Source organism: Pollachius pollachius (assembly GCF_949987615.1).
Source record: "Pollachius pollachius genome assembly, chromosome: 5".
Classification (NCBI taxonomy): Eukaryota; Metazoa; Chordata; class Actinopteri; order Gadiformes; family Gadidae; genus Pollachius; species Pollachius pollachius.
Genome location: NC_136938.1, coordinates 26012428 through 26083797, shown reverse-complemented (window position 1 = coordinate 26083797; position 71370 = coordinate 26012428). Strand labels below are relative to the sequence as shown.

General features: G+C 49.5%; 3 protein-coding genes across 4 annotated transcripts; 2 read left to right on the top strand and 1 right to left on the bottom strand.

Annotated features, from left to right (window-relative positions):
• Positions 1 to 38998: 38998 nt before the first annotated feature.
• e2f8 (E2F transcription factor 8) lies at positions 38999 to 50227 on the top strand. Of its 2 annotated transcripts, none has more exons than XM_079736332.1 (14): positions 38999 to 39239; positions 40343 to 40391; positions 40517 to 40780; positions 41289 to 41433; positions 42043 to 42369; positions 42687 to 42848; positions 43279 to 43416; positions 43785 to 44000; positions 44087 to 44168; positions 44552 to 45008; positions 45812 to 46099; positions 46969 to 47098; positions 47681 to 48024; positions 49004 to 50227. In XM_079736332.1, exons 3-14 carry the CDS (start codon positions 40610 to 40612, stop codon positions 49166 to 49168), a joined length of 2625 nt encoding a protein of 874 aa, XP_079592458.1. In that variant the 5' UTR covers positions 38999 to 39239; positions 40343 to 40391; positions 40517 to 40609; the 3' UTR covers positions 49169 to 50227. The 2 variants fall into 2 exon arrangements, with proteins under 2 accessions (XP_079592458.1, XP_079592457.1); XM_079736331.1 differs by lacking the exon at positions 38999 to 39239 and adding an exon at positions 39993 to 40085.
• Positions 50228 to 50926: 699 nt separating this feature from the next.
• On the top strand, positions 50927 to 52810 carry csrp3 (cysteine and glycine-rich protein 3 (cardiac LIM protein); the record flags this gene model as incomplete). Its single annotated transcript, XM_079736072.1, has 5 exons — positions 50927 to 51038; positions 51478 to 51649; positions 52164 to 52302; positions 52420 to 52513; positions 52734 to 52810. The coding sequence occupies 5 exons, from the start codon at positions 50927 to 50929 to the stop codon at positions 52808 to 52810; spliced, it is 594 nt and encodes a 197-aa protein (XP_079592198.1).
• A 686-nt stretch (positions 52811 to 53496) lies between these two features.
• On the bottom strand, positions 53497 to 66088 carry zdhhc13 (zDHHC palmitoyltransferase 13). The gene is made up of 17 exons (XM_079736073.1): positions 66013 to 66088; positions 65179 to 65387; positions 63959 to 64081; positions 63445 to 63522; positions 61535 to 61679; positions 61179 to 61243; positions 60461 to 60623; positions 59898 to 60023; positions 59473 to 59606; positions 58974 to 59078; positions 57815 to 57935; positions 57167 to 57229; positions 56621 to 56714; positions 56440 to 56523; positions 55905 to 56062; positions 55485 to 55579; positions 53497 to 55124 (listed from the first exon to the last, which is right to left on the bottom strand). Exons 1-17 carry the CDS (start codon positions 66034 to 66036, stop codon positions 54986 to 54988), a joined length of 1926 nt encoding a protein of 641 aa, XP_079592199.1. The 5' UTR covers positions 66037 to 66088; the 3' UTR covers positions 53497 to 54985.
• Between the last annotated feature and the right edge of the window lie 5282 nt (positions 66089 to 71370).

Genomic DNA, 71370 nt, shown 5'->3' with positions numbered 1-71370 from the left:
TCAATAAGAACAAGCGGTATAAGTAATTACAATAGATGCCTAACCGATACAGCTAGATGCTGTATCGGTATATACTCTGGCTGATACTCAAGTTCAGGAATCGGAATCAGTGTCGAGAAGGGAAAAAAAATAGCGGAACATCTCTAGTCTGTTGCCTGTTCTTTCAATTTGCTCAGGTTTGAATGCTTTCTGCACAAGTCCCTCATCTGCTTAATCTGGACGTCGACCTTGGTAGAGATGCTGTGTTGCCAGTTAAACCCAGCGCGAGTGTGTGTTGTACAGAGGTAAAGACATCTCGAGACGAAGCTTCATGTCGGCAGTTGCGTTTTTAGACCGTCTCTGCTGCTAAGGACACTTGGAGGTTGATTACAAACGCCAGGAAATGATTACAGGACTGATGAAGATGCATGAGCTCTGTACTTCTATCTCGAATGAGTTTGTAGTCATGTGAGAGGTGTGTGTTCCTGGTGTGTGTGTGTGTGTGTGTGTGTGTGTGTGTGTGTGTGTGTGTGTGTGTGTGTGTGTGTGTGTGTGTGTGTGTGTGTGTGTGTGTGTGTGCGTGTATGTGTGTGTGCGTGTGTGTGTTTAACGGCTTAATGGTTAGACACAATGACAGACAGCTAGAAATTGTGCCAAATCTTCTCCCCATCCCCAGATTTTATTAATAACTCGGTATCTTTCACCATTGTTTCATTGTCATCACGGACACCTCTGACAATGCCAGCTGCTCTACTGTTAGCTAGACCATCAGTAGCGCCGCGGGCTGCTAATCACCCCAGTCTATCTCCACCTAGCCCCCTATTATACACTGCCAAATTACTATAGCCTGGCAAAGCCAAAACACTGGGTGATGCAATGCCTGACTTTCTCTGCCACGGCTTGAGCAGTAAATCTCCCCAAAAACGACCACTGCCAAATGAGAGGTATCTGCCAAATATCCTCAAAATGTCACCTCTTTCTTCAAGTGCTTGGCCTCTCCTTCGTTTTACCTTTGACCGGCTTGGCATGAACATCATCAGAGCTTCGTGGTCAACGGGAGAAGGCACTGCTGCAGGCTACAGCTGCACCTTGGCTCTCCTCATCCACGCCGTTTAGATGCCTGACGTGTCAATCACGCATCAAGGGATGGAGGGGAGGCGGGACTTGATGCCGCGTCAGGGTGGCAGACGAGGGGTACTGTACGAGTGACATCTCACTGCAGTAAGTTACATTAAACTAAGAGCAGCAAGTTCAGCATTTCTTTTTCCGGGAGGCACGACACTTAAATGGTAAATGGTAAATGGACTGTATTTATAGAGCAATTTTCTTACAATTGGCCACTAAAAGCGCTTTACAATATTGCCTAACATTCACCCATTCATGGGTGAATTCAGCCATGCAAGGCGACAGCCAGCTCGTCGGGAGCAGTCAGGGTGAGGCGTCTCGCTCAGGGACACCTCGACACTCCGCTAGGAGGAGCCGGGGATCCAACTAGCAACCTTCCTGTTACCGGCCAACCCGCTCTACCTCCTGAGCCACATGCCGCCGATTACAACTTAAAGGTCTGGACACCAGCAGGTCGCAAAGAGAAACCATGCCCGTACTGCACACGTTTCTGCACACAATCCCCATTATCCCCACCCCAGACCCGACCTGCAGCCTGCCATTCCCAATGAGCGATGGCATTACGCCTGGGCAGCACACCAGCAATCATCTCCCACTTCCCTGATTCGACACGTCCCCCCCGGGGGCCGCGGCTGATTGGCATTCATGGCCAGCGCTACGGTCGCACACTCCATTACTAGTCTCATTACGTGGAACCGGGGCCCCCCGGGGGGGGGGGGTCCGCAGCGCTCAGGCCGAGCAGGTGGCGCGCGGACGGGCGGGAGAAGGTGACGGCTGGAGGTTCTCTCCTTGAAGAGTGTGTTCCCTCCTCTCCGGGGCCGGGGCCAGGAGGGTCCTACTCCCAGCGCTAATCCAATGTTTGTCTGACACCGTGGCTGATCCTTTAATCCAGAATGCTGCTCAACCATCTCAAGCCAGCCAGCATGCCAGCTGAGCCAATCACCAGCCCGTACAGGGCTTTAAGCACGCGCACATGCGCATGCATGCACACGCACACACACACACACACACACACACACACACACACACACACACACACACACACACACACAGACCACACGCTGGGATACAGACACCAGCTGCTGGACTCAGCTGGTTGACAGAACCTAGTGATAGAGAGAGTGTGTGTGTGTGTGTGTGTGTGTGTGTGTGTGTGTGTGTGTGTGTGTGCGTGTGTGTGTGTGTGTGTATGTGTGTCTGTGTCGGCCTGCTGTGTGTGTGAGAGTGTGAGTGTTCGCGCACCCATGTATGTTTGTGTGTGTGTGTGTGTGTGTGTCGAATGTGTGTGTGTGTGTGTGTGTGTGTGTTTGATACATTTATACAGGCAAAGCATGTGCAAGGGATAGCAGCAAATTACCCCAAATCGATTCGTCATCCAAACATAAACAAATCAAGAGCGAACATGCGGCATCAATCAGACGGCCTCATGTAGAGAGACAGAGAGACGGAACCAGAACGAGGCAGATCGCCCTCACCTCCTAAACCCTGCTTGTCATTCACACCAGAAACGGGGAGTGTTTTGCCCAACGCTGGGCGTGTGGAGAACAGAGCCTCCAAATGGACTGCCACTCAAAGCGCTTTACAATATCACCTGACATTCACCCATTCATGCACACGTTCACACACCGACGGCGGTGTCAGCCACGCAGGGCGACAGCCGGCTCGTCGGGAGCAGTCAGGGTGAGGCGTCTCGCTCAGGGACACCTCGACACTCGGCTAGGAGGAGCCGGGGATCCAACTAGCAACCTTCCGGTTACCAGCCGACCGGCTCTACCTCCCGAGCCACATGCCGTCCCCCCAGCTCACCTCACAGAGAGCGGCACCGAGCAGAACATCGTTGGAACGAAGGAGCAAAGCACGCAGCCACGTCCCGACGCCCGAACCTTTCACGAGGAGCCGACCCTCCAGGAAACGGCCGGGGCCGTGCCGCCACAGAGGCAGTAAACCTCGGCGAGGCCCGGAGGACACGACCGCGGGAGACACGCCGTCGGGTTCCCATAAATCACCTCATCCTTCTTCCCAAGTAGCAGCCGCTGGACGTGAATCAGAGCAGAGCATCTGGGCCGCGCAGGGAGGGAGGAAGGGAGGGAGGGAGGGAGGGAGGGAGGGAGGGAGGCAGGCAAGGAGGAAGGGAGTGGGGGGGGGGAGGGCTGCAGCACGGAGGATAAGTTAGGGTAGTGTGTCGGAGCGCCGGAGCGCTCGGTACCGCTGACTCTCCGGGCTTCCAGACGGCAGTGGGAAGCCTTTGTAGTTCCTCTAAGGTAAAGGAGGATGGAGACGGGGGGGGGGGGTACTGCACAATCCTGCACCACCACCGCCACCACCACCAGCACCACCACCACCACCACCAGCACCGCCAGCACCGCCACCACCACCGCCACGGGCTGCTGCCAGCATGTGTGCAGCATGTGTGCGTGGAGTGTCAGGCCGTAGCACATCTCCTACACACTGCAGCGTGTGTCTCACTCCACGGCCGGGTCTACTCCTCTCACAGGCGTTCAGTGCGTGCACGGTCCTTGCAGACACAGACATAATGGAGGGCCTCCCTCAAGACCCCCACTTGACGAAGTGAATTGGAAACAGGTGATGCACAGACCCGCACAAATAAGACAATAAATGGTAACCACACTGACTCTCTCTCTTGGCTTTCTTCCTCCCCCCCCCCCCCCCCCCCCCCCCCCCCCCCCCCCCCCCCCCCCACGAAACTGCTGATGCATGCTGGGAGAGTCTTGAGAGTGTGTGTGTGGGGGGGGGGGGGGATACTTTCCAATGCGGTCTCATCAAACCGGTGATTAAGAACCGCCTCAGCGTGGGGGCAGGCTGAAGGTATGTAAACGCTGTGTAGGTGGGCTCTCTCTCTCTCTCTCTCTCTCTCTCGCTCTCTCTCTCTCTCGCTCTCTCTCTCTCTCTCTCTCTCTCTCTCTCTGTCTCTTGCTCTCTCGTTGAGTAGGCAGCGACAGAGCGGTGCATTAGGTCTCACTGTCTGAGACCTCACTAGACCCAGGCCTGGTGTAGGCACTGTCTCCACTATTGAAAGAGCAGCAGCAGCAGCAGCAGCAGCAGTAGTAGTAGTTGTAAATAATACAACGCTGCCCTGATATACTATGTAAGGTTATGCTTTTGAAGTCTGCAGGTGCTGCCAGATGGAAAGACCCATGTGGATATGTGTGCATGGGTATATAAGACAGCAATTATTATATAGTGTCAACGCTCCTAATCAGAGCTTAAGAAATCAGCTCTGGATGCACGGTTTGGTGCTGCAGGAAGTGAACTCCCTGCAGGTCTCTCTCTCTCTCTCTCTCTGCAGCTGCGGGCGTTCCCCTGCAACAGCCTGTTCACGCCGGTCTCACTGGCCTCCCTGGTCCCTCTGGTCTCGTAACAAACGAGGTAGCGGCGGTGGCGGTGATAAGTGGCGCTAGTTTGTCCTTTTTTAGCGGCGGTCTCCCGCGGACCCCGGGACGGGCCGATCGGAGGTCTGGGGGGGAAACCTCCGGCGAGCGTAAGGTGCTGCGGAAGCCCTCCCCTACCTCGGGTCTACTGCAGCGCTCCCTATCTGCACTGCACATGGCCTTATTATTCCTCCCCCTCCTCCTCCTCCTCCTCATCCTCATCCTCCTCCCCCTCCTTCAACTCCTCCTCCTCCACTGAAGCCTGGGGTCCTCCTAAACTCCCCCACAGCAGAAACCCAGAATAGGAGCCAAGAACCCCATTAGCATTCTCGAGGTGTGTGTGTGTGTGTGTGTGTGTGTGTGTGTGTGTGTGTGTGTGTGTGTGTGTGTGTGTGTGTGTGTGTGTCTCTGTCTTCTTGTGTGTGTGCATTTGTGTGTGTATCTCTGGGTTCTTGTGTGTGTGTGTGTGTGTGTGTTTCACTGTGTTCTTCTGTATGTGTGTTCTTGTGTGTGTGTGTGTGTGTGTGTCTCTCTGTTCTTGTGTGTGTGTTCTTGTGTGTGTGTGTGTGTGTGTGTGTGTGTGCGCGTGTGTGTGTATGCGTGTGTGTGCAAGCGTCCAAGGATGTATGCTAAGTCACGTCGATCAGTGCTCAAAGTGTGTGCGCGTCTGCGCCTGTGCGCGTGTTGTTACACGGCGCGCTCCGCGTCCGAGCCGATGACCACAGCAGTACATACAGCAGCGTCCTTAGCGTACACATACAGGGATGTATAGGGGAGGGCGGCTGAGAGGCCGGCGGCTGGCTGAGCCTCTCTTTATCTATCTGACAGCCCGCCGCCAAACATGCACATCGCTTTACAACTGTGTGCGGACGCGTCCATATCACAGCTCCGCAGCGGGCTCAAACCACTGCTCTAAAAAGGCTGTCTCCCCCAGCCTCCCCCCCCGGAACCTCCCTCCCTCCCGCTCTGCTCCACTCCACCTGTCCCCACCTCGACCCCCTCCCCTTCTAACTCCTCCCAACGCTGTCCCTCCCTCCCTCCCTCCCTCCCTCCCTCCCTCCCCACGGCGGGCGGCATCGCGGTGGTGGGGCCGAACCGGGCACCGTTTTGTTTGCGTGTCGGAGCTGGGGTTCTGAGGGATTGGGACGGAGATGGGGATGATGGGATGCAGGCGCCCGTCCACGTCTGCCCCCCCCCCCAATCCTCGCCCTTCAAGCCCCAGCTCCCAGCCTGCTCTGCCGCCCCTGGGAGCCGCCGCTGTCAGTGCTAATGAGGACTCCCGCGCTCCACGGGCGCCGAGCGGGGCTGGGTGTAGAAGCGTCGGGCAGTGGTTCGGCAGCTATGGGAGGGAGGAGGGGGACGGCAGGGGGCAGCGCCTTACCTTCCTCCTTCCTCCCCCTTGCCGGGGGGGGGGGCAATAAGACTGACAAGACAAAAACAACCCTGCTCCAGCCCCCCCACTGCGCCAACTGCCTCCTTCCTGTTTCCCAGTGATGGCTGACGGATGGTTCGATGGTGAGAGAGGAGGGAAGTCGTTTTTTCTGCCTCTCTGTCTCTCACTCTCACTCTCACTCTCCCTCTCCCTCTCTCCCGCCCTCTCCCTCTCCCTCCCTCCAGCGGTCCAAGTCCTCCCTGCGCGCACATCGCTCGTGCCGCTGGGGTATCTCAGAGGAAACAGCCCGGCGCACACAAAGAGACGCTAACTGGAGGAGAATGAAGCGCGGGTGCTCTGCCTCGCTGCTCTGAATCAAATGGCGCCGCGTTGGGCAGAGGGGCGAGCGAGGAGGGAGGGCTGTGATGTGCATGGAAATAAAGATACCAGTCTTATTGTGGGGGTGGGCCAATAAACGAAGACTCCTGGAGATGCAGGCTGTTATATGGAAAAGATTACACGTGTGTGTGTGTGTGTGTGTGTGTGTGTGTGTGTGTGTGTGTGTGTGTGTGTGTGTGTGTGTGTGTGGCCGTGATACAATCCTCTTGTAAGCCGGCTGAATGGAAAGACTCCCGTCGCTGAAGGCAAGGAAATAATCATCACAACCAGCCCCCAATTTACAGATATTGTCAGGGACTTGAGAGAGGGCCTTGTGGTTCTTTTGGTCCATTTTCTGGGATGAGAATCACCGCTTTCTGTGGTGGTCTTCTCCTCTTTCTGAAAACAATCATAATTGACAGCGTGTACCACTACGGCTAAATGACGAGATCAGAGGAGATGTTCGGTGTCATGCCCTGAGGAACGCCACCTGCTCAGCCCTGACCCCCCGCTGAGCCTCCATCACACCAGCACTATCTCACAGAACACACACACACACACACACAGAAGCACACACACACGCGCACACAGAAGCACTCGCACACACATACACATACACACACGCAGAAGCAATGGCACACACAGAAGCGCACGCACGCACGCACGCACGCACGCACGCACGCACGCACGCACGCACGCACGCACGCACGCACGCACGCACGCACGCACGCACGCACGCACGCACGCACGCACGCACGCACGCACGCACGCACGCACGCACGCACGCACGCACACACACACACACACACACACACACACACACACACACACACACACACCACAGGATAACGGCGTTGCTACAAAACATGAAGCCCTTGGGAGAGCATTAGCTTCAGAAGCACACGACACCAGGAAAACATAGATATGTTTATTTATAGATTTGACACACACACACACACACACACACAAAACACACACACACACACAGAGTCAAGCCGTAATGTGTCTTACAGTCAACGGAAGACCTAAAGCGAACGAAATGAGCAGAGCGATAAGGACTCCACGGTGCGGTAAGGGAGCACGCCCAGGGCACTAATGAAACTCAACGCAATCAGCCAATCATCCGCCTGAGCCGCCCGTTCAAACCCACTCACCGCGGCCATTAGCGGGCGAGAGAGCGCACTCTGGAGGAGGGGGCTCGACGAGGTGATGACATTCACACACCTAGCCTGCCTTTTGACCCCCCCCACCCCCGTTCCACCCTCTTCAAACCCTCCACCCTCCCTCTTGACCTTCCAAAACGCGGCGGCCAACAATGAATAGGTGGGGAAGGCACGTCCGTTCACGTGCTACCCTCTCCGTTCCCGACCTTCTCAAACCCCCCCCCCCCCCCCCGCCCCCCCAGTATGGTCTCGTGTGATTGACTCTCCAAAGGTCAGTTTGTAATCGCCCATCTCTCGATGAACATCCCGTCCTGCCGACTCTGAGCCGCCGAAACCCTCGTTCCACACTCCTTCGTATGCTAATGAGCGCATTACATGCTAACGGACGGTGTCGGCCGGCTATTTGTCACACCTGGCCCGCGCGGACGCCCCCCCCCCCCCCCCCCCCCCCATCGCCCCGCTGAAGGTAGGTCAGGAGCGGAAGACAGAGGAACCGTCTGATCTTTCCCATTACAGCAGAGACGAGTGACGCGAGGACAAGACAGAGAAACGCTCACGTTGTTTTCGCTATCTTCTAGAACCGACCGACATTTAATTAACTCTCCCGTGCAGCGTGGAAGTAAAGCCCTTTCAGGTGTGGACATATTACGGTCTGTCGCGAGGCTCCGGTCTCACGACAGACCATGACACTGTGCCCCATTTCTCCGAAGCGTGTGCAGGTGCGTCGACGGGGCCCTGATAGCGGCACAGTGCCATTTTGTCTCACAGTATGGGGAAGCGGAGGGCGGGTCTGATAAATATGTAAGGGGGGGGCGCCAGTGCTCAGGGACTTGGCTAGCCAGGCAGGCTGGTAAAACGTGACTGAGAGCCGAAGCCCTTTTTTTTTATTTTACGATGCGTCTTTTATAATTCATAAAGAGGACGAGGTTTCCTGGACGACGGGCTCATTGTTGGCTAAAACCCCAACGCTGCTCCATTCATTCGCTTTACACTGGCGCCCCACACACACGCACACACACACACGCACACAGACGATGATCGCACATGCAGATACAGACAGAAGGAAACACACACACACCACAATCGTACACATGCAGATAAACACAGAAGGAAACACACACACACACACACACACACAAAGCTTGTCGCTAATGCCCAATTTCAATTCCAGAATTTCCCTCCCAGGGTTAATAAAGTGTTATCTATCGAGTCCCGACTAAGTGATGACAGCCGGGCTTCAGCGGAAATCAGCCGAATTTATTGTCTATGGAAAACAGCCACGAGCCAGCGGCAGCCACACGCCTGTCCGTCACCGACGGCACGACAGCAAACAGGTCCGTCATAAACAAGGAAAATCCGATGAAGGCCACAAAACTCCCTGATGTTGAATGTGAGTATGAATGATGCTGCCAATCCTGAGCTTCTCAACAGCGGTGATAAAAGCACGGGTCCAACAGCTCATGTCAGCGCCGTTACATCGACCTATTACACAGGCGCCCGGGCCCAGAGTGTTTTAATATTTTATTAGCCTCATCCGCCTCTCTGACCAATCAGTCGATCAGCCTGACGCAGACCAGCGGAGCCAACAACAGAGGCTGGCGTCAATCACTTTTACAGGTCGCCAATCGTCCCACCCCTGTGTGTGTGTGTGTGTGTGTGTGTGTGTGTGTGTGTGTGTGTGTGTGTGTGTGTGTGTGTGTTCTGTCGGAGCATGCAGCTAGTAGACTCCAGTCTAAGATCCTGGGTTCCAGGTGTGTGTGTCCCTCAGGGTTTCAGCCTCCAGAGATAGTCAGTGGGCTCGCATCCATCAGCAGAAGGCAATTCCTCCACCTGCCATATTGACAGCTCCAAGATGAGGCCCCATTGGCTGGGCGTTGGGGTGTGTGTGCGCGTGTGTGTGCGTGTGCGTGTGTGTGTGTGTGTGTGTGCATGCGTGTTTGTGCGCGTCTCTAACTGGTATTAACAGATGCACGTGGGCCCCCAGAGTCAAGTGGGCCCCCAGTAGAAAGAACAGCTACTTAAAGTTCCAGGGGTCAGGCTGTGAGGGTATGGTGCGTTCTGAATGAAACCTCTGTACACAAACACATCATGTGTACAAAATGGTGCAATGTTGGGGGTTTGATCAATTATTAACCAGGCAGCGAAGTGTGAGAGAGCAAGGAATGCACACAGATCTACAGCACTATACACTATTTTTAAGAGAGAGAGAGCAAGTGTCTGAACGTGTGTATGAAGGAGAGAGACACCAGAGGTAGAGCGAGAGACATGCAGGAGAGAGCGTTGCGTTTAGAGAAAGATGCAGAGAGAGAGAGAGAAATGCAGAGAGAGAGTGAGCGAGCGAGAGCAAGAGAGAGACGCAGAGATGGAGAGAAGGAGAGAGATATGCAGAGAGAGAGAGAGCGATGTAGAGCGAGAGAGATGCAGAGAGAGAGAGCGAGAGCAAGAGAGAGAGAGAGATACAGAGAAGGAGAGAGAGAGAGATATGCAGAGAGGGCGATGCAGAGGGAGAGAGAGAGAGAGAGAGATGCAGAGAAGGAGAGGGAGAGCGAGAAAAAAAGCCAGAATACAGGGCTCCGATCTTCAAAGACTCCCTCCACACACACCCGGCGCCTGGCTGTCAGAACGCCATCAACTCCTCATCCATCACATGGCTCCTCGCTCCTCCACCTGTACACCACGCCACCTCCCCAAACAACACACACACGCCTCCCCTCTTTCCCCCCCCGGCCCCTCTCCACGACCCTTTCCTGACGGCCGCCCTATCCACGGCTATTTTTATTCTCCACAAACACGGGGGTTGGTTTGCAGGGAAGGGCGGGGGGGCCTATTTCATTGAATATAATTGGGGTGTATAGGTGGTCGTAAAACCCAGAGCGGCACGAAACAGGCCTTCAGGCAGGGAGCTCAGGTGGCGCGGTCCATGTTGTACACGGGCCGTCGTGTAATGGAAAGAATCCCCCAAGGGCAACATCATAACATCCTATTGTCCTCCTCTATAGGCGAGGGGTGGACTGCAAAACAAGGCCGAAGCCCCTTCGCCTGGTGTGATAAGGACACAGAAGAACACAAAAGAAAGACTCACTTTTTCAGGGTTCACCTAGACTCTGAATAGCCTCCCCCCCTCGCCCCCCCCCCCCCCCTCTCTCACACACTTATTGTATGTTGTACATACTTGCACATAGAAATAGTACTTAGCGTTGTGTAGAATCTTATCCTAGCTATCTTCGTTGTACACGGGAAACAAATTGGTTAACCTAGCGATTTCTCAGTGCATGGCACTTGGTTCTATGAACATCCTTACTGAACCAGCAGCGATATATTGTTTCTCTTTCTTCTGACCAATGTATTTACTGCAAGGCTCTCTTTGGAGGATGTTCACGTGTGTGTGGACAAGACGAGAGTGTGCGTACCTTTCAAACCCATCATCGATCAATGAAGGACGGTTAACCGGAACTGAGAGCGTGGGGCGACCTGAACATCAGGTGAGAGAGTAAAAATAGATCTCCCCCACTAAAAAGAGCAGTGATCCCAGCCGAGAAGATGGGGAGATTTTTTTCGTCCTTTTTGGGTGTGTGAAGGACGTCAACTTTTATCTCGCTGTGTGAGGTTGTTGTCGGTGCACGGCTCCAAAGTGGAGGCTTCTGAGACACTCGGATAGAGAGCAGGTTCGCAAAGACAACAGAGGAAAAAAGACTAAGCAGGCACGTGGTGGGACGCGCTGTGAAGACTCCCCTCCCGTCTGTCACGTCTCATGGAGTGATCTGTTCTCTGGGCTCTTTATGCTGCGCTGTTCCGACTCACAACAAATCAGTGAGTAGAGTGTTCCTCTACAAGGGGGGGGGGGGTTGAGAGAGGTAGTCGCTTCTTGTTGAAGCTCAATGAGTGCTTGTGAAGGACACCTCCCAGATGGGTTAATGTGTTTTCTGAGGTGTGGACGTGCACAAGCTCGCTCTCACACACACACACACACACACACACACACACACACACACAAGGAAAGCGTGTGAAGTGGTTAACACACCACTTCACCCCTTCAGCAGGAGACCTTTTGAGAAGCCGCACATAACACTGTGCGTCAGTGTGTGCGTGTGTGTGTGTGTGTGTGTGTGTGTGTGTGTGTGTGTGTGTGTGTGTGTGTGTGTGTGTGTGTGTGTGTGTGTGATCCCAGCCCCACGCCACGCTGAAGTTTGGGGGAGATGCAGTGGACCTGGTTAGTTAACGCTGTGAATTCCTCCACCAGGTGTCCAAGTCTCTTCAAGCCAAAACACCACAAGGGGTCCCCAACACAGAGCCAAGTATGTGTGTGTGTGTGTGTGTGTGTGTGGGGGGGGCCCTGTTGAGATGCTCACAGTAAGCCAATGGGGAAGTCCTCCTCTGAGGACAGCAGAGGTCAGATGAGACATAAAAGAAGGAGGGGGGAATGAAACCAGGCTGCAGAAGAAAAGATGAGGGAGAGAGTGAGGGAGGGAGGGAGGGAGGGAGGGAGGGAGAGAGTGAGGGAGGGAGAGAGGGAGGGAGTGAGAGAGGGAGGGAGGGAGTGAGAGAGGAAGGGAGGGAGAGAGGGAGGGAGGGAGAGAGGGGGGGAGGGAGAGAGTGAGGGAGGGAGTTAGAGAGGGAGAGAGAGAGGAAGGGAGTGAGGGAGGAAGTGAGTGAGAGAGCGAGGGAAGGAAGAAGTGAGTGAGAGAGGGAGGTAGGAAGGGAGTGAGGGAGGAAGAGAGAGAGGGAAGGAGGGAGGGAGGGAGGAAGTGAGTGAGAGAGTGAGGGAGAGAAGAAGTGAGTGAGAGAGGGAGGTAGGAAGGGAGTGAGTGAGAGAGCGAGGGAGGGAGTGAGAGAGGAAGTGAGTGAGAGAGGGAGGGAGGAAGTGAGTGAGAGAGGGAGGGAGGAAGTGAGTGAGAGAGGGAGGGAGGAAGTGAGTGAGAGAGGGAGGGAGGAAGTGAGCGAGTGAGGGAATGAAGGAGGGAGCCAGTGAGGAAGGGAGGGAGGGAGGGAGGGAGGGAGGGAGTGAGAGAACGAGTCAGGAAAAAAGTGGAAGGGTTGTCGTGGAGAGTGATGCAGGAGCACAGGGCTTTGATGGATGGAGACCGAGAACCAAAGTAACACACAGATATGAGAGCCACCCCGCCTGGCTGATCAGGGATAGTGTTTCCCATTAGGGTGTTGGGACGTACATGAGTTGTCAGCAGCTCGCCGACACTATTTAATTGGCCTCAGCATTTCAGATGCTGAAAGCAGCAAAAATGATCAACAATAAAAATGTCAAGCTCATTTGAAAATATCAGCTGTTGTATGTTCGGGAGCCCATGCATGCATTGGAAAAGATTGTTGCCGGCTAATGTGAATTAATCACGTTGGCATCTAATAAGTGTGCCATGAAACTGTGTTTACAGCAGAAGACACACAGGCCATTTCAACATTTGTCTCAGATGGTAAAGGTGGCTTTCTCTGACGTGTTTTACTATTCAAACGCAGGACATAAATAGTGAAAGCCAACTGCGACAATAAAAAAATATATAGGGCAATAGATGGATAATTAGGAGTCTAATTGGGCACATAACGCTGAACCAGATATTAGCTTTATCAAAAAATATTCAAAAAGTTGACGATATAATTAGGGAAATGCCCGCGCACACACACACGCACAATGACACACACGCATGGCAGAAGTTTACAAATATGTTAATCAAAATAAAAAAAAATCTTACATTCTAGGTACAGAATCAGGGAGGAGATGGAAATCACACACACACACACACACACAAACGCTGTGTGTTAACAGCCAGCCAGCTCCTCTCACCATGCACAGCATTTCCATTCATTAGCATTCCCTGCTAGCACATCCCTAAACGGGAAGCGAGGGAGGAGGAGTGATGTGGGAGGGAAGTGAGAAGGAGTGGAGCCGAGCGAGCGAGAGAGAGAGAGGGCGAGAGAGAGGCAAAGATGGAGAGAGAGAGAGAGCGAGAGAGAGGGAGAGAGAGGGAGAGAGAGAGAGAGGATTTATTGCCGAGGAGAGTGCTACAGTGTCACATCAAAAGCACACACCTTGTCATTCTGTTGAACAGCGCCCGCTGCGAGATGCTACTTTTTATAGAAACACAAACGCAGCCTCGCCATTCCCAAACCCTTAAATTATCAAGAGATGCCGAGGTGGGAATCCATCGTGTTCTCATAGCGGAACCAGAAGAATATCAGATTCCGGCTGAGACAAAAGAGGGCATGATTGTGAAAACAATTACTGCATTTAAACTGTCTACAAAATGTACAAATTTTTACAAAAAAATCTAAATTTCTAAAATACGTATAATTGTTTTATAGCAGATGTGAGATCTGTTTACAGTCAACCCCTGTTGTGGTCTCCTCTCCTTGCCAACCAGCCTGTTGGTTTTCAAGCCGTGTTTGAATCAACGGTTTTATTCCCAGACTTTAACATCCTTGACTCGCATAACCTCTGTTTGCTATTCATACAAAGCAACCGACAGTGAATGATTGAGGTCGTGTATGAGCAGGTAGGGGCTCAGCCATCTTGTCCTGAACGCTTACCCACAGAGAGACGGTGGACATGGAGGGTTGAACCCAGATCCTTTCAGCTTGGAGTAAGAACCGTCCTACTTCCTCTTCCAGTTTCTGTACCTCTGGACCTATTGCTGCTGTATTAGATTCCACCAGTCACTCGGATCAAAGTGCCAGCGTTTCACAGAGTGTGCCATCACTTCATCACACACCCACCCGCGCACGCACAAACTCACACCCGCACACACACTCACTCGCTCAAGCTCATACCCACACCCACTGATAAACTCGCAAACACCCACCCACACACACACACACACACACACCCACACACACTTGAATACTTTGACACGCACACTCACACACATACGGGTGGCTGGTCTTCACATGAAACCAGTGAGGTTGCTGGACACAGATGAAAGCTATGATGAGCTATTGATTTCACCTGCTCACCGCTCATCCCATCTGGGGGGCAGGGGGGGGGGGGGGCACAGATGAAAGATAAGAGCCAGGATCTAAGATACACAGGGTGCAGCGAACGCACACAGGCCGCATGGATGGATGAACACAAGCGCAGACATGCACGCACACGCACACACACACACACACACACACACGCACACACACAAGCCTAATTACAAAACGATGGTGACAATGACGAAGGAGGTCGCATCATTAAGATATTTACAGGGCTCCACATTAATGGCTCTTCCTCCTAATAACTCAGGCCTGCCCGTATCGACTGATATGATCTATGACAGGAAGGTAAGTTACCCAGCTGTAAACCAATCTCCTACCCCCCCCCCCCCAACATAGACATACGGACAACACAACCTTGTTTGTCACGTGCCGTGTATCAGGGTGTCTCGTCCAAACCTTAAGAGCGGTTGTCTACTCTGTTCCACGTATCACATTGCTGTGCCTTGGGGGAAGATACACGTGCTAACTTGTGACACTGGAGGTGCTGAACTGCAGAGGGCTGCAGCCTCAGCCTCCGAGCCCAGCGCCTGCACTGCACCAGAGGGGTGCAGTGCTGCTGAGAGCAGAAACAACCGACTGTAGTACAAGACAAGACACAGCCTAGCATCAATCTAAAGTAGCGTTATTGGATAGCAGTCGATAAATGGTAAATGGCCGCATTTATATAGCTCTTTTCTAACCAGTGGCCACTCAAAGCACTTTACACAACTGCCTAACGTTCACCTGTTCATACACACATTCACACACCGACGGCGGTGTCAACCACGCAAGGAGACAGCCAGCTCGTCAGGAGCAGGGACACCTCGACCCTAAGCTAGGAGGAGCCGGGGATCGAACTAGCAACCTTCTGTTTACCAGCCAACCCAGCCAGCCTCTACCTCCTGAGCCACATGCTTACGCTATGATAACACTCTGATACTAAAGCATTTCTGAGTGGCTGGGATTTTTTGATTTGTTCTCTTTAAAAAACCAGCAGAAAGAAAATTGAAAAACGTACACCAACACACAGGATTATTTATCAATGTAAATAGCTGCCAGTCGTTGGGCAAATCTTTACAGGTATAATGCAACTACACACACACACCGAGGGCTAAAGGCATTGTGGCACACAAATAAACAACACGCGTACACGCGCACAAATTCCAATGCACGGCCACAGCTCCACAAAGGTTCATAAGGCATTCCCTGGGCTGTGTAAATGAGTTCAGCGGAGCAGGAATCAATTTGGACGCATGCACTATTCATGCCTCTGCCCTTCCAGGCTCTATTTACTCCGCCCTGGCTTATTTGCATAATCATTTGTTAATTTATCTCTGCTGGGGAGAGACCTCACGCCTGCCCAGGTGGATGTATGTTTACGCCATTTCTACATTGCCATTAACATTCAAATTCACCCAGCACACACACACACACACACACACACACACACACACACAAGTGCTGGGTTAACTCTGCAAGCCTAAAACACGTCACTCAACAAAGAAAAAACAATCCCGTTCGCACACGTCAAACATAAACCACAATATTAGCACAGACTAGGGAACGCACACAGGCACACAACCGTACTTTCTCCTGAGCACACCATAGAAGCAGATCAGCTCACCTGGTACCGCCGTCGACACAAATCGCCTTCTCTAGGGTTCTGAGGCGTGGACGTATGGACATATGGGTACGAATACACGCAGGACACAGCCAGATCCACGCTGCGCTCAAAGCACTACTCACTGTCCTTCCTTCTATTGGAGACAGATGTGGGAGCGGCGCAACCCCCCACAGTGAGATGAACTCCAGAGGACCTGAGAGGATAGGTAGGGGTTAGCCTGGTTCTCCTACAGTAGCCCCAGAGACCATAGAGAATAGGTAGGGGTTAGCCTGGTTCTCCTACAGTAGCCCCAGAGACCAAAGAGAATAGGTAGAGGTTAGCCTGGTTCTCCTACAGTAGCCCCAGAGACCAAAGAGAATAGGTAGAGGTTAGCCTGGTTCTCCTACAGTAGCCCCAGAGACCATAGAGAATAGGTAGGGGTTAGCCTGGTTCTCCTACAGTAGGCCCAGAGACCCTAGAGAATAGGTAGGGGTTAGCCTGGTTCTCCTACAGTAGCCCCAGAGACCAAAGAGAATAGGTAGAGGTTAGCCTGGTTCTCCTACAGTAGCCCCAGAGACCCTAGAGAATAGGTAGGGGTTAGCCTGGTTCTCCTACAGTAGGCCCAGAGACCATAGAGAATAGGTAGGGGTTAGCCTGGTTCTCCTACAGTAGCCCCAGAGACCCTAAAGAATAGGTAGGGGTTAGCCTGGTTCTCCTACAGTAGCCTCAGAGACCCTAGAGAATAGGTAGGGGTTAGCCTGGTTCTCCTACAGTAGCCCCAGAGACCCTAAAGAATAGGTAGGGGTTAGCCTGGTTCTCCTACAGTAGCCCCAGAGACCATAGAGAATAGGTAGGGGTTAGCCTGGTTCTCCTACAGTAGGCCCAGAGACCCTAGAGAATAGGTAGGGGTTAGCCTGGTTCTCCTACAGTAGGCCCAGAGACCCTAGAGAATAGGTAGGGGTTAGCTTGGTTCTCCTACAGTAGGCCCAGAGACCCTAGAGAATAGGTAGAGGTTAGCCTGGTTCTCCTACAGTAGCCCCAGAGACCAAAGAGAATAGGTAGAGGTTAGCCTGGTTCTCCTACAGTAGGCCCAGAGACCCTAGAGAATAGGTAGGGGTTAGCCTGGTTCTCCTACAGTAGCCCCAGAGACCAAAGAGAATAGGTAGGGGTTAGCCTGGTTCTCCTACAGTAGGCCCAGAGACCCTAGAGAATAGGTAGGGGTTAGCCTGGTTCTCCTACAGTAGGCCCAGAGACCACAGGCAGGGTCCAGGCATAGCATATCCTCCTCGCCTCAGTCCATGAGGCCTACAGGGCCTCGCGACTTGCAAGGGGAAACAGCCTGGTCCCCCAACAGCGGCCTCTTCCCGGTGTCGGGGAATGGCTAACCCAGAGCGATGAGACGACCGAGGATTTGGAAAGAAGTGATGACGGTGACGCAGGACTTACCGCTTTGTCCCGCTGACCCACGTGCCGGGGAGTGGCTGACGTGGCAGGGACGCTCTGAATGACAGGTCTATTTATACCCAGTGTGTCTGGGTAGATGAAGGCTGTGTGTGTGTATGTGTCTGGGTAGATGAATGCTCTGTGTGAGTCTGCATGCGTGTGTGTTAAAACTGCTACTCAAACAGCCCCCCCCCCCCCACCCCCCCCACCCCCAAGGGATGACACTCTGGTTTAGCTGACGACAAACATCACAGACATCCGAGACACTTGATAGACAGGCTTCATCCACACACTGCCTCCCTGGGCCTTGGAGAACAGCCTCCTATCCTCCGAGACAAGGTAGTCTCTACAAACATCAGGTGGCCTCTTCCTGCTCCCAAGAACCATGGAGAACGTTGGAGAATGACCCCGGGACAAACGGAATAAGAAGGAAAAGATCAAAAGTGTGTGTGTGTGTGTGTGTGTGTGTGTGTGTGTGTGTGTGTGTGTGTGTGTGTGTGTGTGTGTGTGTGTGTGTGTGTGTGGTGTATGCTTGATTACATCCGTGTGTCCAAATGCATGTGTGTACATGTGCTTGAGTGCATGCACGCATGCGTGTGTATGTGTGTGTGTGTGTGTGTGTTTTAGGGCTGTGTGTGTGTGTGTGTGTGTGTGTGTGTGTGTGTGTGTGTGTGTGTGTGTGTGTGTGTGTGTGTGTGTGTGTGTGTGTGTGTGTGTGTGTGTGGTGTACATGTTCCACAGCGACCGAGAGCGCTGGGCGTTTAGGTGTAATGCACCTCGGCTATGGGGGAGGAAAGAGTGAGATGGATCCGCACTCGGGGAGGCGACAACAGGCAGAGAGAGAGAGACAAAGAGCCAGAGAGGGAGAGGGAGAGGGAGAGAGAGAGAGAGAGAGAGAGAGAGAGAGAGGGACAGAGAGAGCGAGAGAGAGCTGGAGGAAGAGCGAGAGAGAGGGAGAGGGAGGGGGGGAGAGCGAGAGTGAGAGAGAGACACAGAGCGAGAACGAGAGCGAGTGGGAGGGAGAGAGCGAGCAAGAGAGGGAGAAAAGTGCCCGAGGATGGAGGAGTAATCTTCTCCATGTTGATGAACGCTGCTCTCCAGCCAATACATCATTAGGCGGCGACAGGGCTGCTGGACCCGAGTCAATACCATCAGAGCGAGACAGCGCCTCTCCTCCCCGTGCTCCCGGCATCCCGCTCATATATTACGGAGCGGCCGGATGAGCCCCTCCCTGCGTGACGCCGAGGATTTACGCTGCCCCCCAGAGCCACTAATGTCCCTGCAAACGGTTGCCGGTAATTGTCCCGTTATAATAAACATTACAACGGCATGTATGCGGTTAATTATTTTTTTAGACTGCAAAACCGCCCGGGCGACTGAATGACAAACCGAAGCCGCACAATAGTGCGATTCAGTATCTCGAGGCAACAAGAAATACCCAAGGTTATATCCGGGCAAATCATACCTCAGGTAATATTCAATAGCCCTTCAATACGAGGTTATAAAACCGGCGGATGTTGACGAACACGAACGCGGACCCCGTTTTAAATCCGACTGAATTAAACACCCCTTAGGATTTACGCGGGGCATCCTTCACTGACAATTAAATTGGTGACGCGGGCAGCTAGGTTTTTGTCCTCTCCCAGCGCTTCAGGCAAGGAGAAGGCACGCCGACCGCACACAGACCTCCAGAGACCAGCGCCGCCCGCACCAAGCCCGCCTTTCAACGGGCCATTCCCCGCGCCCGGCTACGGGGCCGTTATCACCCCCATCGCCTCCGCCGAGATACGCCTCCGCCTTTATTGCATTTCCCGAGTGCCGGGCGGCGAAGGGAATGGCGTTATCTCAGTAAGCTTATGGTGATCCTTCACCGCGACTTACTCCTCTCATCAATTCTGCCCGTCGCTCCGCTCAGCACCTCACCACCTCTGATTGGCTGGGCAGTCGGGGGCAGGGCGGGGGGGGGTTCGTCGGAGGCAGGTTGTGATTGGCTCCAGGGGGGGAGGTTCTTCATTAGGGACGGCAGCCTGACCCCTGGAAGGTACCGGAGCACGCGGTGATGAATGGGCTTTTCTCTCTGTGGCAGTGGCCCCGCGCGTGGGCACAGCCTCAGAGTGGTGCTCAGTGGGAGCACGGGCAAACAGAGAAGTCACACAACCAAGAGAAATGTACACATTCAATGTACACAAATGCGACGATACACAAGTCCACACATGCTTCAGCACAGCCCAGGCATGTTCACAGCCTCAGAGTGGCACACAATGGGAGCACAGGCAAACATAGAATACACACAAACAACAGCAATGTGCACATATATATGTACACAGATATATGTGCGACAATACACGAGCCGGCCCACGCTTCAGCAAACTACATTCATGTACACAGCCTCAGAGTAGTGCACAATGGGAACGCAGGAAAATAAAGAATACACACAAACAACCGCAATGTATGTACAAATATATACAGTCTGCACACAAATGCGACAATACACCAGTACGCACACACTTTTCAGATCTGCATGGCGGTGTGCACACTTTATTCACGCCCTCCCCTCCACTGAAAATACTGCATCACTCCAATAGAAAGAATCATTTTCAAAATCCATGTGAAAAGTATTTACTGGAAGTAAACAGACGCAAGGTCACACCGAAGCCGCCGCAATGCATTCTGGGGGGAGGTAAAGGCCAATTTCTGTTGGCCGGGGCGCTGAGGCCTGACTTTTGTCCTTGGTAGGGTTCGGCCAAACTGACTCAGCAAACTTTCCTCTGAGGTATCGAGGCGCATATCGGGGTAGGACGTACCTTACCCTGCTCTGCCCCCTGGGCACAGGCAGAGAAAACTAGACAAACAATTCTAGTCCGATGGAAACCCTACCTGGAAAACGAATCAGCGGATTCATATTGTGACAACAACGGCAGGGGAGACATGCCATGCGGCCGCGCCTGGATCTAATAAAGCTCTCGACCCTGTGGAAGCAACAAAAGAGCAGCCTAACACACACACACACACACACACACACACAAACACACACACACACACACACACACACACTGCAGTGGCTCAGTGGGATTATTATGACGCAGAGCTTCTGGTGCCGGGATGGATACAAGGCTGGGGTGGAGAGGCCGTCCACCGGGACAGAGAGACTGGTCCGGACCGCAGGCTGGGATAGCGAGACTGGGGGAAGGATAGCATCGACCCAGCACCATTTGTCTCCCAGCCACAAGGCACTGGGCACTCCCATGTCGCCAGTCTGCCTCTGGGTTCCTAACCCTGGAGTCTGGACTTCTAAATACTGCAGAGGAGAGTAGGACCAAATCACATGGCAGAAGGGATGGCAGACGTAGCCCATGAGCAGGACGCAGCGAGAGGGGTTTCAAACCGGCAGCACACAGAGAGGCCTGGAAGAGACCGTATGTCATCATAGTGAAACACCAGCCACCTCACCTATACCGGCCTTGGTAAGGCCGGCGGTATAGACTTCCCTTCGCATGCAATAGTTAAAAAATAATTGGCAGACTCAAGCATTGAAAACAGCGCTCTGATTGTTCTTATTGATCCGATGGTGGCCTCATTAGGGGGGGCATCAATGATGGGACGATCGACACAGAGATCTGATGAAGAGAGAGAGGAGGAGCCAAGGCAACAGAAGGTGAACGGACGCAGAAGATGAGAAGTGAAGGTGACCCTCAGTCCCATCACACATACGTACACACACGCACACACGCACGCACACACGCACACACGCCAACTGACAGCAGGCAGAAGAGTGCTGCTTTAGTGTGAGCGTATTTGTGTGTAACTGTGTGTGTAATTGTGTGTGAGTCTTGGGATGGGCGCTTAGGGGGTACATGTGTGTGTGTGTGTGTGTGTGTGTGTGTGTGTTCACGAAGATCTGCGTCTTATTTCCCTCTCTCCCTGCGCCTCGTCGAGGAACTACTGCTGCGCAAATCCCGCACTCATCGTTTTGTTATCACCACAGCCGCAGGAGGTCTGGGCAAAAAACATAAATTCAATAATCCTCATAATAATAATAACAATAATTAGAATAATACTACGGTGGAATAAAGGAAAGAAATAATGTTTAAACACTTCTGCCCTCAGCAAAACTTGCACACACACCCTACTGCGACGCATTTCTCCTCCACCTCCCCCTAGCCTCCCCCCACCTCCCCCTCCCATTCGCCTCCACCTTCTCCTCCACCTCCTCCTCCAACATCTCCCCCTCGCCCTCGCCTCCACCACCTCTCCATCCTTCTCCTCCCCCTACTCCTCCCCTCCACCTCCCCCTCGCCTCCACCACCTCTCCCACCTCCTCCCCCTCCTCCCCTCCTCCAACACCTCCTCCTCCACCTCCCCCTCGCCTCCACCACCTCCCCATCCACCTCCTTCACCACCTCCTCCCCCTCCGCCTCCCTCTCCACCTCCTACATCTCCCCTTCCTCCATCTCCCCATCCACCTCCCTCTCCACCTCCCCCTCGCCTCCACCTCCTCCCCATCCACCTCCTCCACCACCTCCTCCTAGACCTCCTCCCCATCCACCTCCTCCACCACCTCCTCCTAGACCTCCTCCCCATCCACCTTCTCCACCACCTCCTCATCCACCTCCTCCCACATCTCCCCTTCCTCCATCTCCCCTCCGCCTCCCTCTCCACCTCCCCCTGGCCTCCACCTCCTCCCCATCCACCTCCCCACCTCCTCCTCCAACATCTCCCCTTCCTCCATCTCCCCTCCCCCTCGCCTCCACCACCTCCTCCACCACCTCCTCCACCACCTCCCCATCCACCTCCTCCACCTCCTCCCCATCCACCTCCTCATCCACCTCCTCCTACATCTCCCCTTCCTCCATCTCCCCTCCACCTCCCTCTCCACCTCCCCCTGGCCTCCCCCTGGCCTCCTCCACATGCCCATGCTCCCCGCTCTCTCCTCCCTCTCTCCACTGCCAGCTCCCCCGGGTCTGGAGGAGCTGTGAAGGTCTGGCGTCGGAGCAGCCTGCCAATGTTGAAACAGCTGGCAGGAGACGAAACCAGGGAGGGGGGCCGCGCACTGGAAATTAACCTCTGACCTTGGGACGAGTGCTGGTGCGATGAGCACTCTCAGCGTAACATAATCATTTCTGGTTGAAAAAGATTTGGCGTGACTTTAACAGCGAGTTGTTGTATTTTCCTTGGAAGTGGCGACCAGACCGAGATAGAGAGAGGGGGCTTCGAGTGGGAGGTCGTTCCTCAGCAGCCAATAAATTAACATGTTTTCCCATGCTGTGATTGTGTGTGTTTGGGAAGCAGATTCGTCAAAGGAGGGGCTTGTTAATGTGTGTGTAATCGGACCGAACCGCGGCCAGGGCCCGGGTTGAGTTGTGTGGCCGTTCAGTGAGGCTTTTTTCCGCGAGGAAACTCCGACATTGCGGACGTAGTGAGATAACCGGGTTGCAAAGAATAAAAATTCAAGTTCATATGCAGTTGCTTGGTAAGATATAGAACAATTACATTTACAGATCAGGATTGCATTCGTATCACAAAATACACAAGTGAACAATGCAACAGCTGCAGTCAGGTCACGACTGAAATGCTGTGTGTGTGTGTGTGTGTGTGTGTGTGTGTGTGTGTGTGTGTGTGTGTGTGTGTGTGTATGTGTGTGTGTTCGTGTGTGTGTGTGTGTGTGTGTGTGAAATTCAAGTTAATGCGCAGTTGCTTGGTAAAATAAAGAACAATGGATGAGATGTGTACGTTGAAACAGCTGCAGTTGGGTCACGACGGTGAAAAAAAACGGTGTATCGCATATTATCCAATATATTTGAAGCCTTTCCCTGTTGCTAATGTCAGAATGAATCTCCTCAGACTGGGAAGAGGAAGCTGAACACAGCCAGACAGGGCGACTGCTTGCTCCTCTCTTCCTGGATTAATATTTGATAGGCGGAGCTGTGATGGTATTGATGGGAGCTTTCATTCCCTCTTTATCGATCCCCACTGACTGTGATCAACGTTGCGGAGGATGTGATCAGACAAGCAGGCGCGCGTGCACACACACGCACACGCACACACACACACACACCGCCCTGACCCGTTAACGCTGTGACCCAGCATCTGTCACCAACCCCGTGTCGATACGGGCCGAAAGGGCAGAGCTTTAAGTATTTAGTTAAGTGTTTCCTAATGAGGTGCTGGTGAGAGCTTAGTCGAGAGAAAGAACGCCCACTGTACCGCGCTAATGGTACAGCTGGAGAGCAAAAAGCATGTATCCTGGGCGCTCCAGTGTGTGCGGTGGGGGGCGGGTCCTATCGGGTGACAGTTGTGTCCCGGGCTCAGACTGCAAGACCCCTTCAGAGGCCCCCCGAGCAGCTCGGGTGACATCACAGCGGTGTCCTTCAGCCCTGCCCAGCACGACCCCTGCAGCTCTGCTTAGACCAGCGAGTCCCTCTGCACACGGGGAGATGGGCTGAGTGAGTGAGTGAGTGAGTGAGTGAGTGAGTGAGTGAGTGAGTGAGTGAGTGTGTGTGTGTGTGCGCGCTTGCGTGCATATGCATTCACGTGTGTATGCGCGTGTGTCAGCGCGTATGCGTGCGCGAGCGCAAGTACATGCTTTTGTCTGCGCGCACGCACACGCACACGTGTGCTTAAGGACCAGACAGGTACGCCGGGCGACACAGTGTCTCCTACATTCGCCGCGTCGGGTTACCGAACATTTGTCACAGCGAGACGTGACACTAGCGGCAGACACATCAGCAACACAATGGAACACTTTGACCACAGAGCCCCTGACAAGCCCTCTGCCTACAACAGCAGCCAGCACTACTGCTGCTGCAGGGCACAGCAGCCAGCCAGCCAGCCAGAGCCCTCCTATAGGCCCCGCCCCGCCCTCACCAGGGGGAAGGCCCACCACCAATCAGAACTCCGCCAGTCGGCTGCACACCTGTGTTGTGTTTACGGCCGGCGGAGAAGCGCTAGCCCACCTCCGACTGTGTGCACCACCGAAAACTGCATCGCTGGGTAAAACTCGTCGCACGTTATGCTGAGCTGTCGGATTAATGAAGCCTCCCAGTCTGGGTAGAATTCCCGGCGCTGGTGTTGGTGGTATCAGAGGCAACAGGCCTGTTCCTGCCTCTTTCCTGGTGGATCCTTAAAGGGAGGCAGTGCTCACGTTAGCACATTTTCTCATACATCAAAGGTGTAACCTATTATGTTTGTTTCATTTGAAATGTCGGATTTTGTTCAGCAAGATAAGAAGGCAAGGAGGAAAGCTAACGCTCTCCGATGTGCATTCATAATTGCTGTAATTGTTGTAGTAATACTATAACGTGTGCATCTAAACAATCACACAACACAGGCAGCATAGAAATTGGACGTCGGCTCGTGTAAGAACGTTAAGTGTACTGAAGAGGCTACTCAGGGCTTTCATCTCCTGCTGTACGCCAGCTCTTTCTACTAATCACTACTCCGTATAGGCTGTTACACTAAATTATCGCTCAGAAATTGAAGTAAAATCTGCTCAGAGTAATTGCGGGCGCACACAGCTTTCCTCCTCTTGAGGGAACACGATGATGAAAGATGTTCTTGTTAATAATGGCGTATATAGGTCCTTCCACTCAGATCATTTGTTTGTGGCGCTTGTAAAACCAGATGCTGCGTCCGTGTTTAGGCCTGATCCCTAATACATTTGTGGTGAGCGTAAAGGTCACCTCTCACACAGTGATTCACTGATCCACTGAACGAACAGGAGAGGTGGAGCAGAGAGGGCCAGGTGCTTGTGATCAGCTGGCCCTTACTGGCACCTGGCTCCCAGGCGAGAGGTTGTGATCCGTCCACACCAGCTGGATATACAGCCGGCCCCCGGTCGATAGCAGGAGAGCAGTGGTATTGATTATGTGTGTAACTGATACAAGAGATGGGGGTCATTAGGGGGAAGGGGAGGGGGGGGGGAGGGAGGGGTCTTGCCGGAGGGAAATAGGGAGATACCCCAGTGGTACCATTAATGAAGGTGTGTGTGTGTGTGTGTGTGTGTGTGTGTGTGTGTGTGTGTGTGTGTGTGTTTGTGTGTGTGTGTGTGTGTGTGTGTGTGTGTGCGTGCGTGCGTGTGTGTGTCGTGCGTAATGATCAGCGGTGTATGGTAATTAACCAGGACGAGGGTATTGAATCATAGGACCGGACCAACATGTTGTTGCATGCGAGTCCTGTCCCGGGGAGAGTGCCAGTGGGCCAGTGTCTCTGACAGATACGTCGTTGCCGCTGCTGTTCAGTGACGCGTGACCTCAGCATTTAAAAACAATCCACTGGCGCTCCCTGCGTCCCGGCCCTCCATGCTGCTGTCACGGGCTGACATCGGCTCACCTCAGACCTGACCTCCCCCTAATTGGAAAGGCATGCTACGCCTCAGCTGCCTCCCCGTTCTGGAAGGGTGCCGGTTGTTTGTTAATGTCACGCAGGACAGTCACGGCCCAGTTACACAAATATTTATGTTCAGGACCAATCTTATAGATAAAGGTTTGGAATTTATGTTTTGGGAAAACCTCCCGCTCACCACTATCTTCATAGGCTGTCGCAGGCCCATTCCATATGTGCTGTTGAGGTTTTCCTTTTTTACACCATCTAGTGTTTCTCTATTTCTTCGTACGCGCATACCAGACCTTATGCGTTCGGGTCAAACGCTGAACGTTCTCCTGAGAACCGGCTTCTCACTCTTTGAGTGGAATTCTCGCATTGCCCATCCCACGCTTCCAGCGCACGTCTTATCTTAACAACAAACTGTAGTCATTAGGCTGCACATAGACACACAGGTTTATACCCCTCCTCGTTTCCGAGAGGTCCAAGGTCAGATCTGCACTGTATCGGTCACTACAGGTCAACCCCCCCCCCCCCCTTCATACGCTCCTCCGTTCTGCCGGGGATGATGACCGTAGCCAAAGGCCAGGGGGCACCCCTTTATTAGATTGTATTGTGTTTGTTTATGGAACAGGCTTCTCGTCTTATTCAGGTTTAAACCAGCCTTAGGAGACACATTGTCCCCTGGCCTCACCATCTCTCTGCTCTCAGAGAGCCAGAGAATGAAACTAAATGAAAAGGCTTACGTCTCTGCAAGTAAGCTTGGATGGATCTGGAAATTCAAAGCCTCCTTTTTATTTCTAGGCTTGACTGGCAAACCAATGACGTTCTTTCAGTTTAGTTGCTCTTTTTTAATATTTTTTGTTTCGATCGTACTCTTCATTGTGTCGTTTTCAACATTAACTATTCTCTGTATGGGGGAAAGCGATGATTTTGATCTCTACGAAGAAAAAAGTGAATTCCCCCACTTAAACTGAACACAAACCGGTTTATGTCTGTGTTCCTCTTGTTTTGTTGCTTACATTCCTGATGGCCCTTATTTAAAGTACGGTGGTCACGCCGGCGAAACGGCCCCCATGGTTTCCCAGGCCCCGGGGGCAGCGTGATGATTAGGGGCACGGTAAGATACAGACGGGAGGCGGGCCAAAGCCCTGGTGCCACGCGGCCAGAGCGCCGGGCTCTGTATCGGTGGCGTCCACACCAAACCACAAGCTGCTCTTTACCGGCAAATTGAAGAAGCTTTTATGATTAGTCTTTTTTACCGATTATCTTGTGGAGGGAAGGAATTATGTTCATGTACAAATGGTTTAGGTTTCGAGTATAGATTTGAAAGTTGATAACTTTTGGTGTAAAGTTCGAAATGGTTAAATTCTGTATCACTCTTTTAGTATAAAAAGTGTTATTTTAGGGCGATAGATAAGTAAAGTGAAGGTCAGGCTGGGGTGAGGATCAGAACTCTGCTACAGAGATTTACATTTAAGGCATTTGGCAGACGCTTTTATCCAAAGCGGCTTACAATAAGTACATTTGTCAGAAGAGAGAGAAACAAGAATATATTGCTGTCAGTACAGTACAGAACCAAGTGCCAAGCACTAACCATCACTAGGTCAACCCATTCCCCATATACAACAAAGATAGCTAGGATAAGACGCTAATATTTCGAAGTTCCTGAGAGATTCTTCACGGCAACATCAAGACAGGACAAACATCCCGCTAAAAGAATCACTTCAAGGGCATACATCTCACCCATAGAATAAGATAAGATGCAATCCCGCATAAATTCCGCTTACCTCAACTGCAACAAGGGCAGCCTCTTCCTTTATATGAATATGTTGTTCCACGGTCGCACTAAATAATAAATGCCGGGGATGAAGCACAAAATTAAAACACAAAACAAAAGCGCCATGACTCCAGCGTGAGACCAGATCGAGCGTTCCCTGAAACACAAGACCCTGTTGACCTCTTCCTCAACCCAGCTGCAACGTATTTACATTGATTATGTTGTTGCTTTAAAAAGGGTCGCATCACAGACACTGCATCTGCTCTAGGTTCACACAGAGAGTGAGTACTCTCCCTGGAGCCGTGCGGCTTCGATTACAGCGCCGTTTCGAGTGTAGCACCTCTCTCTCTCTCTCTCTCTCTCTCTCTCTCTCTCTCTCTCTCTCTCCGAAATAGTGCTGAGGCACCAGCGTTCCCGGCACAGGCATCAGCAGGGACCCGGGCCGGGTCCGGGCCACCCCCAGGGGACGGGGAAATGAATCCCGCGTCCTGGAGTGTGGTGGATATAGGCTGAGTGCTCTGCGCTCCATTAATATCTCATGCTGGTGTCATTGGCAAAACACGCATTGTCTTAGCCATGGGCTACACTAAAGATTGACAATAGATGGAGCGTTTTTGGGTTTAAAATAGAATTTACGTGCAGAATGTCAACGCTGATTCCCGAGAGGAGAATAATTGCATATGGACAGAAACCGCCCAGCCAGCAAATTAAAAACGGTGAGTCTGGGGGATGTGATCAATATCTAATATTTCGGTGATGGTTCAATTTAAGCATTCAAATTAGAATTCAAGCTTGGGGCTGGTCCAAGGAGAGAGGATATTAAGCACTGCAAAAACATAAAGCTCTGAAAGAAAAATACCGTTTCATGATATATGATCAGCATGCAGAAAATGATATTCAGGCATAAGTTTCTATTCAACAGGGTATACAGCCACCAGAGACTGAGGACAATGGTCATAAATTGCTGTCCAATCTCTGCACAGTGTAGTCCCCAGCTCCCTCTCTCACAACAGCAAGCAGGGAACAGAGTTCAGACTGCACCTACCTGTTCAGCCACAGTAGTAGCATGTCTACAAGGTAGAGAGAGAGAGAGAGAGAGAGAGAGAGACAGAGAGAGACGAGAGAGAGAGAGAGAGAGAGACAGAGAGAGAGAGAGAGAGAGGGGTAGAGAGCAAAAAGAGAGATAGGTAAAGAGAGAGAGAGAGAGAGAGAGAGAGAGAGAGAGAGAGAGACGAGAGAGAGAGAGAGAGAGAGCGAGAGAGGGGTAGAGAGAGAGAGAGAGAGAGAGAGAGAGAGAGAGAGAGAGAGAGAGAGAGACGAGAGAGAGAGAGACAGAGAGAGAGAGAGAGAGAGAGAGAGACAGAGAGAGAGAGAGAGAGAGGGGTAGAGAGCAAAAAGAGAGATAGGTAAAGAGAGAGAGAGAGACAGAGAGAGAGAGAGAGAGAGACGAGAGAGAGAGAGAGAGAGAGAGAGAGAGAAAGGGGTAGAGAGAGAGAGAGATGAGAGAGAGAGAGAGAGAGAGAGAGACAGAGAGAGAGAGAGACAGAGAGAGAGAGACAGAGAGAGAGAGAGAAAGAGAGAGAGACAGAGAGAGAGAGAGAGAGAGACAGAGAGAGAGACACAGAGAGAGAGAGAGACAGAGACGAGAGAGAGATAGAGGTAGAGAGCAAAAAGAGAGATAGGTAAAGAGAGAGAGAGAGAGGGTAGAGAGAGAGGGTAGAGGGGTAAAGAGAGAGAGATTGTAGAGGGGTAAAGAGAGTAGAGCGAGGTTGAGAGAGAGAGGTAGAGATAGAGTACGAGAGAGAGATAGAGTACGAGAGAGAGCGAGAGACAGAGAGAAAGACACACACACAGACAGACACACTAGGGAGGGAAGAAAAGCAGAGGGAGGCAGAAAATCATTGTCTGATTGATCACCTGGTGTGGGGAGGATTACGCGGTGGGGAGGCGGCTCTGGTGATCTATGCTATAGCAACAAAGGCAGGATTACTTATTCACTGTGATAAGAAGAGTGTGGGGACCCAAAGCGCTGCAGGATCACCATTAAGTGTAGCCGTCCCTCTGATAGAAGCCTCACTGGTCATAAGGCCCACAGATCGTTACCATATGTATTGTATCCATAACAATACAGACACAACCGTTTTAACAGCATCACAACATGGGTAGGAATTGACCAGTACAGTACCACTCTAAACGGTCCAATTGAGAGTCATTACGTTGGACATTACTGTGATTTACGAATTTGGTTTCTATCAGACTAAAACTGATAGTACTACACAAGTACTTAAGGCTCATAGATCGTTCAAAGATGTGTGGTAGCCATAACAATACAGACGCAACTACAAGTTATTTTAACATCACAACATGCATAGGAAATAACGTGTAAAGTACCACTCTCAACGGCCCAATTGAGAATCATTACGTTTAATTTTATTGCGATTTATGAATTTGGTCTCTATCAGACTAAAACTAATAGCACTATAGGCCAACAGATTGTTAAAAGATGCATTGTAACCACAACAATACACACACACAGCCACGTTATTTCCACATCATCACAACATTCATAGGAAATAACTTGTGAAGCACCACTCTAAACGGTCCTATTGCGATTTACGAATTTGGTATCTATCAGACTAAAACTGGTGTTACGCTTGCCGCATATTTAGATTGGTCTAAGGGAATAACTCCTCAGCATTACTGTACTACAAGACAAGTAACACGTTGAGCCGATATGTTTTACGGCCATACGATACCACTTAAAGACGATGAATCAATACTAGTGAGATAAGGCTCAGCCCTACAAGCGGAGACTGTTAAAGTGAGCGCAGCTTTCAAAATGATTGATTTGATGATCAATTTGCAGATTTCCATCTTCCACACTTGGTTATAGTGAAAAGGATGCTCCAAATTCTAAATTCATAACAAAAAATAAGAATTATACGAAAAGAAATGGGGAAGAAATCAAACAAATCTGGATTTCCGAGTCAAAACAAACATTCAAAAATGTGAGTAGCGGCCTTGGAAAAAATCCCCAACATGATTCGGGATAAACAGAAATCGACATTGTTTTGGAGACAAAAAGCCTGTTGGAGACAGACAGGCTTTGTTCAGACCTCGGCTTCCAGATCAATTTATTTGAGGACTTGGGCGCAGAGAGACCTCAGCCATGTCCGCAATCCCAGCCCTCCACCCCATTCACCTCTCTGCGTCTGCGAATGTTCCCAGCCTACTTTCCAATTATTCTCCAATGATCTCCATAAAACGTGTCCACTGGTGGGATGAGTTGGGTCCTGTGTGTGTGTGTGTGTGTGTGTGTTGCCGTTGGCTGGCAGGCTAGATTGGGACTCATCCAGTAGCACACCCTGGGGTTTGGATGTAAAAAAGAGAGTGATTTCCGATGCCTACAGCTCATCCTTATCACAAAGGAGAATTCCTGATGTGTAAAATTGCATTCCACAGACATTCCCCGGGAAAATGTTGTTAAGCAAGGCCGTGGAGAGAAATGTCTCTACACCTCTATCTCTATATGTGTATACAGTGTACACACACACACACACACACACACACACACACACACACACACACACACACACAACTCCATTATCGCACACCTCTGAGTTTATGGAGATTTGTTATGCCAGCAGCTGAAGTGCACCCTTGACCAGCTGATAAGGCAAAGGGGGGGGGGGGGGGGGGGACACCTTTAGTAGCCACCATTGGGGATATAGTGAGCCCTGAAGTGAGCTGTACACAAGGGCTGTGCCAGTTAAGATGTTCCCTATCTGGGAGGAATATTAAAGACTTCCCCATGTTTCTATTCTGATCGCACCTAAAATATGGGACTTCATTGAAGATTTAGCATGTAAAAATGTTTTGTCTATTTAGATAAATACATTATATTTAAATGTTTGCAATTTGTGTGAGTTTGTTATTTATATATATATATATATATATATATATATATATATATATATATATATATATATATATATATATATATATATATATATATATATATACATACTGTCTGAATTTATTTCAAATCACACAGATTTCAAAAATTTATTCTGATGAGGTTTTACAGACACACAGACACACATACACATACATATACATATATATATATATATATATATATATATATATATATAAAAACGCAAAACCTCTTTAGAATAATATCCATGAGGCATGTTGAATAGCGACTCACACAACGGACCCTAATCCTATTACTCTGTGAAATTAAACTATGGACAAGCGCCTCAGATAAGTATCAATGACTCCCCACATCCCAATGCTAGCCGCCAAATTAAACGGATGGAGTGGCCGGTCTCAATGTGGACGCAAGCCTGCCTTCTCCTGCTGCTTGGATGGACTGTCACAATGGCGGAGACGGCAGAGATGGAACACCAATCACCCCAGGAGCAGGCTCCAGCACCTGTTCATCACACAAGGACCTCCCCTGAACCAGCCCGAGCCAGCTCCTGCCCACTGACCCCAAGTCGGAGGATTACTACCCTGCCTGGGTGAGGGGACAGCCGGGCCCCGCTGCACCCCGCTGGCACAGCACACCTCCCCTGCCACTTCGGGCCATCGGACGGATAGCATCCTTGAGGACTCCAGGAACCACCACAGAAGAATCACTGCCTGCTTCAGAAAACGAAGGCCCTAATGTTCACGGTGCTTCGAGCCAGCCGAGAAGATCGACACAGAAAATACCCTAAATAATAATGAGCTAATAAAAAAAAACACTATCTTGTTAATGGTTTTCACAGTGCCTCGTAATTGCTTGATTGTGAAGGCTATATTTCCGTCGTGAATCTAACAGACGTGCGGCCTCATGTTGAAGGGCCATCAGTCCCGTAATGTGGCCTGGATGGTGTGTGTGTGTGTGTGTTTGTGTGTGTGGGGGGGGGGGGGGGTGGTCCCGGCCAGCCCACCAGCCCCTGCCACCTGTCCTTCACCCTCCCTCAGGGCGCTCGGGGAAGCGGCATGACCAGATGGCCGCCGAGGTCCGGGCCTCGTCTACACAGGAGCGTCTCCTTCCCCACCCCCAGCCTCTCAGTCACCGAGAGACTGGTCCCACCTCCTCCTCCTCCTCCTCCTCCTCCTCCTCCTCCTCCTCCACCCTCTGACCCCCCCCACCCCTTCCTTCACAAGACCCAAACCCCCGAGCTCGTCAGTGCTGCATGACTGGGCAAACATAGTTCCCCCACCCAAATGAATAACCCATCACTTTCAGTGCAGCTGCCTGACTTGGGAGTAGCAGAGCTTAGCAAGCAAATAGCGTTCCCCCTCTATTGGCGAAAGGCTGATTATAGAATTAAAATCTGTAACATCATGGATAACCCGAAAGCGTCCAATTATGCAGATTCCACAAAGCCTGGTTTCCCCGGCACGGCCAAACCGCGCCAGTCGCTGAAGTACCAATCATTTTGTGTGAACGCTGCACTTGGGGGAAGGGTTGGAAAGGAGCGACGGAGAATGGGCGAGGTAATGTCCAGAATGGGTCCGAATGATCACGCCATTCTTCTGTGCTGGTTCACAAGGCTATCCCATCTCGCTGACATTACCTTCAATTAGTTTCAGATAGCAGCAGTGTGGATGGGGTGCTGGCACACACAAGCAATCAATACATGTCCATAGCAAATTATTCCCCTCTCTGATCGCGTCAGCGCCGGGCAGCGAACCAATTTGCGAGTAAACCGTATCAGGACAGGGATTAGCAAATTCACCCGATTATGGATTTCAACTACAGTTCCACTAGAGAGTAGATAGATACGCCGTTGTTCAAATCGGCACGGAGGACACTAGGAACAACAGATTAAAGCAATTTGTCAATATAATAAAACAGCCTGACATTGTCAACTAATGACAAACGCAAATACTGTTGGTTAGTGGGTCTGATGATGTGGATAATAATTAACAGTATGGGCTGTGGTGGATTGACTGGCGGTGGATACAGATGTTTCAGCTGTAATTAACAGCAATTAACAGTTTGGCAACCAGCCAGGGAGATCAAGGTCAGCGTGCCCTTGGCCATGTTCTGCAAATATCTGATGGTTCACTTAGTCTTAAACAGATTTCTAAAAAAGGGACAGTCAGGCCTATCCTAAAATGAGAAGCAACATATCAAGTTCATCATCATCATCATCATATCAGATTCAATTTAAGGTTTTAAGAAGATCCTGAAGGGACTGGAATCTGTATTTGCAATGCTGTCTGTTACTTGATCTGGTTATCCAACATGACTTAACTGTTTACATTTACATTTAAGGCATTCAGCACAATTTTATCCAAAGCGACTTACAATAAGTACATTTGTCAGAAGAAAGAGAAACAACAATATATCGCTGTCGGTACAGTAAGGATGTTCAAAGTACCAAGTGGCAAGCATTAACAATCGCTAGGTTAACCCATTCCCGTACACAACAATGATAGCTAGGATAAGATAGGATTAAATAATTGTAAAAAAAAAAAAGGATTAAATAATACTAAATATTAATGTAAACATTAACATTAAATAATCGTTGTCGGTATAGCAACCTATTTCCTCCTTGTGTTTTGGAGCACACAGTGAACATAGGAGAACCTCACATTGCAGGAGTTCTTACTGGGATGAGCGTAAACAAGTAGAGTCTAATGAGGAGGCCATTACGGAAGGTGACTGCAGCAGAGCAATCAGCAGTAAACACAAGTCATTATCCCGGAGAAGGCTTCCACCGAACCGTATCAAATACACTTTACTGCTCAGTAACAAATGGAAACGGGAAAACATCATCCCGCTCATGTCTTGTGATCAGACAATTAGCATCAGATTCTTTTTATCTTTATCCCGGCTTGATCAATAACTTGATTAACATTAAGGGGATGGTCGCTGTATTTTGTGATTGACCTCTGTGAATGTGTGAATCTATGTTGACGGTAGCTAGAGCTAGGGAACGAATGGGCTTTGTTGACCCTTCCATTGGTTTTCCTAAAGAAACCTTTTTAATAAGAATCCTTTTTAATAAGAGCATTCCTGAAGAAACTCATTGGAGCATATTATTGTTGGTTGTCCACATTCAGACACCATGGTGGCTAAAGAACATGGGCCAGGTGTGTTTTGTTTTGTAACACACCATGTTTCTAATAAAGTTGTTCTAAAATAAATGTACGTTTTCATGTTTTACGGTGAGGCAGCAAAGTCCACACTGTCTTGTGTGAGGTCAGAGAGTAGATTGAAAAAACAACGTTAAGTGACGTTTTAATTAGGTGTTTCATTAGCTTTGTGTTCAGAAGTAGTCGTGTATGAAATGAATGCCCATCAGCAAGTAGCCCGTTTAGACATTGTAAATGAAGGAATCAGTCCACACATCATTTTGATTCATATCCATTTCCAGTAATAAAGTTCACAGGTACTTCAACCTGCTTTTCCAAAGTAAAAATACTCAAGGTGAAGTATAAACTGAAAAAAAAAACAAAGTAGAATCAGACATCCCTGTGTTCTCATCCTGACAAACTCAAATTCTTCCCTGCATTCAGAAAACTCCAAACACCACAACGTCAATCTCAGAGAGCCAATCTCAGGGAGCCGATGTCCGTCTCACAAAGCCACAGCCTCCCTCCATCCCTCCCTCCCCTCAGTCACAGCTTCCACACGTTTGAGGTCTGTAACGAGACCCTTCCACCGCCTGCACACACACACAGCCCCACAGAGTGCCAGCATACACCACCACCGTCCTCCTCTCTGTGTGTTGACTCATTGACATGCCATGCCCGTCTTCGTGTGGATCGCTACCAAGTATGCATTAATGTACGAAGCGGGCAACGTGGTCCAGCATTCATCTCCGTAAAAAAAAAGGGAGCGAAAATCCAATTACCTCCCAGTGTGGGGAGAGCCAATCGTGTCTAGGATCTGGAACGCACGCTACCTGGATAATTGCAACCGTTGAGTTCCCTGCATGTTCACACCACTGCCCCCATGCTTTCCCTTTCTTTAAGTCCACTGATGTCCATTAACGGAGAGGCTGCTCTCTGCTGGTTCTTGCGCCGCCTCTCGTCCCCAGAGACACGCGGAGCGTCTCGCCTGATCTTGTCTGGCTCTGCCGGTGTCGCCAGTGTGGAGGTTTTTTTCTGCTCTGTGTCTTCGAGGGCTGACTCTGGCAGCTCATGATGTGACACTGGAGAGAGACCTCATCTATCTTGCAGTCGAAAAAAAAGAAAAACAAACCTCTTTTTTTTTTTCTTTCTTTCTTTCTTTTCTTTCTCTCTCAGGAGCGTTTCAGAGGTTTGGTAACCATAGCAACAACAATGCACAGATAAAGCCAAGATGCATGGGCAGAACATACACACAGATTGTGTTTTGATGGCATGGTTTATCACTTCAAGTCACGGCTGCTCGTTACACAGCTCGCGAGTCGACACATAAAGACACAGTTCATAAAATATTCTGTGCATCACTTAAATCGCTCTTGGTCAATTTGTTCAACTGATCACACCTGGTTAAATACATCATGAAGAGAGAGAGAGAGAGAGCGGGTAACGGGTGACAAAACAACTAAACAGCCACACAGAGACAAAACTAACCATCTTCTTCTGGATTTCTACAACAGAGGAGCCAATAAAAGACCAATGATTCTTCCCAATCCAATCTTGCTTGCCAAAGGCACAACTCTCACTGATGTGTACTACGTGCACTAACCTTTTAAACCGGGGAACAGCAGGGGAAAGCAGAGCACACACATGCTGCAGCTGAGACACAATTACACGTCAAATGGCTTATAAACCCCACCTTTTCCGAACCCCACAATTACACAGCAGAAGACTTATGAGGCCCCCACCTTCTCGCACAATTACAGGGGGACACCTGAGTTATGTGTAAACACCCCCCGAATGGAAAACGATATGGAGGTTCAATCAGGGCCAGCTCGTTCTGCGCTGACACCTTATTAGAAGACAAATATTTACAGCGCTGGCTTTCAGCAGGCCACGCCGTCCTCTGCTGCCGGCGTTGGGCGTGGGGCGTGGGGCGGCGGTCATGGTGAACCGTGATTCACTGGTACTCACCCTTTTCTGATCCTCCAAGCCGTGCAGCAGTGCCTTCCTCCTCTGCTGCTGCTGCTGCTGCTGCTGCTGCTGTGCACTAGACTCAGCTCCTCCCTCCATCTTCTCCACACACCGTCAAATATCCAGACACAAACACCTTCCTCTGGGGAGGGGAGGGGGGCTGAGGAGGAGAGGTAAGGCCCGAGGATTTTAATCTCCTTCACCCTGATCCATCTTTCATGGACGTCCTTCCGCACCGAAAGAGAAGGATGGAAGCAGTGCTGCCAGGGGTTTGGGTCTTGGGGAGGGTGGGGGTGGGGGGTGTTTGGGGGGGAGGGGTGACACCCCAAACTCAGGGGTTGGGGGTGGGGATGGAGGGGAGACGGGGGCAGAGGAGGAGGATAGATCCTCTGTCGCAAATCAAAGCTTCCTATCAATCAAATCATCCCTAGTGAGATGGCGGTGGTGTCTGTGGTCCCTGGAGGGGGGGGGCGGATAGCAGCATCAGGCAAGAGGACGGGAACTGGGGATACTCCAGCTGTCTGGGTCTCCTGAAGACATCATCATCACCATCACGGAGAGGGTCGCGATCAGCCTCGTTTCCATCCCTCAGAAAAATGGGGTCCAAAAGAACGAGTTTTTTTTCCCGTCCTAGTATAAATAGTTGTTGTATTGTGTTTCCAAGAAGTATCCAATTGTACAAAAGGGTAGAAAAAATATGTCACGTTTAAACGGGAACAGACTGCTGGTGTGTTTGCAGAATTCCGGAGTTAAATCTGGCATCGGAGAGGTGGGGTGGGTGTAGAGGAAAATGTGGAATTAATAAAAGACGCGCAAATACAGTTAAATGAGACATATAGGACTTTATGGACATCTATAAATGAAGGGTTTCCTATTATACGTCTAAATAAATAAAACATTAATTCAATCACACTTTGCCTAATTTGAATAATTAAGATCACAACTTTATTAGTCTAACTTTTGGGTTGCAGCCAACGTTAGACCTAACGGCTGCGCTGCTAAAACGCATGCATAATCTAATGTCATCATCCCAACCTCACAAACATCTAAGCACCATAAACTAAGGACGCTTCAATTAGCCAAGCCTCACAGAGTCCCTGCAGGAAACCTGCACCGACTCCCCCGCACTACGACAACCCGACGAACCCCCCAAAGAACCGGCAGAGCCCCAGTCAAACATGGAGGAACATGCATCTCGAACCCTTAATCAAAGGTAAGGACACACGCATGTTGAGTTAACGAGTAACGAGTCAACACTCACCGCGTGCTGCACGGCGAGCTGCTCCCCCTCCGCGCGACCGCCGTCTCCTCTCCTCGAGCTCCTCGCAGAGCAGCAAGCCCGCGCGTGTTTCTCATCGGCAGCCTTCAGCGAGCGAAGGTCCCTCTCTCTCTTCTCTCCCTCTCTCAGCGAGGGTCCCCCCCCCCTCTCTCTCTCTCTCTCACTCTCTCTCTCTCTCTCTCTCTCTCTCTCTCTCTCTCTCTCTCTCTCTCTCTCTCTCTCTCTCAGCAAGGGTCCCCCTCTCTCTCTCTCTCTCTCTCTCTCTCTCTCTCAGCGAGGGTCTCTCTCTCTCTTGCTCTCTCTCTCTCAGCAAGGGTCCCCCTCTCTCTCTCTCTCTCTCTCTCTCTCTCTCTCTCTCTCTCTCTCTCTCTCTCTCTCTCTCTCTCAGCGAGGGTCTCTCTCTCTCTTGCTCTCCATCTCTCATGCTCTCTCTCTCTTTCCCTAACTCTTTCTCCCTGGGATCGATAACATTACGTCACTGGCACCCCACGCTCCACCGGTTTCTCCCCACATCTTTCCAAGCGCCCGGTCTGTTTCCATGACGACTCTAACCTAGCGGGGCGCTACCGCCATCTAGCGGCCATACGGGAATCTAAGTACTAAGTACTAAAACTAAGTGCTCCAAATCAAAGATAAATAACCCAATACCCTCTCAGTTTTAACACACACACACACATATATATATATATATATTTATTTATTTTTTTTATGGGTTTTTATCTTTTGGGATATGGTTTGTAAATAATGTAATCAGACAGCGTGACTAGTCATATGAACATATAAGATATATATAGTTTGTAGAGCCTATATATATATAAATATATATATATATGTATACATATAACCACATTTAGAGTGATATGGTTTGCAAATAATCAGACAGCGTGACTAGTTATATGAACAAATAAGACCTTAATCAGATAATTTCACAATATGGTTCAACTTTTATATCCTTTACAAGCCTGCAGGATCATTGCATAAATCACGAATTATGGGGGCGGGGTACTAATTGTAGGTTTACAGTAACCGTAGCCACGCCTCTTTGCGATGGGCGCACGGTCTGATTGGCTGCTGAGGAGGGGGGAGGTACCCGGCCCGGGTCAGGGCGGACATCAGCATGCCGACACAAGGCGGGACAACTGCTCGCGTATCTATCGAGGTGGTCAGCCGGTCTGGCGGTCTTCGAATTAAAGTTTCGTATTTAAGCGAACTTTGTGGCCAGGAGAAAAACGCCCGCCACGCATATGGACGTTATGTTTTCCTGGATCACATATGTGTTTTAAATACTGCGCTTTTAGAACTGTTCATATTTTATCATAGCAGTAGGTTGGTTCATTTTAACGTCTGAGTTAATGGAATAAGGATCTAAAAAGACATCGCTGAAGGTGAATTCTGGTAAGTGCGCGCTTTTCTTTCTCTGTTTCCGATATTGTTCACGAAGATCCAAAAAGGAGCTTTAAGCAATTTTTGGCGGACTGAGCCGAAGTCACAGTGGTCGTACTTGTTGCTGCTCAGTCCTGTTCAGACATATCCATTTAGGTCATGTTCATATTCTAATCCATGAATTAAATGGATATGTCTTATTATGTCGCCTGTTGTGTCAATCATTACGAATATGGATGTCAACGGTAGATTGTTGGTAGGTTGATATGGTGATCTTAAATGTCGTAAGTCTGGGGAGAAGTCTGGCGCTTAATGTTCGAGTTTGCGTTCTGAATCAAACGATTGGTTCATAGCTCTTCGTTTTTACGCACGGACTGCGCTGACATCCGACCGTAGTTTGCGGTCATTGTGAAGCATTGACACATTTGTATCGGGTTATAAAGTCGCTTCGTAACATTCCCCGCCACGATTTAAAAATGTTTACCTGCGCGGGACCGGCTCCGCGTTTCCTTCAGCTGACATGAGAGCTGCGCTCCTATTGGCTGATCGCTATCGCTGACGAAGAGCTGCGCTCCTATTGGCTGGTCTCCATAGTTTACGGAGAGCTGCGCTCCTATTGGCTGATCTCCATAGTTTATAGAGAGCTGCGCTCCTATTGGATGATGTCAATGGCGGGGAGAGTCGTGACTTCCGGGTGTCGATCAGATGATCGTCAGTTGGCGCCAAACCCCAACTTTTAAATTTGCCTATTACTACAATTTTGAACAATCCCAGGATAAAGTTTGTTAAACCAAAGGCTGGAAATTGAGGAGGGATTAAGATGTTGTCACCGCGAAGATATAATGCAGTAAGCATAAGGTATTTATTCAAGACCTCCAAAACTAGTACCACAGACTTTTAAAATCAAAAGTTGAGACTCATAGCACTACCAGAGTTGTATTTGGTCGTTGCTATGGACTGATTAGTACTGTTAACAACTTAGACTGAAATAATTGTAATATCTCTGATTGCCCCATTGATATATAGAGCATTAATGTTCCTTAAAATGAGTGTATTAACTTGTAGTGTTCCATCTGTTACATGACACCTAATATACGTTTTCCTTTGTATCCAAGGTGGACAGAGGCCAGCTTAACGCATGAGACATTTCACACTACTTCTAAGGTCAGTAGGTCTTATCTATTAAGTTTAATGTATATCCTATTGTTCTTAATCCAAAGCCTAAGCGTTGCTGAGTCCTACAGGCCTTTCGCTGATTTTATTTTTGTTTGTGTTTCATTATCATACAGGGTGATGTATTTATAGCACCACAATCTCAAGTCAAAACCTCAAGAACAGTGCTTGGTCAGTGCACGCCGTTTGGAGACAAGCTGGCAAACAAAATGGGCCCTCTCACGACGCCCACGAAGAGGAGAGACGTGCGCTCGGTCGACCCCTGGACGCCCACCTCCAACCTCAAGATGCTGATCAGCGCGGCCAGCCCCGACATCAGGAACCGGGAGAAGGAGCTGTGTCTAGACCACGAGGGCGGCGAAGCCCTCGACGCTTCACAGGTACAGAGACCAACCCCAACAGCTCACATAGATACTAGTAGAATTAATGGGATAAAGTACTTTGATACTATACTAATGGACTGGACCCATCAAGTCCATTTCTTTAAGGAAACCGTGATGAATAGGTTCTGTTTGGTGGCAACTACTGGATGTTGGTTCTCACATATTTTGATGGAGGGTTTGGTATTTATGAGTCTGAGTCTTACATTTAGGGCATTTAGTAGACACTATAATCCAAAGCGAATTTCAATCAGTAAATTTGTCAGAAGAAGGAGAAACCAAGTGCCAATCGCTATGTTAACCTATACTCCCTATACAACAGAGATAGCTAGGATAAGATGCTACATAATGCTTAGTACTAATTTAAAGTGCCAGGACGTAGAACATATCAGAGGTATACCTCATGCCTTCACTGCAGCATTGCACCTCCCGTACCACATCGGCTAACTTAAACTTCAAATAGTACCTACTTTTTACTGATCGCCGTTGTTTCCAATCGCCCTCATAGGAATCCAAACTTGGCGAGGATGCAGAGAAGCTGAGCAGGAAGGAGAAGAGTCTTGGTCTGCTTTGCCACCGGTTCCTTGCACGCTACCCCGATTACCCGGGACCGGCCCATGACATCTGCCTGGACGATGTGGCCACTCAACTCAGTAAGTGTACCTCTGTAATAAAGGGTGGTATGTTTCACACCGACGGGTTGACATATTTTCCCCAGAGCGGACAAGTGTATTGGATGGTTGTTTTGGCCCGGAGACGAACAACCAGACTGCAAGCTGAAAAGTTTAGAGTTTAGTCCCAAAGGACATTGGACACATCGCCCTCACCTTCCACCTTAATTTCTTCGATCTGGGTTCACTTTAAATGGCTTTGGACTAAAACGTCTGTGTGGTTGACTCTCTGTCGGTGTTAATGTGTGTATGAACCGTTGTAAGTCGCTTTGGATAAAAGCATTTACAAAATGGCTCCAATGTTCTTACTGTAAGTAGCTTTGGAGACATTTTGTAAATGCTTTTATCCAAAGCGACTTACAACGGTTCATTCACACCGACAGAGAGTCAACCACACACGGCGACAGCCAGCTCGTCAGGAGCGGTTACGATGAGGTGTCTCGCTCAGGGACACCTCGACACTTGGCTAGGAGGAGCCGGGGATCGAACTATTAGCCTAGAGCAACCGCTCTGCCCCCTGGGCCAAGCCGACCCGAGCCACGCCGATCGCTGAATGTTAACGTCCTCTCCTCCTTTCCCCTCACCGATCAGACGTGGAGCGGCGGCGCATCTACGACATCATGAACGTGCTGGAGAGCCTGCACATGGTGAGCCGGCTGGTGAAGAACCGCTACACCTGGCATGGCCGCTCCAAGCTGGCCCAGACGCTGGCCGTGCTGCGGAAGGTGGGCGAGGGCCAGCGCTACCGCCAGCAGATGCAGCAGATCCGCCAGCGCTGCGCCGAGAAGGAGTTCGACTTTGACGGCGGGGAGGAGAAGGAGAACGACGAGACGCTGCAGCCGGCGGACCTGGAGGGCCCAGAGCGGGGCCAGAAGGAGATGTCCTTCGTGGAGCTCCCAGGGGTGGAGTTCAACGCAGGTGAGTGGCCAGGAAAGGGGGGTTAGAAGGGTTTCAATTAAGAATGCATAGCGGCTATGTCAATGTTTAAACAAGGCTAAAATATACCAAAAATCTAATTGTTTTCTTTACACCCGTGATGAAATTCTCTATTCATACATGTAGTCCTAGCAAATGGTCATATCTGCATTACCGATAATGGTATCCGATGTATGCGTATACCTTTTATCACCAAGTAATAAGGTCAGAACACTGAGATTGTGACTATTCACCAAGCTCTCTCTCTATCACACTCATTGTTGATACTTTATCTGTTGTGCTCTGTTTGACCCCACCAGTCTCGGTGAACAGTCGAAAGGACAAGTCCCTGAGGGTGATGAGCCAGAAGTTCGTCATGCTCTTCCTGGTGTCGGACCCCAACGTGGTGAGCCTGGAGGTGGCCGCCAAGATCCTGATCGGGGAGGACCCCGCGGCCGACCAGGACAAGAACAAGTTCAAGAGTAGGTTCAGGGCTTTGGGGTTCGATAGCGGGAAGGGACAGGGGATCAAATCGTTACTCACAATGCATTTTCATATGTAATAGCCACCTCAGTCGTCCATGTTGTTTGAGGTCCGTCCTGGCACTTACAAATAGTAGTTAGCATTGTGTAGCATCTTAGCCTAGCTATTTTTGTTGTATACGGGGAAGGGGTTCACCTAGCAATTGTTAGTGCTTGCCACTTGGGTTCTTTGAACATCCTTACTGTAACAACAGCGATATATAATGTTGCTCTCTCTTCTGACAAATGATTGTAAGTAGCTTTGGATAAAAGCGTCTTCCATAAATGTCAATGTGTGTTTGTGATCCTATTTATGGATGGTGCCCTAGGCGGTCCTGCTTTGAACGTTAACATGTGATGTTGACGTTCTGCTTTTATCTTGTGAATCCAGCCAAAGTGCGGCGGCTCTATGACATCGCCAACGTGCTGCAGAGCCTGAAGCTGATCGAGAAGGTCCACGTGACGGAGGAGCGCGGCAGGAAGACGGCCTTCAAGTGGATCGGACCGGTGGAGCTACCAACGATAGAAGGTATCAGAGCAGACTTACAGCACAGATGCAGAAACACACCTTTGCACTATTAAAATAGTTATTACTATTAGTTATTGTCTGTACCGCGTAGCCGAATGTCTTCATGCATGGGTTAGAGTTGATAAATAGTCATGAATGCCGTCGGCCGGCTGACTAGGACACACACTCCATCCTAGGCGACTTGTTTGCTAACACATTTCCATTGGGGGCCTTTAGCAGACACTTCTATCCAAAGCGACTTACAATAAGTGCATTTGTCAGAAGAAAGTATGAAAAGAAAGATGCTAAACGATGCTAAGTACTATTTTTGAGTGCCAGGACGCACAACGTACAATAAGTGCGTAACACAACCCCCCGTTCTCCCCCAGAGCCCCAGAGCTGCCCTGCAGCCAGCCGCCCACCCGCGGCCAGCAGGGTGTGTGAACCCGTCACCAGGGAGACCTGCTCCAAGAACCTCTTCTCCGCCCCGGGGGGCAAACGGGGCTTCACCAGACACCCCTCGCTGATCAAGATGGCCAAGAGCATCCAGGAGGACCGCCGCAAGATCAACTCTGCCCCCACCAGCCCCGCCAAGAGCGCCCTCGGTAAGCTAGCTGTCTGTCTGTCTGTCTGTCTGTCCCGCAGCCATCAAATGTACAGCGTGTCTCACTGCTGAACCCCCACCTTGCAGGCGATTCATCCAACCAGGACTTTCCGAGCAAGATGGCCCAGCTCGCCGCCATCTGCAAGATCCAGCTGGAGCAGCAGTGCTGGTGGGTTCTACAAAGGGTGACTGACATGTTGTTGGCAGTGGGCGGCGGTTTACTTACCCTGGTTAGACTAGGGCAGTGGTAGTTAACTGAGGACTCCCATCAGCTCGCTGAGCCCGAGCGCCACGACACGCAGCCCTACTCAACAAGGCCTTCATGCGCTGCGAAAAGGAATAAGCCAACAAAAAGGCTGCAACAATTTCAGCTGAACTCAATAAAATAGTATGCCATTGAAACCAGTACCAAGTTAATCCCCGGGCTTCGGTCTCCAGAGGAAGTTCTTGCATGACGCTCTGCGACCCACTCCACAGGCCCCATGGGTGGGTCGGAGCCACCAGTTGGGAACCATGGCCGTCTATCCTCAACCCCTCTCTCCCTCCTAACAGCGGGGCTAAAGGCTCCCGGCCCGGCCCCAGTGAACCCGCCGACAAACCCGAGACGCACCGGGGCAAGGCCAAAGGGCGGCGGGAGGAGGTGCCGGTTCGAACCCCCACCCAGGAGCCCGCGGGGTGCACCGCGCCCCACCTCACCCCTAGGCTGCCGCCGCCGCAGGCCGCCACCCCCGCCGTGTCCTACCTCCCGGCCGGGGGCTCCCCTCTCATCCCCGTGCTGCTGCCCCAGCAGCGCAGCGGCGGGCCCTACGCCGTCTTCCTGCACACCCTCAGACCCAACCCGCAGCCCACCAGCCTGGCCGTGCGCTCCATGACCTTCGAGGACAAGACGGGGCCGCCCGGCTCCGGGGCCCCGCTGGACCTCAGCCCCTCGGCCACCAAGCGCCTGTCGTTGGACGTGGCCACGGAGGGCAGCCCGTCGAAGGCCAAGCGGGTCGGTGCTGGCCACCAGGTACGCTTGATCCCCCCCCCCCCCCCCCGACGCGCTTTAAGGGGTACGGCTGCGCGGACCGCAGTCGCGGCCGTCGGATGCGATTAAATGTGACCGGAAAGCGTTCATTCTAGTCGTTCGCTTGGAAATGAACTGTGTTTATCCAATGCTTTTCTAACCAGTGGCCACTCAAAGAGGTTCACAATACGGCCTCGCATTCACCCGTTCTCGCACACGTTCACACACCGACGGCGGAGTCAGCCACGCAGGGCGACAGCCGGCTCGTCGGGAGCAGTCAGGGTGAGGCGTCTCGCTCAGGGACGCCTCGACACTCCGCTAGGAGGAGCCGGGGATCCAACCAGCAACCTCTGGTTACCAGCCGACCCGCTCTACCTCCTGAGCCACGTGCTCAGGAGGTCGAGCGACATGCTCAGGAGGACGAGCGATGCCACACTCGTTAGGGCAGTGCGATTTGGCCTAGAAATCGAATCTACTTTTTTTTTCAAACCGAACCCGATTATCGACATTTTTTTTTTTTCACGTCTGGATTTTATTTGAAGATTAACAATGATTAACAAAAGCGAAATTTGGTTGCCACAGATTTTTGCAAAACTCTAAGCCCTCACTTTTCTCAGCGCATGCTGCCGTGATATTTTAATCTTCAAAAATAAAAATAACCGATTTTTTTTCTTTTCGATGCCCAATAATCGAATAAAAATCGATTATTGGGCATAAGTACGACTTACGATTCAAAAATCGATTAACCGCCCAGCGCTAACACTCCTCGTCCTCCTCTCTCTGTGCCCTTCCCCTCTAAATCTCAGGACTCCTCACCGCGGCAGGCGCTGTGTGCCGCCCGTCCGAAGGCGCGGCGCGGGGGACCGGCGTCCAGCCGCCCCTCGTCCCGGGCCCTCCACTTGGACCCCGAGTTCGTCAACACGCCGGGGGGTGCGGCGGCTGTGACCCACCAGTTCCTGGAGCAGAGCGTGGAGACCTTCCTGGAGACGGAGGAGAGGGGGGGCTCCGACAGCGAGGCCGGCCTGACCCCCGTCCCGGCGCGGGCCGTGCCCCTCACCCCGGGACAGCTCACCCCGGGACACCTCAACACCGAGGTACGGCACTATGATTCAGTTGAACTCAGTGCAACTTTGTTTGGAAAGACAGACAGACACTCAGACACACACACACACAAACAGAGACACAGAGACACACACAGACACGCACACACACACGTCAGGGCCAAGCACTAACAGTCGCTAGGTTAACCCATTCCCCGTATACAACAAAGACGGACAGGATAAGATGCTACGACACGAAGTACTATTTTTAACGTACAGCATTCAATAAGTGTGTAAATTAAGCAACAGGATGTACGACATACAGATTGCATGGTGTCATTGTGATCCCGCCTTTCCCCTTTTAAAGGTTGTATCAGCGATTCTAGGCCGACACACACGTGATCACATTCATCTGGTCTTTCCTCGCAGTCCGCTAGCTGCCCGTCCCATAAGCAGGCCGTCAAAAAAACGGTGTCTCTGTAGTCAACCTATGCTCTGAGATCTTACACAAAAACAAATGGTACTACCAACCACTCAAAACCAAAATAAATAGCATTCCAACCAATCACCGACAAGGGGCGGGTGTTTTGCGCTGCGTTGATCGATTTTACTGGATGCACGAAACACGGAAGGGAGGGGCGAGCGGGCTCTGTTTGTCTGGGATCTCGCTTCAACTACCAACAGAAGCTACGCCACCCAACACCGATACAACCCTTAATCACAGATACAGCCTCAAAGGGATTAACAGCCCATATATATGACACTTCCCTAACCCTAGCCCCCCAGTGGGCAAGAAGAAACTCCATGAAGTCGTGTCCTGTTCTGTCCCGTGTTCAGGGCTGTTCTCGGTCCGGATCAGTCCTGCGGTGGACGTGACGTTTCTATTTCTGTCTGTACTCACCTGGTGTTGTTTGTCCGTCCAGACCTTGGTGCCTGCAGGCTACCTCATCCCCATGCACTCCTTGGTCGGCTACAAAGAAATGCAGGTTCAAGGTGGAGAGAATAAGAAGTCTACTACCCCCACCTACAGCATCTACCACACCCCCACCGCAGGTGAGTCGTAAGAACGTCGTTCTGCTATAAATATAGAAACCTGCATTTAGCTACAAGTATATAATGGCTGCGTCAACATGGCTGCTGTCTAACGTTTACGTTAACATTTAGGGTATTTAGCAGACACTTGTATCCAACGCGACTTACAATAAGTACATTAGTCAGAAGAAGGTGAGACGATATATATCGCTGTCGGTCCAGTAAGGACGTTCGTAGAACTAGGTTAACCCATTCCCCGTACACAACAAAGATAGCTAGGATAAGATGCTAAACGATGTTAAAGGACCCAAGACATGCCACCAGGTGTGGTGTGATTCGCCGTTACGCGCCGTTTGGGAAAATCTGAAAATCTTATGACATTACAAGTGGGACAGATTTTCAAAAGGGCTCGTAACAGCAAATCACGCTCACACCTGGTGGCATGTCATGGGACCTTTTTAAGTACTATTTTTAAGTGCAAGGACGTACAACCTACATTAAGTGCGTGTGTCGGGGTAGGGGGGGGGGGGAGGCTACTAAGTGAACCCATCATTCCAAACCCTCTGTGGTTAACGTGTTCCCCTCTCCCTCCACCCCTGCCAGGCTCCAGACCCCCCCACGCCCTGGAGATCACGCCCACCAGCCTGCCCCGGCCCGCGGGCGTGTCCCCGCAGCCCGCCCCGGCCTACAGGGCCCACATGCAGAGTCCCGGCCCCGGCCCCAGCTCGGCCATCTTCAACTTCACCCTGCAGAACCTGGGCCTCATCTCGGCGGGGCCCGGCCCCGGGGCCCAGCAGCACCAGACGCCCGAGCGGGGGACCGGCGTGTCCAGCCCGCTGCTGGGCGTGCACCAGAGGGGGGGCGTGGTGTTCGTCAAGCCCATGTCGTCCACGCCGCTCCAGCAGGCCGGCCCGGGGCAGTCCCTTGCCTTCATCAGCGTGCAGCAGGTGAGCCCCACCCCTCCGCGTCCCAACAACATGCTGTACGCCCTGGCACTTGAAGGACTTGAACTCCGGTGCAAAATGGATCTGGGACACGTTTAATATGATGGGAAACTCGACAAGTAGGTCGGCGACCACAGACGTGTGGCTGAGGGATGTCACAAGCTCTGTGTTCGCCGATCTACCTGTCGAGTCTTAAAGACAAATGGCGTCGACAGGTGAACTACTGGTGGTATTGTGTGTATGAAATGTCCTTTTTGCCTCGTTTTATGTGTTAGGACCCTTATGATGCTACCAAAGAAGTGTCGGGCTACTCCTAGCCTTTTTAAGTGGTTTAAAATAGCGATTTAGTTTTTACCATAACACATGCCCCCATCGTTCCAAGTTTATAGCGTTTTGGTAGAATCGGCTAAAAACAACAAACTTAAGAATACGCGCTTTTTTGCTCCCAAACGAACATTCCAACTCGTTATCATATTAAACATATCCCAGATCCATTTTACACCGGAATTGCCCTTTAATGTACGCACTTGATGGATGTTGCACGTGTAGGCACTTAAAAATTGTAATTAGCATTGTGAAGCATCTTAACCTAGCTATCTTTGTTGTATACTGGGAATGGGTAAACCTAGCGATTTTTAGTGTTTGGTTCTATGAGCATCCTTACTGTGCCGACAGCGATATATTGTTGTTTCTCGGAAGCACACAACTGCGTCGCTGAGCCACACCGCCTTCGATAGGCTTTTGTTACACACCCTCGTCGGCCAATCAAAAGCTGTACAAAAGCGATGCTTTTGTGTTGTTCAAAGATTGTGCTTGGTTAGATAATCATAATTTTCTTGTGGGCGTAACGTCGGCCCTAAAATAACCATTCCTAAAGCGAGCCACACCCCTTACTCGTATCACGCCATTCACCGAAACGCACTGCTTAGTTAAGGTTTACGTATATATCAATTGTTTTTTTTTTCCCTTGCTCTTGTTTCAGCCCATGATGACCACGCCCAAAGGGGCAGGGCACCCTCAGCACAGCTTCTTCAACACCCCGGGCCCGCTCTCCCCCCTCGCTGCCATGGCAACGCACGGCGGACACGCCCCCGCCAGCGCCACCCAGAGGAAACTGGACGTCAGCACGCAGGACTCTCCGCCTTAAGCCGACCGCCTCCCAGCTCCTCAGCCCCCCGCCCCCGCTCTCACTTCTGTGGTTACTGTGCCAACCGACCTGTAGGTCACGTTTCTACCGTTTTATTTCAAGTCCTACGTTTTCTTTAAAGGGGTGATATCATACCATTACAAACAGCCTTCTAACTGCTGCCTTTCCCTGTGCCCTAGTGACATCACTAGTGTGCGTGTCATACTGTGTTATTATACTGGATAGATCAGCAACATATGCCACAGTCCACTGGGTAGGCTGGTAGACTATCCGGCATTCATCTAGGTGGACAAGCACACCTAGTGGTGTCTCTAGGGCACAGGGAAGGTTTTAAAACGGCTTGTAACGGCTAATCACACCCCTTTCATTTTTTTCAACCACGCCCTACGTTCTCTCATGTCTTTACGCGGGGCGACGTAACACAGTTCACTGCTTTGTCTCGGCCGTCACTTCTCGTCCCACCGCTGCTTCAGAAATAGTCATGATGACGTGGAGCACATGGCCAGAGATCGAGAGAGAGAGGTGCTCATGGCGTTCTACACGTTGCTGTCATGACACAGGTCCCCCCTGTATAATGTGTTTACCGAGTTTCAATATGGATGCTGTATCTCAAAGGGTTTAACCAAACGGTGCTTGCTGGGTAGTTGTTGATTGTTTGTGATGTCGATTGGTTGTTGGGTGAAAAAAAAAAAATAAGTGTTGCATGATTGTAAAATGAGTTGGATGTCTGAATTGATTAGCATTAAATGTAACCTGTGTGCCATTACAAAAAAAAGATGTCTCCAAATGAACAAATGATTGACTGAAGCACATTTATGTAGTGTACTTCAGTCAAAGTATTGTAGATATGTTTTTTTTTCTCAGTAAAAACTAGTAAAATTACTGTTTTTGCACATTGTACAGGTTAACTCTTAAACCATAGAATGAGAATTATACATGCCCGTTGTGAGACAAATCAGGCATTTAAAAATTTTAATTTATAAACTATTGACTTTCCATTTCCAATGTCATTCTAAAGTGGAATATGAAAATAAATAAAATCGAATACTGTGAAAGTGACTGGTGGCCTTTTCTGTCACCCCTATTTGGGAACCATACATCAACCAAGGTATCTTCTGTCAAGTTGCTTGATAGAACGGCACATGCATACATCCACGCCCTCCTTCCTGTAGTGCGCCAGCCTTTAGCTCCACTTCCATTCCACTCTGCATGTGTCAGACCTCTCTGATAACCTCGTTTCCATTGTCTGAGTGAGTCCATGACCAACGAGGGGGGAATGGCGCGGCCGTCGAGTGGTCCGGGGGGGCTTTGAGGCGTCACCGGTTATTTTAGGAGGGAGGGGGGGATTTGTCTGGACAGTAGAGATGCATGGTGGGGGAACTGGTCAGTATTTAACCCAGCCTGTGGGAGTCCGTCCTGCCAGTATCAGAGGACGCTACACGAAAGAACTCAAGGTGAGCCTCTCCCTCATTTTATTAAAAGGGTTACATACCAGTGTTTAGGTGTCATATCGCTAAAATGTAATTATACGCAAGCAGTGATGACTGTAAGGCACTTTTTGTCTTTACATAAAAAGATGTGCTGCTTTTGTCAATCAAAGAACCAGGATACATCTTCAGATCTATAGAAAACGACTAGTTGCCAAGTGTGACCTGTGCCTCATTTGGTAAATTCTTCACGTTGGACAAAAGAATGTCTGAAAGGACATTCTTTAGTTAACGCTATGCGGCGGCGTCCCCGTCCGTCCCCGTTCCCAGGATGCCAAACTGGGGCGGAGGAGCCAAGTGCTCTGCCTGTGAGAAGACTGTGTACCACGCAGAGGAGATCCAATGCAACGGACGGAGCTTCCATAAGACCTGCTTCATCTGCAGTGAGTAGGCCCCCCTGACAGTAGCACACACCGTGGTGAAGCGCTGAGGGCCACAGTAGGGCCAGTAGACCCAGGGGCCTTCGCAGAAAGCTGCAGGGGCAGCTGGTGGGTAAAGGAGAGGCAGGAGCCACAGCCGAAGAAGGCGCGGGTCGGAAGAGCTCAGGCGACAGACACCATAATAGGCAACCTCACCAACGGTATTTTTTTTGATCCACCCTTTCCGACTTACACCTGCTGATGAGTTGATGGTACCACGGGGAACTACGGGCCTGCTGACTCGAAGGGCTCCCCTAAACACCAAACCTCTTCTCCTGAAATAGAAACACAAGGCACTGACTGCCACGATGACTGACAAAGAGTAGATGGCTGGGGTTGGAGATCGAGGTTATTATTATCTTTCATGCGCTAGGGTTGTTTACACTGTGTGAACTTCACACAGTGACCTGCAGGAAAGGACTGGACAGCACAACGGTCGCAGCACACGAGTCGGAGATCTACTGCAAGTCCTGCTACGGCAAGAAGTACGGGCCAAAAGGCTACGGCTACGGAGGAGGTGCCGGAGCGCTGAGTTCGGACCCCCCCAGGAAGGATCTGGATCTGGATCCTCAAGAGTAGGTGTTGGGGTTCTTTGCCTGACTAAATATTAATCCTTGATTAGGCCAGCACGCTGCGGTGAAAAATAATCACGATTTTTTCAGCTTAGAATTGATATCACGATTCTCTGCCACGTTTTTTTTTTCTCACGAAATGTAATTTTTATTGCCAAAAAAAAGAAGTCAGTACCAAACATAGTTTTTTTGGCACCTCTCGCACGTTGCGTTTCATATGGCCCTTTATAAGTGATTAAAGTGCAGTATCAAAAACGGATTGATTTATTTTGTACATATAGCAGCACATTGTCTTTAATTGCTGGCCTTTTATAACTACTGAACCAACTCCACACACCTGTAAATGACGGCTTAAAAAAAATATCTATAAATAAATAAATAAAATAAAAAGTAATTTAAAACTTAAATCCACATAGGGGCGAATCGAGATTTTGATTTTATAACAATTTATCGTGCAGGCCTAATCCTGATTCCTTCAAATATTACAAATACCGGGTGATTTGTTGTGTTGTTTCAGCGGCGCCAAACAGAGACCGCCAAACACAAGCACAAACACAAACCCCAGCAAATTTGCGCAGAAGTTTGGCAGCTCCGACCAATGCCCCCGGTGTTCGAAGGCCGTGTTCGCAGCAGAGAAGATTATGGGAGCAGGGAAGGTGAGCAGAACACAGTCCTGCTTTTACCCAGGCTGAGGCTAAACTTGCCACACTACCTGGGACGACGGTTAATAGGCGCCATTTTGAATCACGGTCGCTTATTCTTTGTCTGTGCAGCCTTGGCATAAAACCTGTTTCCGCTGTGCCTTGTGTGGGAAGAGTTTGGAGTCTACCACAGTGACGGATAAGGATGGAGAGCTCTACTGTAAAGGTATGTGTGTGTGTGTGTGTGTGTGTGTGTGTGCGTGGGAGAATGCACGCACGCACACACGACAATTCCAGCATCAAACACACAAAGCACTTGTAGAAAGCAGACATTCAAGGGTTATATCGTTGCCTTTCAACCGAGTGTTATGACACAAAGATGTGATAATTGTTGAACATGGTTTATGATTTTTTTTGTGTGTGTGTTGTTCTCGTTGTCTCCGCAGTGTGCTACGCTAAACACTTTGGGCCCAAAGGATTCGGGTTGGGGAATGCCGCCATGATAGAGGAAAGACCCCTTTAAGAACATCAACATGCATTGTTGTTTAGAGCAGTTCACTTTTGATTTCTTTTTTTCAACATTTCATTTAATCATTTAATTGCTGCTTTCCAAAACAAAACAATTAAAGTTGCCTCATTATGTTGAAATGAATAACGAGTGTTTGTTTTGTTTGCGGTTTTCCTTTGTGAATAATCTTGCGTTAGTAATTAGTCTTAACAAGGCAAGTGAACTGAACACATACCCAGAGTTAATCTTTTCCAATTAAGTCTGGGCAGCCATCCAGAAAAGGATTGGAATGTTTCTATCATTTAATTAAGCCGTTACCTTCAACTACTCAATCAAGGCATTCAAATGACAACGCAACAAATAAAGATAGCAACCTATTTACTCTAAAAGGCAACAAAGAACACATTCAAATTGTGTTTCCAATGTAGATTCTGGAATTATCTACTTTTTTATTACCAGTTTTATTTAATGTAATGAATAAAACATTCTTTATGTTTTTTTTTTAATCAGTCCTGGGTTTAAGAAATGTGTCTTCTATATTGGTTTGGTATGTTTCTCAGTGTATCTATCTCTGCTGATAGACTAACCTGAGATTTGAAATACATATAGAAAAAATAAAACCGACAAATGTTGACACACGCACACAAAATATTTCAAGGACAAAAATGTTTTAGCAAGCGAAAAATAATGTGTTTTATTTTATGTACTTTATTTACTCTGAACTTTTAGTATAACGGAATCTTTACAATCCTTTGGTATATTCTGCTGTAATATTTACATTTCAAATATAAATAATTGCGAAAGGAGAAGCAAAAAGTGTTTTATTAATTCCAGTGCAATGACCTGATGGTACATAAACGTTATTTGCATGTGGTCATGTTTGAGCGGGAACAGGGATAAAACTGCCAAAACCAAGTAACATTTGCGGAACATTTCTGTCAATTTAACTTCTCCCATTCATAATGTTAAATTGCCAAGAGAGGGCGCTATAGGGTAAAGTCTGTCTGAAAGACGCTGTAATGTAGAGCGAACTATAACAAGACTCCTATTTTAAAACGCAACTGTCTATTTTAGGCGTGAAGCAATCTGATAATGTAAAAAAATTGTCCAACCTCCAGTCGTCAGACCAAGACTAATCTTAAATAAATCTGTCATTTTTCGATGTACTATTTTGCTTTGCAAGCGGATATTGTCAAACCAAAATCATGGAGCTCACTTCCATCCTGACCATTTTTAATTAGGCATACACAGTTATAGGAATAATGAATTATATAGATTCAGGCTGTTGAGAACTCTAGCCATACTTTGCGTGCACGGCGATGCGTTGCATACACAAATGCAATTATTGTAACTTTATCGGTCTATGTTCCTACAATTTGAGTGACAAATTCTCGCTCCGAACAGACACCAGGGCTGACGTCACCACAGCTCTCTTCGGAAGCGGGTCATGCGAGCATCGGCCTAACTCCAGAGATTTCCATTTGCGTTTCTATCCCCAGTTCAAACGCACCTCGGCTGCGTTTGAACTGGGAATGGAAATGAAGATCAGCTTGGCCAGGTCTGACTTGGCACGGCAAGAATGGCCAATGGAAAAAGGATAACGTAGGGTGTAAAGGACACCGGTTTTGACAGCAACAGACGTTGAGTTTCTTTTATAGAGCCGGTCAAATAGAAGATAAAAAAAGACCTCAAATCTTTCACCGTAGTGGTCATTCAATAACAAACACATGCATCTCTTACAAAAGTTTTGCAAATGTACATTTTAAAAGATCGATACTTCAAAAACAATGATAGAAAAATAGGCTGACTTATTTTGTACATATATTTTATATAAAAAACAAACTAATAGAAACTTCAAATATAAGCTAGGCCACTAAAGGCGGACCCTTCACTTCAACCAACGGTAAAACGGTTCCTCCCTCACCTCTAGCATAAGTCAAGTATAAGGCAACTGCATTCTGTAGAAAGAGCGACTGGAAAAGCGACTTGGAATAAAACGAGGGGTCCTGCTTGTACCTTCTCCCTTTAGAGTGGTTCCTCCCGACGGGAAAGACTCAAAAGCACGTATATCGTTTATATTACTGTATGTCCTTCTCTGTACTGTATATAAATCAGCAGTTTGCTCCTGGTCTAGCTCCCACAGTCTTGTCTCCCCTCCCCAGGGAAGGATGGGACGTGTGGGGGGGCCTCTCAAACCGTATCAGGGGGCCCGAAGCGCGTCAGGTCGCGGCCGAAGGGGCCCTGCTGGGTCCAGTCGGTGACGGGGGGCTTGAAGAGGCCGCAGCAGCGCAGCTGGAAGAAGGAGGCCAGGTTCCTCACGATGCCCAGGCTGTGGAGGACGGGGAGCAGAGGGGTTAGGAACCACGGGCGGCATGTGGCTCAGGGGGTAGAGCGGGTCGGCTGGTAACCGGAAGGTTGCTGGTTCGATCCCCGGCTCCTCCTAGCTGAGTGTCGAGGTGTCCCTGAGCGAGACGCCTCACCCTGACTGCTCCCGACGAGCCGGCTGTCGCCCTGCGTGGCTGACACCGCCGTCGGTGTGTGAATGTGGGCACGAACGGGTGAATGTGAGGCAATATCGTAAAGACTGTGCCCCCTGGTTAGAGAAGCGATGAGTAGATGCAGTCCATTCACTATTCAACCAGACCCTTAAAAGGGACCAGGAGGATCAGGTGGCGGCGACGGAACTTACTTGTAAGGGTTCTGTCTCATGGAGGACTTGGGGTGCTTTTTCTGGTGGTGCATCAGGTTGATCCTCTCTGCCGTGGTCAGGCCAAGGAACGCGATCTGGTGAAATGCAAGGCAGAAATAACAAATGAAACGACAAAAGCTTCAACTTTGGGTGCTGGCAGACAATGTGGAAAAACTGGTTGAAGATGTCACTAGTGTGCAGATGAAAAAGTAATCTTAAGATTGAACACAAAAAGGAGTGCACGCACACACACACACACACACACACACACACACACACACACACACACACACACACACACGTTAATGGAGGTTTCTTCTGGCAACAGCTGAAGTACACCCTTGCCCAGCTGATAAGGTAAAGGGGAGGGGGGGATGATACGGCGAGCCCTGAAGGGGGCGCTACACTGAGCACACAGACCTGGTGGAGCTGCATCAGCAGGATGACGGAGGTCCAGGCCGTGTGGTAGAAGGCCATGCAGAAGACGATGAGCACCCAGGGGGAGCAGCTCACCAGGGCGGTCAGGACGCCCCACACGCCCTGCTCCTGGTAGTTCAGCGAGCAGTGCTTGGACCAGTCTGGCCACGCAGACGCAGAGACACACGAGCACAGTCAAAAGAAAGCACATCTGCACCGACCGGCTGGTTCCCCACAAACCCAACCGGAAAATGGGGGCACAAAATATCCCACCTTATTGGGAGGACGTTTTATTGGATATTTTCAAAATATTTCACACACACACACCATAGATTGTCAGACATGCTCATACAATTTTGAACGCCAAATCTAACTATTTGCCAAGAACACGTATTGAAACGAAGCACAGCATAACCAGTGCTAATTATACTGTTAACGGAAATGACTTCCGAGCCCTTCCCTGTAGCCTCGCCGCCAAGCACCACTGGCCGGAAAAACCACTGGGCACACTCTGAACCACGGCAGAGGGGACACTTACACGTGAGGCAGCCGTAGAACATCCAGGCTCCCATCGTCACCAGGGCCGCCACGAACAGGACGAAGAACCGGTGGTTCCGTGCACCTGGGGGGAGGGGGGGGGGAGTGGGAGACGTTAGGACCCGGAGCGTTCTAGAGAGGCACCAGAGGGGACACCTGTGTGGAGGAGGGAGCCCTCCCACCTATGCAGTTGTTGGTCCATATGGAGTGATGGTCCTGCTTGGCCACACAAGCGTCACAGCTGAAGCAGTGGTTGGCTCTCATTGGCTTCTTAATCTGGAAGGACGGGAAACAAAGGCGGACATTTTGTTTCAGGGTAGAAAAGCGCCCCGTCATTTTAAAGTCTAAGGCTACATCCGAGTACTCGTACTTGACTGCTAATGTAGTAGGCATTTTGTAGCACGTCACAAATATAGCGCGTCTGAATGCTCAGTACGCGTTGTGCAGTAGGCAAAGAGTTTCCGAATGCGTACTACCGCCACAGTATACAACGCTAGTTCACTACGCCATCCCACGATTCAGCCGCAGTGGTATCCGAAGAAGAACGCCGCGGTGAAAAAAAATAAAAAAAAGCTCGGAGGCTGTAGAACGTACTACATTAACGGTCAAGTAGTAGACACTGAACAGAAATAGTATATACTTAGTATTCGGATGCACCCTAAGAAATACACGTTTAAATGAGGTGTTATTAAAGAGCAAATGAGTTGTTGCGAAGGTTTGAGACTCACCATACAGGAGGTGCAGAAGATCCTTGGGTCCAGAAAACCGGCCTCAGCCAACATCAGCACGTTCTGCCCGCGTGGAGAAACAAAATACATAGCTCCTCAGATTTATGGATGAAGATGAAGACGAAGAACAAGAAGAAACAACAAGACCAATAAAAACAATAAGAAAAAGAACAACTGGACAAAGAAGAAGAACAAGAACAACAGGACGAAGAACAACAGGACAAAGAACAACAAGAACAACAGGACAAATAACAACAGGACGAAGAAGAACAAGAACAACAGGACAAAGAAGAACAAGAACAACAGGACGAAGAAGAACAAGAACAACAAGACAAAGAAGAACAAGAACAACAGGACAAAGAAGAACAAGAACAACAGGACGAAGAAGAACAAGAACAGCAGGACGAAGAAGAACAAGAACAACAGGACAAAGAAGAACAAGAACAACAGGACGAAGAAGAAGAACAAGAACAACAAGACTAGAAGAACAAGAACAACAGGACAAAGAAGAACAAGAACAACAGGACGAAGAAGAACAAGAACAACAGGATGAAGAAGAACAAGAACAACAGCACAAAGAAGAACAAGAACAACAGGACGAAGAAGAACAAGAAGGAGAACCAAAGCCTATCCTAACAGGGAGCCTACCATTTTCTTCTCCTCCTCGGTTGCACGGACCACGCCCGGGTCTGTCCGGCAGGTGCGGAGGTAGAAGTACAGCAGGGAGGCCGTGTTCAGCGTGAAGAGGACCTGTACCGTGGCGCTGGCGCTATGTGACTCCAGGTCAAGGAGAAACCTCCCCCAACAACGACTTGGCAACTCAGAAGGTCGAGGGTGTGCCCAGGTGTCCCTGAGCGAGGCACCTCACCCTGACTGCTCCCGACGAGCTGGCTGTCGCCCTGCGTGGCTGACACCGCCGTCGGTGCGTGAATGGGTGAATGGCAGCGTTGTAAAGTGGTTCACTGGTTAGAAAAGCGCTGGATAAATGCAGTCCGTTTACCATTTACCATAAGCTCATCTTTAAAATAAATCTGTTTTGTTTAGCGAGTCGATTCCCAGCGTACAACGCTAGATCTAATGTGTCTAGTGTCATGTGGTTTCGAGGGGGGACTGAAGAAGTAGTCCAAAGTTACTACCAAAGTTCTAACATGTAACCCCCCTCTTCCGAGACCTCCACTGGCTCCCTGTAATAGCTCGCATCAGATTCAAGATGATGGTACTGGCATACAAGGCAGTCGATGGAACTGCCCCTGCCTACCTCCAAGCATTAGTAAAGCCACACACCCCAGCTCGATCCCTCCGCTCAACTACCTCAGCTGGACGTCTGGTACCGCCATCGCTAAGAGCAAGCAAAGGTCGATCAGCAAAGTCACAACTTTTCTCTGTTTTGGGACCTCAGTGGTGGAACGAGCTCCCTACCGATGTCAGGACCACAGAGTCGCTCACCAGCTTCCGCAAAAGACTCAAAACTCACCTGTTCAGAGTTCATCTCGACTCTGCATAGAAACCAATGCACAGCCACCATTGAATGTTGTACGTCCTGGCACTTGTACAAGGTACTTAATTGTGTAGCATCTACAGTAGCTGCTATCGCTGCTTTACACGGGGAATGGCCTGGTTAGCCTAGCGATTGTAATACTTGCACTTGGTTCTATGAACGTCTTTACTGTACCGACAGCGATATATTGTTTCACTTCTTATGACAAATGTACTTATTGTAACAAATGCACTTATTGTAAGTCGCTTTGGATAAAAGCGTCTGCTAAATGCCCTAAATGTAAATGTAAATGTAGTCCGTGGTGGAAGGATATCTGGCAGGAACCACAGGCACCAGGTGACCAGGAACCAGAAGATGGAGGCGAGGAGGGAAGCAGGCGGTAAACCGGCCGAGAAAGCAGAGTTGGGCAGCTTCCTGAGCAGACAAAAAGAGGATTTGATGGCGAACGTTACAGTACCTGTGTTTCCGCATTTGGAATGTGCAATGCACAAGCTTGCACTATATAATCAACCTCGGCCTTTATTCTATTTTTATTATTGTGATCTATTGAGGCTGCTACTTTTTTTTTTTTCTTCATATTTTTACTTATCTTTATTTACTTTATCTTGTATTGTTTCTGCTATGTGGATGTTGAGGGACCAAGCCTAAGCATTTTATACTTGGACAATAAGATGTTATAAAAGTGATTCGGATTCTGCATGCAGTACATCGGAATTACACCAGAGGGAGCACTAGATGAGGGCTGAATTCACAGGCCAAAATATGACTTAGGCAATTATGCTATGAGGCTAACACATGTTCCTCTAACCTGCACATGAGGTTGACTGCGCCAATGAGGCCCGCCAGCAGAGCTCCCTTCAGCAGCCACGAGTCCGTGTTCAGGTCAGCGATCGCCCCAACGCACCCGAACAGCCCCACGCAGAACACCAACTGCATGAACGACTGACAGGACACGGACACAGGAACAGCGGCGTCCAAAACCGTCTCTATTCCGATCTCATTTCAAGTTCGATGAAAGCAATTTAATTTGCATAGCCCTCAATCACTGGGACAGTCTCAAAGGACTTAACAGGCTGCATATTTATGACACCCCCTGACCCTAGCCCCCCAGAGGGCAAGAAAAAACTCCCTTAGCGTGAAAAAAACATAAAAGCATCAATAAATAGATATAATATTAATAAATATGCAGGGGCTGTGGTGGTGGTGTGGCGATGAGGTCTCCCTCCTCCTCACCCTGTACTTGCTAAGCATGCGGACGCAGCGCGAGTTGGAGCGGATCCTCTCCTGCTTGACGTGGTCCAGCATCTGGACCAGCAGAGGGCTGTGGACCTGGCGGGCCAGGTCGATGGGCGTGTGGCCCTGGGGGTGCAGAGGAGACACACGCACAGCGAGGGTACGGGTTCAGCACCGCAGCACGGGTACATCACGGAGAACATGACACCAAACACGATCTCTCTCTCTCTCTCTCTCTCTCTCTCTCTCTCTCTCTCTCTCTCTCTCTCTCTCTCTCTCTCTCTCTCTCTCTCTCTCTCTCTCTCTCTCTCTCTCTCTCTCTCTCTCTCTCTCTCACAGATGTTTCATAGTATTTTTCATAAGTGACATTTTATTTTTAATTAACCCATTTTGTTGATCATCCAACCACCTCATCGTTTGTTTACCACTTGTTCTTTCCCTGTTGTCATGTCATTGCTTTGTTAAATGTGGAAAACGTTCATAAATAAAAAGTTAGAAAAGATGTGTCTGAAGGACGTGCAGGGGACGGGGACGGGGGCGGCGGCGATGAGAGAGAGACTCACGTTGATGTTCTCGGCGTCCACGCTGGCGCCGGCCTCCAGCAGCACGTCGGCTGCGTCCACGTTCCCCGCCAGCACGGCGCAGTGCAGCGCCGTGTTGCGGTTCACCTTGTCCACGCTGCTCAGGGACGCGTTGTTCTTGATCAGGAAGTTGGTGGGCTCCGGCCTGGGTGGGGGGGGATAGAGATAATAATTGCACTTTTGCACAAATCCTCCATATTGTAAATACTGTGTATGTGTAGAGAATATCCCACATCTTACTTTTTATAGTACTTGGTATAATATCTGATATTTATATATATTTTGTATTTAACGTTTTATGCCTTAACCTCTTTATTGTTCACCTGCTTTGGCAATGTAAATTGTTTATTTCTCATGCCAATAAAGCTTTTTTGAATTGAATTAAAAATAGAGATAGAGAGAGAGGGCGACAGAGAGATAGGGAAACACAGAGACAGAGAGAGAGACAGAGAGAGAGAGAGAGAGAGAGAGACTGTTTTTCATCAGATCGATAACATCAATTTGCACACACATGCCTTCCCATCGATTAAGTCGAAAACTTTAATCCAAAGCGACTTGCAATATGTAAATTTATCAGAAGAAGAGAAACAACACATGTCTGTCGGTATGTCTGTGTGCACAGACGTGCACAGAGCCAAGTGCCGAGCACCAGAGCATGAGCGTGTTCAAAAGAAGTGCAGGGGTGGGGCCAGGGGTTTACCCGATGATCTTCTGGGCTGCCAACATCAGCGGTGTTTGTCCATTGCAGTCGGGACTGTCGACTTCCTGAAACATCAAAAACAAGCAGAGCATGAGAAAGCTGCAAATACACAGAGTCGTCATCAAAGAGTGAATATTCATGATAAAAGCGTTTGAGATAGCTTTAACATTTACATTTAGGGCATCTATCAGACACTCTTATCCAAAGCGACTTACAATAAGTACATTTGACAGAAGAAGGAGAAACAACAGATCACTGTCGGTACAGTAAGGATATTCATAGAAACAAGTGGCAAGCGCCAACAGTTGCTAGGTTCGCCCATTCCCGAGCGTGACAGAGAGACGTGGTGGACAGACCTGCCCCTTGGCCATGAGATAGGCTGCAACGGCCAGGTGCTGGTAGAGGACGGCCAGGTGCAGGCTGCGATAGCCCTCTCCGTCGGCGATGGAAGGGTCCGCCCCGTGCCTCAGCAGCTCGATCACCATGGGGAGGTGGCCCTGCCTAGAGACAAGCATCGCTGGTTAGGAGACCGTACTTTAAAAGGAGAAATCCGGTGTGAAATGGATCTGGGACATGTTTAGTATGATAACGAGTTGGAATGTTCGTTTGGTAGATTGACGAACACAGAGCTTGTGACATCCGTGAACAACACGCAAGCTCTGTGTTCGCCAATCTACCTATCGAGTCCTAAAGACAAGATGGCGTCGACGGGTGGACTACTGATGGTATTGTGTGCATAAAATGTCATTTTTAATGAACAATCTTTAATTAACAATCTGTACACTTTCAAAATTATCAATGCCTCGTTTTATATTTTAAGACCCTTATTATACTACCAAAGAAGTGTTAGGCTACTTCTAGCCTTGCAAGTGGTTTAAAATAGCGGTTTCATTTTTACCATAAAACATGCCCCTATCGTTCCAAGTTTATAGCGTTTTAGTAGAATCGGCTAAAAACAGCCAACTTAAAAATACGTCTACATCCGCTTTTTTGCTCCCAAACGAACATTCCAACTCGTAATCATATTAAACATATCCCAGATCCATTTTACACCGGATTTCTCCTTTAAAAAACACACCGATTTCATATTAGCCGACCTGTTCACCTGAGGCGCACCAGTCCGCCTCTTTAACAGGCTCAGAGACCAAAGGCCCTTCAGAGAGATCCTTTTACACCCTTTGTCCTCTGTATTGACTCATAAACAGCAACACGGTCGACTTTACTCGTTCTATGTTTAATTCGTCAACGGTTTGGGTCAAACTCGTTCAACCTGTCGGGTCGACGTTTGAGGCTCCTGCATCCGAATCCTGATGTTCCCTATTGCACCTGTCGGACCACTAAAGTAGCTTTATAATCGACTAATACTTATCTTCTCCTACCCAGTCCCTGGCAGTGATCTGACAAAAAGTGCATGTTCTGTCAAAAAACGTTTAGCATGCATTCAATCATCACTTCCAGGAACTGCTGGGGAACAAACTACAGCGGGAAATCTCTCTCTCTCTCTCTCTCTCTCTCTCTCTCTCTCTCTCTCTCTCTCTCTCTCTCTCTCTCTCTCTCTCTCTCTCTCTCTCTCTCTCTCTCTCTCTCTCTCTCTCTCTCTCTCTCTCTCTCTCTCTCTCTCTCTCGGCAAAGATTAAAAGTTTTAATCACGATTAATCGGATAGTATTGGTGAGTTAACTCGCGATTAATCACACTTTTAAAATTATATTTTAAAACCACTCCAATTGAAGTTAAATGAGATTATTAAATGGAATGACACATTATCATTCATACCAAATGTACTTAATAAGCAAAAACTAGACCAAGTGATCTTGAGCGAGTTTTATTGACGGTAAAACTTACGGAACACCACCCATTTGGGAATTGTAAACAGGCTGTCACTTACTGCCATTGTAATCAGGCACTTATTTAATGTATTGAATGTAAAGTAAGTGGAACTAAAAACAAAAATGATTTCTGATATGAATGTTGACATTCCGTGGGAACAACCTTTCAAAATCAAAGTAATAAAAAGAAAGAAAAGAGAACGTGTGTTAATGCGTCTAATTTGTATTAAATCGCTTTAAAATAAGATTGCTTTAACGCGTAATTAACGTGAAAACTTGCTAAGTCCTAATGTATATATATATATATATATATATATATATAATAACGTTTTGCATGTGTATTTTGTGTGCTGTCAGGATTACTGCAACATCAAATAAAAAGGGAGCAAACACAACCTATAGCACACAGAGCCATTCGCCGTATCCTGTTAATAGTCACCTGATGGCCCACTGGAGAGGGGTAGAACTCAGGTCGCCACCCAGCTGGTCCACGATGGCACCCTTAGACATGTAGTACCTGCCACAAAAAGAGAAGGATACAGAAGATGAATGGGTCCCCGCCCACGGCATGACCTTTTCCAACCGTTGTTATTGGAGGTTTCCTCCGCCTTCGGTGCGCAGGTGTATTCTAGAGGTCCCTAAGTGGTGGTCATTTGTTCTGTGGTGCATCAGGGTATGTGAAGCAAAAGGTCAGTTGCTTTATTGTATTTCTGTAGTTATCGTTTTGCATTTAAATGATGCTGCAGACTTGTAGATTAACCTTTAGTCTAGACTTTAACGGAAGTTACATTTGAATCAACTGTATTGTTAACAAAAACTGGAGCAGTGTGAGACTGAAGTCTAAACGACATGAAAGTTGAAGCAATTTTAGAATGACATTACATCCACGTTGATGAGAAGTGCAGCATTCACTACAAGAGTATATTAATCACTCATGTTTCCCCTTATCTTACTTGACCAGGTCCGAGCGGTTATTGATGGCAGCCCAGTGCAGGAGGGTGACGTTCTCCTTATCCGGCTGTCTGACGTCATATCCTGCCTCCACCAGCTCCTTACAGCGATCCAACACGCCAAACCTAGAACAAACACGCGCCATGAGCTGCCGCACCTGGGGCCTGTTTCAAGTAGCAGGTTGAAAGCACTTCACTCAATTACCGCTTGATAGAACCTGAAACATGTGTGCACACATGAGAGGATTCAAAAGCCACCATCAATCGCACCCCGAAAACGCGATCGCTCAGGGAGCTCCCAAGCCGTCGTTAATAGTTCAGTGATTCGATTGGTTGAAGCCTCAGACCTGATCTCTCACTTGCACAAGGTCAACACTGAAAGGCTGTCTCTGTGAAACTAGTGGAGGCCTATTTAGCGTTTGCCGACTGTTTATTTTTAACTTGATGATAACAATAACAAAAAGTGTGTTATAATAGTACAAAGATTATTATTATTTATTTATTTTAGAAGACAAGTGACACTCTAATTTACTATACAGCTTACTGTGGTGAAATACGTTGAATATGCGTCAATTTGCATTGTAAAACAGTGCTTATTCAGTGTATTGGCCTTTTTCGGTTGATCCTCTTTTTCGGTTGACAAACTAAAAGCACTCACTGCTGCGAGTCGAGTGAACAAATTCTCATTCAACCTCAAAATGCATCAAATACAATACACTTGTCCTAATTATGATGACTTGTCGAACGAGAACCTCTTTATAGGGGAAATATACCTGACATTTGTAAATACATGCAGAATTCCTCTAGTTTTAGAACAATGGAGACCTTTGACCTGCTGCACCCTCACACAGATTACTCAGTAGATGAGGCTCACTCTTCAGTTAGCTGTGGTATGCAGCACTACACTCACATTAACCTGTTAAAGCACACAGTCAGCTAAGAGTGAGCCTTTCATAGTATTCTTGGGCTTTACTCACAAAGACACGAAAACAACACAGGTGTTCTGCAGGTAGAAACTACCAATGAAATCCACAGTCGAAATAGGAGGGGGATAGAGGTTAATCTCCTCATACTGTAAGGCCAGTTTGACATTAAACAAGTGCCGTCTGACTGTAAATAATACACTATACCTTACCAGGTTCAGTCTGTACATAATAATCTATACTTTACCAGGTTCAGTCCTACTGTATCTACATTATGAAGTGAACCGGGTCTGGTCTTACTGTGTGGCCTTGACGATATCCCAGTTGCTGCTCTCGTCTATGTGTGACCGGGGAGCAGTGTTGATCATGGTCTGGTCAGAATTTTTGCCAAACTGTCCGGGGAAATTCATGGCGGGAAACGGCGGGCCATACCCCGGCATCCTGGGCCCGTGGCTGTGTGAGTGACCCCGTCCGTGACTATGTCCACACTCACCACCGTGTTTGTGACCCTGGAAGAAATAAAGAGCACTAATTCATTCATATGTGACACTAAACAGTGAATCGTTTCTGAATATCTTCAGGGCTTTGCGTGAACAATTTGGACTATAAGCATGTTTACTAGGTATTGCCAAACACTGTAATGCAATTTATATCGTGACTATTCAATGGAAGGCTATCAAATATGTACCTAATATCAGATCACTGCCAGGGACTGGTTAGGAGAAGATCATTTTTAGTAGATTGTAAAGCTATGTGAACTACTTTGGACAGACAGATGCATGAGGGAACATCACTTCCGGGGTTTCTGATTTCTGATCTGGTTGACGACAGGTCGAACGAGTTGGACCCAAACCGTGGACGAATTAAACATAACACGAGCCAAGTCGACCCTGTTGCTGTTTATGGGTCATTTCAGAAAAAAGGGTGTAAAAGTATGTATATAAGGTGTCTTGAGTCTCGGAGCCTGTTAAAGATGCTGACTGGCGCGTCTCAGGTGCACAGGTCGGCTAATGTCTGAGCTAGCTGCTAGCTCACAGTGTGCTAAACAGAGACACGCAGACACGCAGTATTCACCTTATCACTGCAAAACCACGTATTTACTCAATACAACATAACGACTCGATGATAACTCACATTTTTATCTTCGTTCCAGTCCATAATGTGGAGGAGAGGAGTTCCTTCTCAGCATCAGCGCGGACTTACTTCCCCGGTCTTTCACAATAAAAGTTCGGCGCCCCATAATGCAAATTCTCGGGAACTGTTGAAAAAGGACCGTGCATAGTATAGTAGATGGACATTAATATATAAATATCAGACACAATTAGTCTTCTTATTGGTGCATTTCCTGGGTTTTATTTTAATACTAGAATATGTTTTTTTTTATTGATTTTTTAGTGAAGTCAACGTAGACATAACTGCAAAATTAGTGCGCATTGTGCACGTCCCTGACGAGTCAGCCTATTGAGGAGCCTTCGGTTTCACTTTCTCTTTCCTGCAATTTGTTCCCTGAATGGGCTGTCTCGTGAGCCCTGGGGTGCTGCAGTACAGGTGATTGGTCGACTGGACAGAGCAAAGCCTTTATCCATTCTCCAAATCCAGAATCGATCTCATATATCCCTGGGGTAGGAGAGGTATCAGATATTAAAGGAAAATATACTACACCTGTTCTCAGCCAAAAGGCAGTTCTGTATGTAAGGCAATTTGGGGTGACTGATAATGCATCATAATCATGACAAAAACAGAACTTAACATTATATCTCTTCCTTGTTCAAAAGTCACACGAATTTAACTGACTTGATTCAAGTTATATGTATTTGTTAATGGATCTTTGTTTTTTTGTAACCCACTGTTCTTATCATACCTCCAGATGGGTTGATTTGAGGGGTCTCATACAGCTGGACCACATTGAGCTGGCTGGAAGCTTGCAGTTCCAAGCGACCAGCAGCAGAGAGCACCACCATTCAGTGGATGATAAGAGACAGGATATCTTGAAGAAAGCGGGAATTCAGGCAAACAAAAGCGTTAAAAATGTGTAGATACATTGCACTGATTCACTTGTTCGTCTTCGCATAGAGAACACAGGTTTCCTTTGCAACAATATTTAATTTACATTGAAATGAGGCATCTGTTTTAGGATTGAGATCGTTGATAATCTTTTTTTTTATGTATGAATGATATAAACCTAAATATGATGCTTCCTCCATGAGCAGTCCTCACTATTCACGGATGACAATACTTGTGCTCATGCTGGCATTGTGTTGCATCATTTAGGATGACAGTTTAGCTGCAAATGTTACGTCATATTTATTTTTGCAACAGATAGGCCTTCAATTACCATGTCAGAACTGGAAACATTCTGCAATACTTTTTATGCATCGTTTATTTTATTCATGAGGCTGATCATTTATGCACACGATGTGATTTTAACTGAAATAAATAGTACATATTTTAAATCAGAATATAGTTACCAGCCTGGGAAGCAGAATAATCTGCGAGCTCATGTTGGCCTTGCAATGTCAGACTATAGTTACAACACTTGAAAATTCAAATTAAATGTGGAGAGAGTTCCCATACCTGTGTATTCAAAAAAAGTAATTCCAGAATGATTCCATTGTGGTAAGCCTTATAATGCTTTATTCGTTTAATATCTCCAGCCATGGTACTTGTGAAACATGTGTGTGTGTCTGAGCAGTAGATAGGCCCGCCAAGAAGAAACAATAAGGACAATGGGTCAAGGAACGACACAATACAAAGCTTTAATGAGTCACCCAGGCCTGCGCCGAAGAAAAGAAAGACACTATAAAGGAGCACTTTAGGTTAGCCCAACGAAATACCGACATTGTACTCATTCATGTGGACTAAGTGAATCAGGAAGTGGAGCCGTCCAGTGAAAACATGAAAAGTGCTTGTGTGTTTCACCTCCGAGCAGGCCCGTGCTGCCGTATGAATGGACTTCACACAACCACTTCCAATCCCTTTATTTAACCCCCGACAAAAGCTCCTCTGGAATGTTCTATTATTACATGATATATATAACCCAGACGTGTCGGAATAGGGGGGAGGAGTGGGTTAACCTCACCTTCAGATCCTAAATCCCATTATTCCCCCTCGTACGAGGGAGTGTTCTGATAATGAGGAATATTGCGGGCACACTAAATGGCTGCCTGGCGCTCTTCGTGGCACACTTTACACGGGATCTCCGGAGATGCTCGCTAAGATATGAAAGTGAGAAGGGGCCCAGCTGACAGAAGTTCATTATAGTAATAAAGTGTGGGCCGCCCTCGGGGCCTACTGTCGACGCTCTGTCTGTTGTGATTTCAAGATGCAAAAATCAAATGGGGAGGAAAGACTTGATTTGTCGTCGCGGGCACCGCTGTGTGTGTTTGCCGGGTTCCTGGGCGCATGACGGGGGGGGGTGGGAGGTCTAATCACTGTAATGGGTGTCGAGGGGGAGCACAGCCACACCTGCCTGGGATCTGTAGGAAGGAGAATGCATGGCTGAGCTGCAGTGGCCAGGCCTGTGTTCAAGGTGGGTGTGGTTCCTGTTGTTTCTTTCATATTAAACCCCCAGAAAGATTTTCTGCTTCATGCTTACGATGCTTCTTCAAATCTGTCCGCGATTTGAAGTTTAATGCAGAAAGGTTGTATTTACAAAAGTTATATATTATTTGATATGGATACAAATAAAGGCATATGGTTCCAGAGACTTCAAAGAAGACAGCGGAAGATTTAGGTACGATTCCTGCGAACCACGGCTCTCCGTTGTTATTATAATCCCCCCGAACCCCTCCCTCTCCGCGTCTCCGGAGATTCAATGGCAGGGTCACCGTATGCACTTGAACCAGGGGACCAACGGGAGGCAGGTTCAGCGGCTGGCCTTGAACCACACCAGCCAGGAGAGAGCGAGGGACAGAGACCCAAGCCCCTTCTGACCTCTCTAGCACTGGATCTGGGGAGGGGGGAGGAACGCTACGGGACAGGACTGCTTGGGTAATTTAACAACGTGTGAGCTCTTGCTCCCGCACACAAATACACACACGCGCGCAGACACGCACTTGATTGTAAGCATGCGCGTAGGCGCGCACACAAAACACACACACACACACACACACACAAACTCACACACACTACTTGTAATAACACAAATGCAAACAAGAAAGCAAGTCATTTGACGATATTAAATCAATATCTAACTAATGGTATTCTCAAAGAACAATAAACAAATCCCGATAAATAAATCTTCAAAGATTTGAAACGCCTCATTTTGTCACGTCTGTATCTGTGGAGCGCGGATGTGTGCTAGGCTGTTGTCGTGAGGGGCCGTGCGGTGTGTGTCTCTGGGCTGCCTGTGAGGGGGGGGGGGGGTTGGCTGTCTGCTCCCGCAGCCTGCCAATGCACCAGTCCTCCCTATCTCTCAGGAGCAGTGCCAGCAGCAGCGGGTCTGGGGGAAGGGAGCGAGGGAGTTGGCGAGTGTCTGTCTGTGTGTGTGTGTGTGTGTGTGTGTGGGGGGGGGGGGGTTGTAGAGATGGACACCAACACAAAAAGGGCAGCAGGGTGATAATCCCGCCTAATGCCCCCTGTCTGCGGCCGCGTCCCGCCCGCCCCCCAGATGGAGGGCACTCATGCAAAAGGTCGCTTTGGTTGATCCAGAGCATCCACCCAAGGGAGGGGGGAGAGAGGGGAGGGGGGAGGGAGGGGGAGGCGAGGGAAGGAGGGGAGGGGAGAGGGAGGGGAGGGAGGGGAGGGAGGGGGAGGGGGAGGAGACAGGGAGGGGAGAGGAGGCGAGGAGACAGGGAGGGGAGGGGAGGAGGTGGCCGCCCTCGCCCGGCCTGCCTGTCTCGATCGCCCACCGCGGCCCCGGACCACTGGTGTGTGAGTGGCTGAATCAGCAGGGCTCGCCCGCTGGGCCGTCCCGCCCTCATGCATTATATAACAGCGGCAGCCTCTGTGGGGCGTGCAAGAGAGAGAGAGAGGGAGAGAGACAGGGGACTCCGGCCAGGGTTCGGTACTTGTATTCCTGTCGTTTGGTCGTGAGGAACGCCCTGCCTTTCCCTCCACCCCGGCTACCCCCACCTTTTCCCTCCATCCCTTCAAACCGGCCGCCAACCTCCGCCCCAACGCGAACCCCGACAAACGAAGCGTGTTTCGGTCGCGACCCCCCGGCGTCCCCCGACCCGTGAAGCCCCCCTGACCCCGCCCACTGAGTGGTAAGCCCCCACGAATCCTCCCTTTTCAACACACAACACCGACTGCACCGGAGCCTTATGAAGGGACAGAACCGAACACAAACCGTGTCTGTTTGCCGCGATTCCGGAGGATGCTGGGGTTGCACGAGGCACATGTGTTCTTTCCCTCGGAGCAGCCCTGCAGCGACGGCTAAGCCCTCCGCTCAGGAGCCTCAAATGACTCCAACGAGATGAACCGACGCTTCAGCCCAGGGATGGCTCTCAGGGGTCGCTAATCGCGGCGAATGGACGGTGCTCAAGCTGTGATTTGTTTATCTACTGACACTGTGTCTGCGGAGGGACCACCTGCTCCCCCCCTGATAAACACCGCCACAGAGCAGGAAACCACCAGCCAGACAAACTCAAACCTGGCCCCCGCTTCTTAAATGATGCATCAGACGATTAGACCAGTCAGGACTGGCTGGCTAAGAAGTTTGTTTGTTTGTTGGCTTCTTAACTGCACATACAAAAATACAACAACTCCCATGTTTTTAGAGCACATACACACACACACACACACGCACACACACACACACACACATACGCACACACACACGCACGCACGCACACACACACACACAAATGCTCCCAGAGGGCAACAATAAACCTGACAAACACTTTTCCCTCAATCTCAAGATAAAAATAAGAAATGAGTGACCTTGTCACAGTGGCTTGATGTCAGGGGAGATATATAACTTCTGAAAGGCGTGTGTGTGTGTGAGGGTCTGTGTGTGTGTGCGTTTGCTTTTGTTTGTGTGTGTGTGTGTGTGTGTGTGCGCATGTGTGTGTGTGCGCGCGTGTGTGTGTGTGTGTGTATGTGTGCGTGCGTGCATGCGCGCCTGTGTGTGTGTGTGTGTGTGCGTGCGTGCATGATTGCGGGCGTGTGTGTGCGTGTATGGGTGCGTGTATGTGTATGTATGTGTGTGTGTGTGTTTGTGTGTGCAGTTTGGGCAGACAGCGTGTCCTTGATAAGGAACTCATCTCCACCCTGGGCGGCGTGCCTGTGGCCTGCCACGTGTCCCGGCTCTTTATGGCCGATCGAAGCCTCAGGTTTATGGCTCCGGGGCTGTCGGCCGTCTGATAAAGGGCCCAATACATACCACAGGAGTAATAACACAGGGCACGCCGATCGATAGCCACAGAGGCCGCTTGACCCGCGCTTTAAAAATGACAAACCTCCCGATGCTTCCAATCGCTGCTACAACTTTTCAACCTCACTGATGAACATAGGTATGTGGCTGTGTGTGTGTGTGTGCATGCATGCTTA

Excerpts from the sequence above, each read along its gene's own strand:
- e2f8 (XM_079736331.1), top strand. The coding sequence starts at position 40,048 with ATGTTGTCACCGCGAAGATATAATGCAGTAAGCATAAG. Across the intron at positions 42,370-42,686 it reads AGGGGTGGAGTTCAACGCAG|TCTCGGTGAACAGTCGAAAG; the intron begins GTGAGTGGCCAG and ends TGACCCCACCAG. Across the intron at positions 42,849-43,278 it reads GGACAAGAACAAGTTCAAGA|CCAAAGTGCGGCGGCTCTAT; the intron begins GTAGGTTCAGGG and ends TTGTGAATCCAG.
- zdhhc13 (XM_079736073.1), bottom strand. The coding sequence starts at position 66,036 with ATGGACTGGAACGAAGATAAAAAT. Across the intron at positions 65,388-66,012 it reads ACTGGAACGAAGATAAAAAT|GGTCACAAACACGGTGGTGA; the intron begins GTGAGTTATCAT and ends TATTTCTTCCAG. Across the intron at positions 60,024-60,460 it reads TGGACGCCGAGAACATCAAC|GGCCACACGCCCATCGACCT; the intron begins GTGAGTCTCTCT and ends CTGCACCCCCAG.